This window comes from Coregonus clupeaformis, chromosome 36, assembly GCF_020615455.1.
Source record: "Coregonus clupeaformis isolate EN_2021a chromosome 36, ASM2061545v1, whole genome shotgun sequence".
In the NCBI taxonomy this organism is placed as follows: domain Eukaryota; kingdom Metazoa; phylum Chordata; class Actinopteri; order Salmoniformes; family Salmonidae; genus Coregonus; species Coregonus clupeaformis.
In genome coordinates this window covers 27,199,018-27,259,686 of record NC_059227.1, presented here as the reverse complement: position 1 = coordinate 27,259,686, position 60,669 = coordinate 27,199,018, and the positions used below count along the sequence as shown (strand labels likewise).

Here is a 60,669-nt window from a genome sequence, read left to right as displayed (position 1 = left end):
CAGAAAGGTAATAAAGACATGTCAGACAGATGGTATCAACCAATTTAGAATGTTTGGACATATGTTTTGGTTTGAAGGTCAAGCCTGACTGGCTGACACCAGCTCTCGAAGTCTTCCGATTTGAAGTCACGTGTGTCAGCCAGGCTAGCCTACATTTTGCCATACCATTTTGGGTAATGAATCAGTTATTATTTACACCAGAAGTGTGAAAAACATGGCCTGATTTTCCTAGTCAACAATTACCTATACAGTACACAGCATAAAAGTGCAGTGTTAACACTGATGTGCAACATGTTACACAGACAATTATAGAAATTAAAACATACGATTCTCAAGATGCTAAAACATTTATGCTAATTTGGCAGTGTTTTTTGACAATAAGTTGTACAGTAAATGTATCAATCAGGGCTTGAGAGCTTGCAGGACTGACTGGGGCACTCTGCTAGCATAATACTGGTGGTTGTGTAGAGTGGCCAGCACCCCAGCGGAGTTCATGTGCTTCACGTTAGCATCGTAACACAACACATTGCCAAGCATGTCTGTCAGCTTACCTGTAGAGGGACAGGCAAAAAAAACAGCAGGCAACATTATTACTGTCCTTAGTCACAATTAGGAGGTAGTTACAGTAAGATAGAGGAAGGATGTTGCTTACCTCCAACTGCATGCAGGATGGCTTCAGGGGCACAGGTGTCCCACTTTTTAGTTCCTAGACTGGCAAAGACAGGCTGAAGCCTTCCCCTCCACAAATTGAATAATCTACACAAAGAAAGGGTGCAACAGAGGAGTAAGACTACATTTTATAGTTAGTGTCTTCAGAAAGTATTCATACCTCGACTTATTCCACATTGTGTTGGACAGAATTTAAAAAATATATAAAAAATCCCCCTCACCCATCTACACACTGTGACACAATCTCTATTTAAGCCATTTGAAATTCAGGCTGTAAGAACAACGTGGAAAGTTAAGGGATGTGAATACTTTCTGAAGGCACTGTATATTGATACCTATGCACCCCTATACCTTCCCATCCCTGTATATTTCACCTTATTTCCTGCTCCGCCGACTCTTATCACATCATGAGGTTCCACGGCATCCACGGTGTCTGTGACAAGTTTGTTGCTGTGTGGGAACGGGTCGTGGTGACGATGCGTCGGCCATCCGGGACCTCCTGTAGCTTGAACCCGAAGGCGTTCCCCACAGAGTTCTCCCCATGTCTGCTGACTCCGTCCCCAGCTGTGGACACAAAAACAGGACATTATACACTCACGGACCAAGGTAGTGTTCAGTAGGGCACACTGTAGCAAATATTTTATAACCATAAATGAAAAATCTGTTCTTATTGGAAAAATCATGTAACATCTCCCTATTTCAAAACATTTTCTCCCTACTGAACATGCCATGCCCTGATAGGGTGAGAGGGTATAAGACAGAAAATAATTTGTCGTTGTCGATTATTTGTTGGTACCTGATAATTGAAGAAGGGCTGGTTGATGACCCCAGCAATGGCCTTCCCTCCATATGCAATGCAGTAAAGTCACGTGATCAAGAAGCCCTGAGATCAGACGACAACATTTTAGCTGAAGGGAACATACAGTATAACAGTGGACTTCACACAAGTATTGACATTGTACTGTATAACTACACTAAACAAAAATATAAAACGCAACATGCAACAATTTCAAAGATTTTACTGAGTTACAGTTCATATAAGGAAATCAGTCAATTGAAATAAATTCATTAGGCCCTAATCTATGGATTTCATATGATTGGGAATACAGATATGCAGCTGTTGGTCACAGACACCTTTAAAAAAAGGTAGGGGCATGGATCAGAAAACTAGTCAGAAGCTGGTGTGACCACCATTTGCCTCATGCAGCACTACACATCTCCTTCGCCTAGAGTTGATCAGGCTGCTGATTGTGGCCTGTGGAATGTTGTCCCACTCCTCTTCAATGGCTGTGCAAAGTTGCTGGATATTGGCGGAAATTGGAACACGCTGTCATACACGTCAATCCAGAGCATCCCAAACATGCTCAATGGATGACATGTCTGGTGAGTATGCAGGCCATGGAAGACCTGGGACATTTTTAGCTTTCAGAAATTGTGTACAGATCCTTGCGACATTGGGCCGTGCATTATCATGCTGAAATATGAGGTGATGGCGGCGGATGAATGGCATGACAATGGGCCTCAGGATCTCGTCACGGTATCTCTGTGCATTCAAATTGCCATAGATAAAGCTTATGCCTGCCCATACCTTAACCCCGCCGCCAACATGGGGCACTCTGTTCATAATGTTGACATCAGCAAACCACTCGCCCACACGGCCACGGCGCCATACACGCTGTCTGCCATCTGCCCGGTACAGTTGAAACCGGGATTCATCTGTGAAGAGCACACTTCTCCAGCGTGCTAGTGGCCATCGAAGGTGAGCATTTGCCCAGTGAAGGCGGTTACGACACCGAACTGCAGTCAGGTCAAGACCCTGATGAGAACAACGAGCACGCAGATGAATTATGGTAGAGAAATGTGCATTCAATTTTCATTCCTGCAGTCAGCATGCCAATTGCACGCTCCCTTAAAACATGAGACATCTGTGGCATTGTGTTGTGTGACAAAACTGCACATTTTAAAGTGGCCTTTAATTGTCCCCAGTTTAAGGTGCACCTGTGTAATGATCATGCTGTTTAATCAGCTTCTTGATATGCCACACCTGTCAGGTGGATGGATTATCTTGGCAAAGGAGAAATGCTCACTAACAGGGAGCGACTTACAGTTAGTGAGTTAGTTATTTTATTTTTTTCATACATAAAACAAAGCAAAGAAATATCATACCATCTAACACTACACTCACAACTTCAAAACTACTACTAATAATTAACCTCACCCTTCTCCACTATTTAAATATACTCACTCCTACCTCATGCCCTCAACCTGAAATGATGGAACATCACCACTTAACACTCCCTGTAACTCGCACACCCAAACATCTCTCTGCAGCTGCCACCACAACCTCAATTTTTTTCGATTTGCTTTCCATCCCTGCAGTACAATTAATAACCATTGCTATAAACGCTAAAACCCCAATCTTACTGAAACATATATCACTTGCTTGCCTATCCCACTGTACTGGTATATATCTCCTACTCTCACCACTCCCCCCCCTTGACCCCTCTTCCTCTACTTTCTTAACTGCCTCCGCATATTACAACTTCTTCTCTACTCTTACCCTGGAAACCTCAACCTGCTTCTCTCACACTGGACATGTCTGATCCCCAGCTCCATGGCCACCCCTACAATTAGCACATACCACTACTTTCCCCACTGCTTCACACTCCTTAATCTCATGCCCTTCTGCACACTTCTCACACCTTGGAATCTCCCTCCTACATACTGCTGCCACATGGCCATAAGTTTGACACCTGTAACATCGTAACGTACTCGGCACATACGCTCGCACAGGATAACTTATATATCCTAACTTCACTTTATCCGGCAAAGACTCAACTTCAAAACTCAAAAGAACAGACAATGACTCTTCTGTTTCCCCACTCTCGTCACCCTGTTTACATCGCACCAAATGACGAGCATCACACACACCGGGAATCTTCTCCTTCAGTTGATCCACTTTTACATTTACTGCTACCCCAGTAATCACTCCTCTCAATGGCACCCTTTTCTTAAGAGCGAAACAACACAATTCTTTCCCCCATTTGTTTAACTCTAAGCGCCTTCTCCCTTTGCCCAACAGAAACACAAACAATTATTACTAGACCACTTCTGGTTACCCTCACCGATTCCACTATACCCAACGCTTTTTTTCACCCATCTTGAAACCACAAATGGATCAGCCAAAAGGCAAGGATCCACTTTTTCCACAAACTTCACTCCTACTGTCACAGACTCATCTTTATCCTGACCCTCTGCACAAGCCTCTGGCTCCGAGCACTTCACCACACCTACCACCTCCGATACTTCACCCTCTTCCATTTCTACTCCTGTCTTCAGCTCACTTTGCTTACATTTCCTACCACTCTTCTTTAACAAACCTTCTCCCTTTTTCCCGCCATTTTTTACAGACTCAAACTCACAGTCTTCCTCCCTCTCTCTCTTAGACCTCCTCTGCCTCTCTTTTTCCCTCCATTCCTCCTCATTCATCCAAGTATACGTCTCCTTATGATAATACTCCTAACCAATATCTATTTCTTGCCTTCTCAAAGGACTCAATTTTCGCCCTCCCTTCCGGTGTCTATTCTATCCTCGACCTCACAGTCCACAATGACCTCTTCATTGCTCCCTCCGGCGTCTATTCTATCGTCTGGACTTTTGTCGACATCTTGGCCTTCGTCTTCTATCGGAAAATATTTGATCTGCCACATAGTCCCCAATCGCCTGACCGAAATCCTGGCAGACGATTGAGATTCCCAGACCCCTGTCCACAACTGGCTTCAAACCACTCTGTGCACGTGGAAAGCGAGTCGATTCGACTCACAACCTCCTATCGAGCACACACTACACCCCGAAGCAGGAGGGGAGTAGAGCTATCCGGGTAGGGTAGTTTCCCTCCCCCACCTGCTCTCTGCAGGGACATCACCGGATAGAACATCCAATATGGTTCCCAACGCAATGCCATATATGGACATGTGTATGTGAGGTCCGAACTCAGTAGCTCTACTCTCATTGGTCCTAACGATTTGTTTGCGTGTAGCTTGCGACACAGCCGTCAAAACATCATGGATTTGATCAATGGATCACCAGAAATGGGTACAGATAAATAGCTAGACATATACAGTAGCTACTTAGCTAGTTAGTTTTTTAAAGAAAAAGGAAATCTGAATTCGATACACACTATTCACAAAACGATCAGCGGGCAATTGTTTAGCAAAGGTGAACTAGCTAGCTACAAATAGCTAGCTTGCTAGATGGGTGATGCATATTTAAGGTGTTAATAAACAGTTAGAAGTGGTTTTATATTACATTTACCAGCACGTATACCTAGCTACCTGCCTTTAACTATATTGAAGAGATAAGCAGTGTCTTGCAAGTCAAGATCCGAGCTCCAGCAAGCTCATTTTGAGATCTAGCTAGCTATATATATAAACAAAACAGTGTGTACCAATACTGTACCAATTTAAAATACAAACACAACACAACAGGACATTTCCTTAATCCCACCTGGCCATCAGAGGTCAAGATGAAGCTACCAGCATATTGCTTACACCTACAATACTTCCAGATATACAAAACAAGTTTCTAAGGGCTACATGTTTATTTGTGTTTCATGGATTAGTGCCAATGGACCAAGACCCTGGGCTCTGAGTCCAGGCCCAGATCAACACTGCATCTACAGTGGGGAAAAAAAGTATTTAGTCAGCCACCAATTGTGCAAGTTCTCCCACTTAAAAAGATGAGAGAGGCCTGTAATTTTAATTTATTTGCAAATTATGGTGGAAAATAAGTATTTGGTCAATAAAAAAGTTTCTCAATACTTTGTTATATACCCTTTGTTGGCAATGACACAGGTCAAACGTTTTCTGTAAGTCTTCACAAGGTTTTCACACACTGTTGCTGGTATTTTGGCCCATTCCTCCATGCAGATCTCCTCTAGAGCAGTGATGTTTTGGGGCTGTTGCTGGGCAACATGGACTTTCAACTCCCTCCAAAGATTTTCTATGGGATTGAGATCTGGAGACTGGCTAGGCCACTCCAGGACCTTGAAATGCTTCTTACGAAGCCACTCCTTCATTGCCCGGGCGGTGTGTTTGGGATCATTGTCATGCTGAAAGACCCAGCCACGTTTCATCTTCAATGCCCTTGCTGATGGAAGGAGGTTTTCACTCAAAATCTCACGATACATGGCCCCATTCATTCTTTCCTTTACACGGATCAGTCGTCCTGGTCCCTTTGCAGAAAAACAGCCCCAAAACATGATGTTTCCACCCCCATGCTTCACAGTAGGTATGGTGTTCTTTGGATGCAACTCAGCATTCTTTGTCCTCCAAACACGACGAGTTGAGTTTTTACCAAAAAGTTATATTTTGGTTTCATCTGACCATATGACATTCTCCCAATCCTCTTCTGGATCATCCAAATGCACTCTAGCAAACTTCAGAAGGGCCTGGACATGTACTGGCTTAAGCAGGGGGACACGTCTCGCACTGCAGGATTTGAGTCCCTGGCGGCGTAGTGTGTTACTGATGGTAGGCTTTGTTACTTTGGTCCCAGCTCTCTGCAGGTCATTCACTAGGTTCCCCCCCGTGTGGTTCTGGGATTTTTGCTCACCATTCTTGTGATCATTTTGACCCCACGGGGTGAGATCTTGCGTAACAGCCAGAGATTTTGAGTGAAAACCTCCTTCCATCAGCAAGGGCATTGAAGATGAAACGTGGCTGGGTCTTTCAGCATGACAATGATCCCAAACACACCGCCCGGGCAACGAAGGAGTGGCTTCGTAAGAAGCATTTCAAGGTCCTGGAGTGGCCTAGCCAGTCTCCAGATCTCAACCCCATAGGAGGGAGTTGAAAGTCTGTGTTGCCCAGCGACAGCCCCAAAACATCACTGCTCTAGAGGAGATCTGCATGGAGGAAAGGGCCAAAATACCAGCAACAGTGTGTGAAAACCTTGTGAAGACTTACAGAAAACGTTTGACCAGTGTCATTGCCAACAAAGGGTATATAACAAAGTATTGAGAAACTTTTGTTATTGACCAAATACTTATTTTCCACCATAATTTGCAAATAAATTCATTAAAAATCCTACAATGTGATTTTCTGGTCTTGTATGTATTCCATTTCCTAATAATTGCTCCCACAGTTGATTTCTTCAAACCAAGCTGCTTACCTATTGCAGATTCAGTCTTCCCAGCCTGGTGCAGGTCTACAATTTTGTTTCTGGTGTCCTTTGACAGCTCTTTGGTCTTGGCCATAGTGGAGTTTGGAGTGTGACTGTTTGAGGTTGTGGACAGGTGTCTTTTATACTGATAACAAGTTCAAACAGGTGCTATTAATACAGGTAACGAGTGGAGGACAGAGGAGCCTCTTAAAGAAGAAGTTACAGGTCTGTGAGAGCCAGAAATCTTGCTTGTTTGCAGGTGACCAAATACTTATTTTCCACCATAATTTGCAAATAAATTCATTAAACATCCTACAATGTGATTTTCTGGATTTTTTTCTCATTTTGTCTGTCATAGTTGACGTGTACATATGATGAAAATTACAGGCCTCTCTCATCTTTTTAAGTGGGAGAACTTGCACAATTGGTGGCTGACTAAATACTTTTTTCCCCACTGTAATTACTCTACAACATAGCTACAGGTATAAGAGCAGATATGGTAAGTAGACTAGGCCTACTTATTATAGGCAGGGTTGGATGGTGAACACTTAGTACCCGCAGGGCAGATCATAAGTTACCTTGGCTTGTCATGTGTTGCTGCCATGCTGTGTTGTTGTCTTAGGTCTCTCTTTATGTAGTGTTGTGGTGTCTCTCTTGTCGTGATGTGTGTTTTGTCCTACATTTACATTTTTTATCCCCCCGTCCCCGCAGGATGCCTTTTGCCTTTTGGTAGGCCGTCATTGTAAATAAGAATTTGTTCTTAACTGACTTGCCTAGTTAAATAAAATAAAATAATATAGTTCTCTCTCTATGTTCTCTCTCTTTGTTCTCTATGTTCTGTAGTTCTCTCTCTTTGTTCTCTAGTTCTCTCTCTTTGTTCTCTAGTTCTCTCTCTTTGTTCTCTAGTTCTCTCTGTTCTCTAGTTCTCTCTCTTCTCTAGTTCTCTCCCTATGTTCTCTAGTTCTCTCCCTATGTTCTCTAGTTCTTTCTCTAGTTCTCTCCCTATGTTCTCTAGTTCTCTCTCTATGTTCTCTAGTTCTCTCCCTATGTTCTCTAGTTCTTTCTCTATGTTCTCTAGTTCTCTCCCTATGTTCTCTAGTTCTCTCTCTGTGTTCTCTAGTTATCTCTAGTTCTCTCTCTTCTCTAGTTCTTTCTCTACATTCTCTAGCTCTCTTTCTATGTTCTCTAGTTCTCTCTCTATGTTCTCTAGCTCTAGTTCGGGAGCCAAGAAGAGAGGATGCACATGGAGAGGAGGGCCATGGAGAGAAAGATGTATATTAAGTACAATTTCACCAATCTGAAATGGTTGTTGCATCTCACACTATGCGATCTCCACTTCAAATTCAAAGCACACTGCACAATATGGCCTGATAGTAGCCTTCACACTGAGCGATTTTGTTTACACTCCCTTCCTTCTGTGTGTACGATAGCTGTGAATACATTGAGAGAAGATAAAGTCCATTCTCCTAACGTTGTTGACCCTGTCATACTGTGATAGCAAGGGAGCCTTGTCCGCCACATACGGCGTGAGGATGACAAACAATCTAGAAAACATATTGGGATGCTGTGGCTCGTGGCAAATGTATGTCAAAAATTACACAGTGACACCTATTAGACATGACTAGTGTGTTGTCCTTATTTTTCATTAGATATTACAAGTTTAAATTCATTTAATTCATTCACATGACAGAATACAATTGAACTCTGAATTGCAAGATACAAATTTAATACAAAAACATCAACAAAAGGAACATACATGCAACATACAGTGGGGGAAAAAAGTATTTAGTCAGCCACCAATTGTGCAAGTTCTCCCACTTAAAAAGATGAGAGAGGCCTGTAATTTTCATCATAGGTACACGTCAACTATGACAGACAAATTGAGATTTTTTTTTCCTGAAAATCACATTGTAGGATTTTTAATGAATTTATTTGCAAATTATGGTGGAAAATAAGTATTTGGTCACCTACAAACAAGCAAGATTTCTGGCTCTCACAGACCTGTAACTTATTCTTTAAGAGGCTCCTCTGTCCTCCACTTGTTACCTGTATTAATGGCACCTGTTTGAACTTGTTATCAGTATAAAAGACACCTGTCCACAACCTCAAACAGTCACACTCCAAACTCCACTATGGCCAAGACCAAAGAGCTGTCAAAGGACACCAGAAACAAAATTGTAGACCTGCACCAGGCTGGGAAGACTGAATCTGCAATAGGTAAGCAGCTTGGTTTGAAGAAATCAACTGTGGGAGCAATTATTAGGAAATGGAAGACATACAAGACCACTGATAATCTCCCTCGATCTGGGGCTCCACGCAAGATCTCACCCCGTGGGGTCAAAATGATCACAAGAACGGTGAGCAAAAATCCCAGAACCACACGGGGGGAACCTAGTGAATGACCTGCAGAGAGCTGGGACCAAAGTAACAAAGCCTACCATCAGTAACACACTACGCCGCCAGGGACTCAAATCCTGCAGTGCCAGACGTGTCCCCCTGCTTAAGCCAGTACATGTCCAGGCCCGTCTGAAGTTTGCTAGAGTGCATTTGGATGATCCAGAAGAGGATTGGGAGAATGTCATATGGTCAGATGAAACCAAAATAGAACTTTTTGGTAAAAACTCAACTACGTCGTGTTTGGAGGACAAAGAATGCTGAGTTGCATCCAAAGAACACCATACCTACTGTGAAGCATGGGGGTGGAAACATAATGCTTTGGGGCTGTTTTTCTGCAAAGGGACCAGGACGACTGATCCGTGTAAAGGAAAGAATGAATGGGGCCATGTATCGTGAGATTTTGAGTGAAAACCTCCTTCCATCAGCAAGGGCATTGAAGATGAAACGTGGCTGGGTCTTTCAGCATGACAATGATCCCAAACACACCGCCCGGGCAATGAAGGAGTGGCTTCGTAAGAAGCATTTCAAGGTCCTGGAGTGGCCTAGCCAGTCTCCAGATCTCAACCCCATAGAAAATCTTTGGAGGGAGTTGAAAGTCTGTGTTGCCCAGCGACAGCCCCAAAACATCACTGCTCTAGAGGAGATCTGCATGGAGGAAAGGGCCAAAATACCAGCAACAGTGTGTGAAAACCTTGTGAAGACTTACAGAAAACATTTGACCTGTGTCATTGCCAACAAAGGGTATATAACAAAGTATTGAGAAACTTTTGTTATTGACCAAATACTTATTTTCCACCATAATTTGCAAATAAATTCATAAAAAATCCTACAATGTGATTTTCTGGATTTTCTTTCCACATTTTGTCTGTCATAGTTTACGTGTACCTATGATGAAAATTAGAGGCCTCTCTCATCTTTTTAAGTGGGAGAACTTGCACAATTGGTGGCTGACTAAATACTTTTTTTCCCCACTGTACATTTAGGGAACTATTATTGTGGATGTTGTTATGAGTTGCCGTTCAATAATTGAGTCATGTAAGGTATGGATGATCTTTCAGATCATTCAGTTCTTGCTGTGACAGGTCTGAGTTTGTGTGAGTGGCATTTTTTCCTTCTAGAGGTTGTGATGATTGGTTGTGGTAGGAAGTTCCTGTTGTCAGACTGGAGGAGATCATGGGCAAACAATGTATTTCCACCTGTGATCGAACTTCTGAAGTGCGCTGCCGATGACGGCCAGGAAGATAAGGGGTCCAAGAAATTAACCTTGAGTCACTCCACAGGTCAGATGTTGCCATGGTGAAAGGGTGCCTTAGTACCTCACCCTCTGCTTCCTTTTGGAGATGAAGCTACAGACCCAGGGGATAAGAGACTCTGACTCCTAGCTGAATCAGGCACTTTAGTACCATTGCAAGGTCAACTTTGTTGAAGGCTTTGGCAAAATCTGCTGTTATTATAGTGTATATACAGTATAAGGGTCTTACTTGCATCAGTGGATTGTACATCATGTCTAGGAGAATGACCAAGACATCTGTCGTCGAACGGTCCTTTTTGCATCCAAGATGTCTTGGGTCAAGCTTGTGGCCGATGTCTTCCAGCATCCAATCGGTGGAAAAACTGTCAGCCACCTTAGCTCCAGTATTACAGCATTGTTCCGGTGTTCTACAGCTCTAATGCCTATAGAACCATTCAGACTGTGTTCATGCTGTTTCTTAGTTATATTTACTTCTGTCTCTAAGAAACCCAAGTTCCGGCCAAGAAATGAGAGCCAAAAACAGTGGAGGTTCCATTTGTCACACTGGCAGTCTATTGAAAAAAAGGTGAATGTCATTATGACCATTACAATTTCACAATAAGCTGTCAAGTACAATATTATTTTGTTATTTGACTGATATAGTGACAATATAGGTCTGTAAAGAAAATAATAAATGAAGGCTAAACAGATTGTTTTACTTTAAGTAAGAATATGTTCAAATAGAATATAGCCTATATTTGTGACTTTATAAGTGTATTTAGATCACAGGATATATTGTGGTTCATTGAGCGGTGTCACGTACTGTATGTTACCTAGATAACTGCATGGTGTAGGGAGAGTGAGGAGAGGTATGGCTATTCACCTCTTGTGAATGCCACTTGGCCTCATTTCCCTACAAAAGGGATTAAACCCACATGGAGGCATGCAGGTATTTTAATAACAATCATTAGATACACATTTTACCGTAGGGATGGTATTGGCCAGGTGATGAGCGGTGCCTGGTTTCCTCCAGACGTGAATGCTTGGCATTCAGGCCAAAGTGTTCAATCTTGGTTGAGGAGTGGCTTCCGTCTGGCTTCTCTACCATAAAGGCCTGATTGGTAGAGTGCTACAGAGATGGTTGTCCTTCTGGAAGGTTCTCCCATCTCCACAGAGGAACTATGGAGCTCTGTTAGAGTGACCATCGGGTTCTTGGTCATCTCCCTGACCAAGGCCCTTCTCTCCCGATTGCTCAGTTTGGCCGGGCGGCCAGCTCTAGGAAGAGTCTTGGTGGTTCCAAACTTCTTCCATTTAAGAATGATGGAGGCCACTGTGTTCTTGGGGAACTTCAATACTGCAGAAATGTTTTTTGGTACTCTTCCCCAGATCTGTGCCTCGACACAATCCTGTCTTGGAGCTCTACGGACAATTCCTTCGACCTCATGGCTTGGTTTTTGCTCTGACATGCACTGTCAACTGTGGGACCTTATATAGACAGGTGTGTGCCTTTCAAAATCATGTCCAGTCAATTTAATTTACCACAGGTGGACTCCAATGAAGTTGTAAAAACATCTCAAGGATGATCAATGGAAACAGGATGCACCTGAGCTCAATTTCGAGTCTCATAGCAAAGGGTTTGAATATTTAAACTACCATTCAAATTCCTAAAAAATATAGTGTAGACATTGTTAATGTTGTAAATGACTATTGTAGCTGGAAACGGCTGATTTTTAATGGAATATCTACATAGGTGTACAGAGGCCAATTACAGTGGCTTGCGAAAGTATTCACCCCCCTTGGCATTTTTCCTATTTTGTTGCCTTACAACCTGGAATTAAAATGGATTTTTTGGGGTTTTGTATCATTTGATTTACACAACATGCCTACCACTTTGATGATGCAAAATATGTTTTATTGTGAAACAAACAAGAAATAAGACAAAAAATACAGAACACTTGAGCGTGCATAACTATTCACCCCCCCCAAAGTCAATAACTTTTGCAGCAATTACAGCTGCAAGTCTCTTGGGGTAAGTCTCTATAAGCTTGGCACATCTAGCCACTGTAATCTTTGCCCATTCTTCAAGGCAAAACTGCTCCAGCTCCTTCAAGTTGGATGGGTTCTGCTGGTGTACAGCAATCTTTAAGTCATACAACAGATTCTCAATTGGATTGAGGTCTGGGCTTTGACTAGGCCATTCCAAGACATTTAAATGTTTCCCCTTAAACCACTCAAGTGTTGCTTTAGCAGTATCCTTAGGGTCATTGTCCTGCTGGAAGGTGAATCTCCGTCCCAGTCTCAAATCTCTGCAGGACTGAAACAGGTTTCCCTCAAGGATTTCCCTGTATTTAGCGCCATCCATCATTCCTTCAATTCTGACCAGTTTCCCAGTCCCTGCCGATGAAAAACATCCCCACAGCATGATGCTGCCACCACCAAGTTTCACTGTAAGGATGGTGTTCTCGGGGTGATGAGAGGTGTTGGGTTTGCGCCAGACATAGCGTTTTCCTTAGTGGCCAAAAAGCTCAATTTTTGTCTCGTCTGACCAGAGTACCTTCTTTCATATGTTTGGGGAGTCTCCCACATGCCTTTTGGCGAACACCAAACGTATTTGCTTATTTATTTCTTTAAGCAATGGCTTTTTTCTGGCCACTCTTCCGTAAAGCCCAGCTCTGTGGAGTGTACTGCTTAAAGTGGTCCTATGGACAGTGTTATGATGAGTTTCTAGGCATCAAGTGATTATGAATGTAAGGATGTACTTAGACACTTTTGATGAGGAGTTCATGTACATGTTTTATTAGTCATTACCGGGTTAGTTATAAAAGACATTGGGACATAGCCCATCCTCTCTCATCTTTCTCTCTCTCGAACAAAGATTCACTCTCTCTTATATAGCCTGTTACAAACTTCTCCACAAACATCTGGTAATCATCATAGGCACTCCCTTTCTCTGTTGCTATTACCCTTTGACCCAAGCCAGTACACCATATCCATCCCTCATACTATTCTAAACATCATTAATCTCCTTTGACATAATGGAATGTAGACTTTCTGGCACCAAACCAATTATCTAGTAACTCTAACCTGGTCCCCACGATACTATGACATGACATCATTACACCATAAAAACATCATATCAGACAGATACTCCAATCTCTGCTGTGGAGCTTTGCAGCTCCTTCAGGGTTATCTTTGGTCTCTTTGTTGCCTCTCTGATTAATGCCCACCTTGCCTGGTCCATGAGTTTTGGTGGGCGGCCCTCTCTTGGCAGGTTTGTTGTGATGCCATATTATTTCCATTTTTTAATAATGGATTTAATGGTGCTCCGTGGGATGTTCAAAGTGTCTGATATTATTTTACAACTCAAACCTGATCTGTACTTCTCCACAACTTTGTCCCTGACCTGTTTGGAGAGCTCCTTGGTCTTCATGGTGCCGCTTGCTTGGTGGTGCCCCTTTCTTAGTGGTGTTGCAGACTCTGGGGCCTTTCAGAACAGGTGTATATATACTGAGATCATGTGACACTTAGATTGCACACAGGTGGACTTTGTTTAACCAATTATGTGACTTCTGAAGGTAATTGGTTGCACCAGATCTAATTTAGGGGCTCCACAGCAAAGGGGGTGAATACATATGCACGCACCACTTTTCCGTTATTTATTTATTTTGAATTTTTTGAAACAAGTTATTTTTTTCATTTCACTTCACCAATTTTGACTATTTTGTGAATGTCCACTACATGAAATACAAATAAAAATCCATTTAAATTACAGGTTGTAATGCAAGAAAATAGGGGGATGAATACTTTTGCAAGGTACTGTATCAGCAACCATCAGTCCTGTGTTCCAATGGCATGTTGTGTTTGCTAATCCAAGTTTATCATTTTAAAAGGCTAATTGATCATTGAAAAAAACCTTTTGCAATTATGTTAGCACAGCTGAAAACAGTTGTGCTGATTAAAGAAGCAATAAAACTGGCCTTCTTGAGACTAGTTGAGTATCTGGAGCATCAGCAATTGTGGGTTCGATTACAGGCTCAAAATAGCCAGAAACAAATAACTTTCTTCTGAAACTCGTCAGTCTATTCTTGTTCTGAGAAATGAAGGCTATTCCATGCGAGAAATTGCCAAGAAACTGAAGATCTCGTACAACCCTGTGTACTACTCCCTTCACAGAACAGCACAAACTGGCTCTAACCAGAATAGAAAGAGGAGTGGGAGGCCCCGGTGCACAACTGAGCAAGAGGACAAATACATTAGAGTGTCTAGTTTGAGAGACAGACGCCTCACAGGTCCTCAACTAGCAGCTTCATTAAATAGTACCTGCAAAACACCAGTCTCAACGTCAACAGTGAAGAGGCGACTCCGGGATGCTGACCTTCTAGGCAGAGTTGCAAAGAAAAAGCCATATCTCAGACTGCCCAGACTCTTAATCTTATGAGATATGGCTTTTTCTTTGCAACTTCTTTCTAAAACAAGGACATTTCTAAGTGACCCCAAACCTTTGAACGGTAGTGTATGTAAATAAGGTATTTCTGTAAACCTGTTTTTGCGTTGTCATAATGTGGTATTGTGTGTGTAGATTGAAGAGGTAAAACATGTATTTAATCCATTTTAGAATAAGGCTGTAACGTAACAAAATGTGAAAAAAGTGAAGGGGTCTGAATACTTTCCGAATACACTGTAAGTGCTGTAATAAATTCGATTTTATTTCCATGTGAAATGACTTTCTTTTGCAGTTGTTCATACTGCAATGTTCTATGTGTTCATGTTATTTTGTTAAGAGCGACCTGATAAGGGTGTACCGCATCCAGAAAAGACTGTGCTTATCTGCTATGATTGTCTCATCCAAGCTCAACAATCTCTATAAGGTTTATCAACACCCCGGGCACAAGTTTTTTTTTTTTAACCCTACTTGAGCTGGAGTTACAGTCCGGTTCAAAATGATTGGCACTCTTGATAAAGATCAGCAAAAAATATGGGGAAAATTATATTATTACTTAGAGAAAAATATTTTGTTTAACAAGGACCCTTGATTTCAATACCTTTCAATACCTCACCTTGCGAGGATAATGGCACTGAGCCTTTTCCTAAAATGTTACAGTGGGGAGAACAAGTATTTGATACACTGCCGATTTTGCAGATTTTCCTACTTACAAAGCATGTAGAGGTCTGTAATTTTTATCATAGGTACACTTCAACTGTGAGAGACGGAATCTAAAAAAATCCAGAAAATCACATAGTATGATTTTTAAGTAATTAATTTGCATTTTATTGCATGACATAAGTATTTGATACATCAGAAAAGTAGAAATTAATATTTGGTACAGAAACCTTTGTTTGCAATTACAGAGATCATACGTTTCCTGTAGGTCTTGACCAGGTTTGCACACACTGCAGCAGGGATTTTGGCCTACTCCTCCATACAGACCTTCTCCAGATCCTTCAGGTTTCGGGGCTGTCGCTGGGCAATACGGACTTTCAGCTCCCCTCCAAAGATTTCTATTGTGTTCAGGTCTGGAGACTGGCTAGACTACTCCAGGACCTTGAGATGCTTCTTACGGAGCCACTCCTTAGTTGCCCGGCTGTGTGTTTTGGGTCGTTGTCATGCTGGAAGACCCAGCCACGACCCATCTTCAATGCTCTTACTGAGGGAAGGAGGTTGTTGGCCAAGATCTCGCGATACATGGCCCCATCCATCCTCCCCTCAATACGGTGCAGTCGTCTTGTCCCCTTTGCAGAAAAGCATCCCCAAAGAATGATGTTTTCACCTCCATGCTTCACGGTTGGGATGGTGTTCTTGGGGTTGTACTCATCCTTCTTCTTCCTCCAAACACGGCAAGTGGAGTTTAGACCAAAATGCTCTATTTTTGTCTCATCAGACCACATGACCTTCTCCCATTCCTCCTCTGGATCATCCAGATGGTCATTGGCAAACTTCAGATGGGCCTGGACATGCGTTGGCTTGAGCAGGGGACCTGCGTGCGCTGCAGGATTTTAATCCATGACGGCGTAGTGTGTTACTAATGGTTTTCTTTGAGACTGTGGTCCCAGCTCTCTTCAGGTCATTGACCAGGTCCTGCCGTGTAGTTCTGGGCTGATCCCTCACCTTCCTCATGATCATTGATGCCCCACGAGGTGAGATCTTGCATGGAGCCCAGACCGAAGGATGATTGACCGTCATCTTGAACTTCTTCCATTTTCTAATAATTGCGCCAATAGTTGTTGCCTTCTCACCAAGCTGCTTGCCTATTGTCCTGTAGCCCATCCCAGCCTTGTGCAGGTCTACAATTTTATCCCTGATGTCCTTACACAGCTCTCTGGTCTTGGCCATTGTGGAGAGGTTGGAGTCTGTTTGATTGAGTGTGTGGACAGGTGTCTTTTATACAGGTAACGAGTTCAAACAGTTGCAGTTAATACAGGTAATGAGTGGAGAACAGGAGGGCTTCTTAAAGAAAAACTAACAGGTTTGTGAGAGCTGGAATTCTTACTGGTTGGTAGGTGATCAAATACTTATGTCATGCAATAAAATGCAAATTAATTACTTAAAAATCATACAATGTGATTTTCTGGATTTTTGTTTTAGATTCCGTCTCTCACAGTTGAAGTGTACCTATGATAAAAATTACAGACCTCTACATGCTTTGTAAGTAGGAAAACCTGCAAAATCGGCAGTGTATCAAATACTTGTTCTCCCCACTGTATATGAGATTGGAGAACACATTGGGAGGAATCATAGACCATTCATCCATACAGAATCTTTCCAGATTCTTGATATACTTGGTCTGCACTTATGGACTGCCCTCTTCACTTCAAACCACAGATTTTCAATGGGGTTCATGTCCTGAGACTGAGATGGCCATTGCAAAATGTTGATTTTGTGGTCAATTAATATAATATGCCATTTAGCAGACGCTTTTATCCAAAGCGACTTACAGTCATGCGTGCATACATTTTTTGTGTATGGGTGGTCCCGGGGATCGAACCCACTACCTTGGCGTTACAAGTGCCGTGCTCTACCAGCTGAGCTACAGAGGAGCACTTCTTTGTGGATTTAGATGTGTGCTTGGGGTTATTTTCTTGCTGGAAGATCCACTTGTGGCCAAGTATCAGCCTCCTGGCAGAGGCAACCTGGTTTTTGGCAAAAATGTACTGGTGCTGGATCAATTTCATGATGCCGTTGAGCACAACCTTATCAAGGGTGCCAATAATTTTGGGCCTGACTGTACGCTGTGGTGGTGGGGCAGCATGCGTCACGTACAGTGCCTTGCAAAAGTATTCATCCCCCTTGGCATTTTTCCTCTTTTGTTGCATTACAACCTGTAATTTAAATGGATTTTTATTTGTATTTCATGTAATGCACATACACAAAATAGTCCAAATTGGTGAAGTGAAATGAAAAAAATTACTTGTTTCAAAAGATTCTAAAAAATAAATAACGGAAAAGTGGTGCGTGCATATGTATTCACCCCCTTTGCTATGAAGCCCCTAAATAAGATCTGGTGCAACCAATTACCTTCAAAAGTCACATCATTAGTTAAATAAAGTCCACCTGTTTGGACTACACAACCGTTGTGTCAAATGCATTGTGTATCAGTTGTACAACCTGAGTGCATACGGGGCCTCATTAAAGGAAAAAATACACTGAGTATTCAAGCTGTAATTTCAATACATTTGAGATTTGTAAAGTCATAAATTGGTTGGTGGTGACATATGACTTACTTCTCTTTTACCTCCTTGTGGAGCATAGGGCCTCAGCAGCATTGAGGGTTCAGCCCACAAGGTCATGGAGATACAGTGGCTTGCGAAAATTCACCCCCCTTGGCATTTTCCCTATTTTGTTGCCTTACAGCCTGGAATTAAAATAGATTTTTTTGGGGTTTGTATCATTTGATTTACACAACATGCCTACCACTTTGAAGATGCAAAATATTTTTTATTGTGAAACAAACAAGAAATAAGACAAAGAAACAGAAAGCTTGAGCGTGCTCATAGTTATGCACGCTCAAGCTTTCTGTTTCTTTGTCTAGTTATGCACGCTCAAGCTTTCTGTTTCTTTGTCTAGTTATGCACGCTCAAGCTTTCTGTTTCTTTGTCTAGTTATGCACGCTCAAGCTTTCTGTTTCTTTGTCTTATTTCTTGTTTGTTTCACAAGAAAAAATATTTTGCATCTTCAAAGTGGTAGGCATGTTGTGTAAATCAAATGATACAGTCTTTTTTATATAAAATCAAGTGTGTGTGTGTGTATATACAGGTATGTTATTCCAATATGATCCTATGAACAAATCTGAAGTCAGATGTGTCTTCTACATAATACATTACATTTAATTGATAGGACCATGGGAAAGGTGAGTCCCCATAAACCATGTTATAAACTGATTGACCTCATAAACCATAGACACTGAACAAAAATATAAACATAAGATGTAAAGTGTTTCTCTCAATTTTTTGGAACAAATTAGTTTACATCCCTGGTAGTGAGCATTTCTCCTTTGCCAAGATAATCCAACCACCTGACAGGTGTGGCATATCAAGAAGCTGATTAAACAGCATGATCTTTACACAGGTCCACCTTGTGCTGGAGACAATAAAAGGCCACTCTAAAATGTGCAGTTTTGTGACACAACACAATGCCACATGTCTCACGTTTTAAGGGAGCGTGCAATTGGCATGCTGACTGCAGGAATGTCCACCAGAGCTGTTGACAGAGAATTGAATGTTAATTTCTCTACCGTAAGCTGCCTCCAACGTCATTTTAGAGAATCTGCAGTACGTCCAACCGGCCTCATAACCGCAGGCCACGTGTAACCACGCCAGCCCAGGACCTCCACATCCGGCTTATTCATCTGCGTGATCATCTGAGACCAGCCACCCGGACAGCAAAAAAATAAATAAAATGGGTTCGCACAACCAAATAATTTTTGCACAAACTGTCAGAAACCGTGTCAGGGAAGCTCATCTGCGTGCACGTCGTCCTCACCAGGGTCTTGACCTGACTGCAGTTTGGTGTCGTAACCGACTTCAGTGGGCAAATGCTCACCTTCGATGGCCACTGACATCCTGGAGAAGTGTGCTCTTCACGAATGAATCCCGGTTTCATCTGTACCGGGCAGATGGCAGACGGCGTGTATGGTGTCGTGTGGGTGAGCGGTTTGCTGATGTCAACGTTGTGAACAGAGTGCCCCATGGTGGCGGTGGGGATATGGTATGCATTTTATCGAATGCAATTTGAAATACACTATACAGTGCATTCGGAAAGTATTCAGACCCCTTGACCTTTTCCACATTTTGTTACGTTACAGCCTTATACTAAAATGGATTAAATGATTTGTTTTCCTCATCTACACACAATACCCCATAATGACAAAGCAAAAACAGTTTTTTTGACATTTTTGCTAATTCATAAAAAATACAAAACTGAAATATTACATTTACATAAGTATTCAGACCCTTTGCTATGGGACTCGAAATTCAGCTCAGGTGCATCTTTTTTCCATTGATCATCCTTGAGATGTTTCTACAACTTGATTGGAGTCCACCTGTGGTAAATTAAATTGATTGGACATGATTTGGAAAGGCACACACCTATCTATATAAGGTCCCACAGTTGACAGCGCATGTCAGCGCAAAAACCAAGCCAAGAGGTTGAAGGAATTGTACAAAGAGCTCCGAGACAGGATTGTGTCGAGGCACAGATCTCGGGAAGGGTACCAAAACATTTCTGCAGTATTGAAGGTCCCCAAGAACACAGTGGCCATCATTCTTAAATGGAAGAAGTTTGGAACCACCAAGACTCTTCCTAGAGCTGGCCGCCCTGCCAAACTGAGCAATCTGAGCAATCGGGGGAGAAGGGCCTTGGTCAGGGAGGTGACCAAAAACCCGATGCTTAATACTTTCCAAATGCACTGTATTTACAAAAGTATGTGGACCCCCCTTCAAATTAGTGGATTTGGCTATTTCAGCCACATCCGTTGCTGACAGGTGTATAAAATCGAGCACACAGCCATGCAATCTCCATAGACAAACATTGGCAGTAGAATTGCCTTACTGAAGAGCTCAGTGACTTTCAATGTGGCACCGTCATAGGATGCCACCTTTCCAACAAGTCAGTTCGTAAAATGTCTGCCCTGCTAGAGCTGCCCCGGTCAACTGGAAGTGCTGTTATTGTGAAGTGGAAACGTCTAGGAGCAACAACGGCTCAGCCGTGAAGTGGTAGGCCACACAAGCTCACAGAATGGACCGCCGAGTGCTGAAGTGCGTAAAAATCGTCTGTCCTCGGTTGCAACACTCACTACTGAGTCCCAAACTGCCACTGGAAGCTATGTCAGCACAATAACTTTTCGTCGGGAGCTTCATGAAATGGGTTACCATGGCCGAGCAGCCGCACACAAGCCTAAGACCACCTAACGTCGGCTGGAGTGGTGTAAAGCTCACCGCCATTGGACTCTGGAGCAGTGGAAACACGTTCTCTGGAGTGATGAATCACGCTTCACCATCTGGCAGTCCGATGGACGAATCTGGGTTTCTGAACGTTACCTGCCCCAATGCATAGTGCCATCTGTAAAGTTTGGTGGAGGAAGAATAATGGTCTGGGGCTGTTTTTCATGGTTCGGGGTAGGCCCCTTAGTTCCAGTGAAGGGAAATCTTAATGCGAAGCATACAATGACATTCTAGACGATTCTGTTCATCCAACTTTGTAGCAACAGTTTGGGGAAGGCCCTTTCCTGTTTCAGCATGACAATGCCCCTGTGGACAAAGCGAGGTCCATACAGAAATAGTTTATATAAGATCGGTGTAGAAGAACATGACTGACCTGCACAGAGCCCTGACCTCAACCCCATCGAACACCTTTGGGATGAATTGGACTGCCAACTGCGAGCCAGGCCTATCGCCCAACATCAGTGCCCGACCTAACTAATGCTCTTGTGGCTGACTGGAAGCAAGTCCCCGCAGCAATGTTCCAACATCTAGTGGAAAGCCTTCCCAGAAGAGTAGAGGCTTTTTTAGCAGCAAAGGGGGGACCAACTCCATATTAATGCCCATGATTTTGGAATTAGATGTTAGACGAGCAGGTGTCCACATACTTTTGGTCATGTAGTGTACCTTCGCACAGCCGTGACGAGATCCACGACAACATTCCACAGGCCCATTGTCGTGCCATTCATCCGCCGCCATCACCTCATGTCTCAGCATGATAATGCACGGCCCATGTCACAAGGATCTGTACACAATTTCTGGAAGCTGAAAATGGCCCAGTTCTTACATGGCCTGCATACTCACCAGACATGTCACCCATTGAGCATATTTGGGATGGATCGAGTTGTACGACAGCGTGTTCCAGTTCCCACCAATATCCAGCAACTTCGCACAGCCATTGAAGAGGAGTTGAACAACATTCCACAGGCCACAATCAACAGCCTGATCAACTCTATGCGAAGGAGATGTGTCGCGCTGCATGAGGCAAACGATGGTCACACCAGCTACTGACTGGTTAATGGTCGACGCCCCTAGCTTTTTTAAAGGCGTCTGTGACCAACAGATGTATATCTGTATTCCCAGTCATGTGAAATACATAGATTAGGGCCTAATGAATGTATTTCAATTGACTGATTTCCTTATATGAACTGTAACTCAGTAAAAAATGTTGCCTTTATATTTTAGTTTTTTTGTATGTGCATGCGTGCATTATGTGTGCGTATGTGTATGTGTGAAGGTGTGTTAGTAAATGTCAGATTGTCCATTCGTAAATTCAGAGCGTTTCGCTCTCGGAGCCTTCAGAGCGCACACTGGACGCTCTGGCCGAGGAGTAGGGTTGATCTGAGCGTTCTGACCTCACAATGGTAGTCAAGCACACAAGCTTCCAGATACAAATGAGAGAACACCTACCAAACTCTGACCATTTTACTTGCCCTAGCAGAGCTGGTTAGGCTGTTTTCATATTATCTAGAGCGTTGGTGACTGTAACTGTGCTGCTGGCAACAATTATGTTTATTTGCGGATGTTTACTGACACCGGTCATGTTCAACGGGTGTTGTGCGTTCGTAAATTCATCAGTTATTCTGTGCTCTGGCACACAGACTGAGTGCTCTGAAATCGGAGTCATAGCCAGAGTGAATTTACGAACGCACCCAGACTGTATGAAAAAGTACCAGATTAAATAAAACCAATTTTATGAAACCCTTGACTAAGACTGTTGAATCCCTGATAGTCAAAATAGCATGAGAAAAATATATTGTTCTTTTAACCAAAATTTCGTTGGTGTGTCCATATTTTCAGAAAGGGGGACATTGGCAAATCTGAATAGATAAGGCCTGACAAAATACTAACTCTATATCCTGTGGTCTACATCCTGGGATCTCCTCCAGTATTACTGCCGTCACCACAGCAGCTAGATAACCGCAGATGCAAGACTTAATACTGCAAGCTAAACATGTTGAATAGTGGGTTTATTCATAGGGTCAAGTTGTCATGTGACTCCCTAACGGCTTTACAATGAAAATCTTGTAGACTGATATAGGACACTTCTATCCAAAGGTGAACGGCTTTAAACTGCATTTCTCTCATGATGTATAGCATGTGTAAAAGAAGTCAAGTTGAAAACCACTATGTCAAATTCTCCAAGCATGTTTAATCCATCATGTGACACCTGGACTTATTCTTATTACATAAACAATTAACAATATATTTTGTGATGTAAACCAGAAATATTAATCACTGTTGATCTATACTGTTCTGATCTAATGAGATGGATGTAGGATATTATATTCCTTTCCCAGTCATGGAGGACAGAGACATTCAGGTGTGCACCTCACTGAAGACCACTACTGAATTGGGGGTAGGTAGGATATTGTGGTAATACATTAATTTTTCATAGGTTAGGGTTAGGCATGACATTCCATGTCAGACTCTTCAATACCACTTTTCTCAACATCTTAGACCCCAAAGGTTAATTAACCCTTTTGAAGCTCATGTGACTTATAATATTTTTGTAGAGGGCTGAAAGCCACAGCCGAATGGGTTACAACTGACAATTTCTCACTAGATATCGATATCGCCTCTTACACAGATCACAGGTTAGGGTATACAGTACCAGTCAAAGGTTTGGACACACCTACTCATTCAAGGGTTTTACTTTATTTTTACTGTTTTCTACATTGTAGAATAATAGTGAAGACATCAAAACTATAAAATAACACATATGGAATCATGTAGTAACCAGAACAATGTTAAACAAATCAAAATATATTTCATATTTGAGATTCTTCAAAGTAGCCACCCTTTGCCTTGATGACAGCTTTGCACACTCTTGGCATTCTCTCAACCAGCTTCATGAGGTAGTCACCTGGAATGCATTTCAATTAACAGTTATTTCTTGGTAAAAGTTAATTTGTGGAATTTCTTTCCTTCTTAATGCGTTTGAGCCAATCAGTTGTGTTGTGACAAGGTAGTGGTGGTATACAGAAGATAGCCCTATTTGGTAAAATACCAAGTCCATATTATGGCAAGAACAGCTCAAATAAGCGAAGAGAAATGACAGACCATAATACTTTAAGACATGAAGGTCAGTCAAGCCGGAAAACTTAAAGAACTTTGAACGTTTCTTCAAGTGCAGTTGCAAAACCCATCAAGGCCTATGATGAAACTGGCTCTCATGAGGACCGCCACAGGAAAGGAAGACCCAGAGTTACCTCTGCTGCAGAGGATAAGTTCATTAGAGTTAACTGCACCTCAGATTGCAACCCAAATAAATGCTTCACAGAGTTCAAGTAACAGACACATCTCAACATCAACTGTTCAGAAGAGACTGCGTGAATCAGGCCTTCATGGTTGAATTGCTGCAAAGAAACCACTACTAAAGGACACCAATAAGAAGAAGAGATTTGCTTGGGCCATGAAGCACGAGCAATGGACATTAGACCAGTGGAAATCTGTCCTTTGGTCTGATGAGCCCAAATTTGAGATTTTTGGTTCCAACCGCCATGTCTTTGTGAGACGCAGAGTAGGTGAACAGATTATCTTCGCATATGTGGTTCCCACCGTGAAGCATGGAGGAGGAGGTGTGATGGTGTGGGGTTGCTTTGCTGGTGACACTGTCAGTGATCTATTTAGAATTCAAGGCACACTTAACCAGCATGGCTACCACAGCATTCTGCAGCGATACGCCATCTCATCTGGTTTGCGCTTAGTGGGAGTATAATTTATTTTCAACAGGACAATGACCCAAAACAAATACTTTTTTCCCTCACTGTATATGTTGTCAAGGGGGAAGGATATTGACGATTTAAAAAAATACGTACAGAAATACAGAGATGAATAAAAGCAGACGTACATTTTTTAAAAGCATGAGTAAAAACACTGTCCAAGCTCTGTCCCACTCCCAAAATAATATCACCCAGGAATACACTGGGTACTTACGACTCTGCTCATTCAGCTCTCCTCTCATTCTTTCCTCTCTTCTCCTCTCCTCTCTCAGCTCATCCTCCACTCTCACCACAATCTAGGTCAAGTGACCTTCTCCATTGGCAATGGCATCATCTAGTCCCTCTTCCCTCCTCCCCACCCTTGGTTCTTAACACGCCTGCCTCATCTGGTGGTGGGGCGCTGGAACAACAACTGTGTTCCCGACTGGGAAGTTTCTCTGGACTCCACAGGTAAATCGTGGGAAAGTCATTGGTTGGCCACACTCCAGGTGCCGGGGGATCAGATGCAGTGGTAGGTACTGTTGGCCAGGGGGTCTCGTTCTGCTCCGCTGGTCCGCACTGTGGAAGCAGCCCCCTTAAACTGAAGACTGAAACAGAGAGACAGGAAGAGTTCAGGATTAGACACACTGTGATCTTGGAAATCAAGGCTCTTTACTAAAACTTTACTAGTTTTAGTGAGTGAGAACTGTCATAGTTTTAGTAAGTGAGACACTTGTTTTGCTATTCCACTACATGTCATCCTAATGGGTCATTCTGTGAGCCACTGACCTGTGTGTTCCTCCTCAGTCAGCAGCAGGTGTCTTCTACAGGAGCTGGGAGCCTCCTAACTGGTCCCCAGCTGGAGACACTTAGTGACGGACCACTGCTGTGGCATTACACACTTGCTGCAGGACCAAACACATTCCGATCAGAGATGTACACATTTATAAATGATTCATTAACCATTAATAAACTAATTATGAACCCTTTATAAACCCCTTGTAAAGGGACCCTTATTGTAAAATGCCATTTTGCACCATAAAGCTCACAAAATGTGACATGAAGTTATAATAGTTGACCATTGCCATTTGCTCTTGGTAAAGTTCTTCTTGATCTGGGCGCTGACAGACTCATGGATGTTCTTATCCAGGGCTGTGTCTCCTGCAATCCTGAGGGACAGAGAAAGGGAGGGAGGGAGAGAGACATGAGGGCCAGGCTCTGTGTGTGCTTGTGTGTGTGTGTTTGCTCCCCAGAGAGGTAGAGGCAGCAGGTGGCTGTGTGTGTGTGTTTGTGACAGCGTGCAGTTGTGTGTGTGTGTGTCTATATTACTACTAACCAGAGATGTTAAGGCCACTGGATGACTGTAGAGTTACCACCACACGGTCCTGTAGATATTAATGTCCTGTGTGTGTGTGTTTCTGTACTACAACCAACCAGAGACGTGGAAGCGGCAGGATGAGAGGGAGGGCAGAGCCGCTATCTACTTGGCCCTCTCCGGCCCCCAGGCATGGCCTGGCACGGGCACCACCTCAACACCCACAGCCACTCCTCCACTGCAGGCTCCTCCTGCCTCTGCCTCTCCACCTAGACCAGCACCCAGAGACCCCCACCACCTCACAGCCCGGCCCAACGCAACCAGGCCACTGGGGGAAATAAGAACAGAAGACAACATGGTCTATACAACAATAACAACAACAGGCGACTACAGAGATGGACAGAGAATAAGTCAATAAAGGACGATAATGTTCAGAAGGCAGAGCACATAAGAAAACACAGTGAAACAGGAGGTAGACTACTTTCTGAACTTGTGCAATATCACATGTTTATTTAATGAACAAAACCCAGCTTCACTAAAGAACATCAATAGAGGACAGAATCAACAGGGTTGAGTTCAGGTGGATGACAATGTAAACATTAAAGCTAGTAGTAGGCTTAATGTAATGAATAGAGATGATTAACCTGTACCCCTGCACATTGACTCAGTACCGGTACCCCCTGTATATAGCCGTGTTATTGTTATTTATTGTGCTACTTTTGATTTTTTACTTTAGTTTATTTAGTAAATATTTTCTGAACTCTGTTTCTTGAACTGCATTGTTGGTTAAGGGCTTGTAAGTAAGCATTTCACGGTAAGGTCTACACCTGTTGCATTTGGCCCATGTGACAAACACAATTTGATTTGATATAATTAACTGCTAGACCTACTTGGCAGAGAGACACATAAGATAATATCTGGACAATTAATTTATATCTGAACTTTCAACAATGTTGTTCTCTACTGAACACAGACCGGACACGGACACACACACACACTCACACGCTTTACAATGACAGACAGGTGACTACACCTACATAGAACAAGAGATAACCAAGCCAGGTTATTCCAATCCTTTGGTGTATGTGTGTGTGTTTGTTTGTGTGTTTGTGTGTGTGTGTGTGTGTGTTTGTGTATGTGTATGTGTATGTGTGTGTGTGATGTGTGTGTGTGTGTGTGTGTGTGTGTGTGTGTGTGTGTGTGTGTGTGTGTGTGTGTGTGTGTGTGTGTGTGTGTGTGTGTGTGTGTGTGTGTGTGTGTGTGTGTGTGTGTGAATGTATGGACAATGGAGGATGTATATATAGTATAAAACCACTTCTAACACTCTTTCCCCTGTTTAACACCGTAAATATGCGCCATTACCCATCTATCTAGCTATTTGTAAGTGCATTATATATACAAAAGTATGTAGACACCCATTCAAATTAGTGGATTTGGCTATTTCAGCTACACCCGTTGCTGACAGGTGTATAAAATCGAGCACACAGCCATGCAATCTCCATTGATAAACATTGGTAGTAGAATGGCCTTACTGAAGTGCTGTAAAGCCTGCCGCCATTGGACTCTGAAGCAGTGGAAACGCGTTCTCTGGAGTGATGAATCACGCTTCATCATCTGGCAGTCTGACGGACGAATCTGGGTTTGGCGGATGCCAGGAGAACGCTACCTGCCCCAATGCATAGTGCCAACTGTAAAGTTTGGTCATGCAGTGTATGTTCTGTGAAATCCATACATATTTTGCACTTTTTCACCTCAAGTGCTAACCTTCTGTCTTTTTTTTCAGCCCTACTTCCACATGGAGGACTACACGTTCGAGTGTGGGGCTACGTGGCCGGCCTGCTCTCCTGGACCGCCAACATGGCCATCTTCTTCGGCATCAACAAGGAAGTGCTGCCACTCAAGGTACGGGGAACAGGCGCTGAATGATGTTACCCTCCATAAAGTAGTATTGTAACCCTATTTGTCTGTGTACGTGTGTGTGATCTGATGTTAGATAACCATTGTGAACAGCATTTCTTCTCTCCAGGTTAGCCTACTTAGAGTGTGTACGCGCTAACCTGGTTATGCAAGAGGACAGACTGACGATTGCCAATGCTGAGCTGGCCAAGGCTCAGGCTCAGGCTCAGGCTCAGCTGGATGAGAAAGGCCCAGTTGGACAAAGTACAAGCCAAGTTCGATGCTGCCATGAAAGAGGAACAGGTAAGGTCCAATCCTCAAAAAAACATGTTCTGTATTCTTGAATTAGAAATAATGCAACAAAAAAATATATATGTATAGATAGTAAAATAGAATATAGTTCACTCAGTAGATGAGTTTGTGGACTTGCTGAATGAAAAGGAATAAAATGCAGGAATAAAATGGTGGCATCGTCAGCACTCATTGATGGGCTTAGTGGAGAGAAAGTGCACTGGACAGAGCAGAGAAAACATTTTAAATCACAGATCAACAGGCAGGTTACAGATAAGAGAAGGATAGCAGAAAGTTATTTTACTTTCAGTATTCTGACTAAAGGCATTATATATATAGATTTAATGCAATGCAATACAAAACAATGCACTACAGACAATATCAATGCTCAGTTCTTTCCCCCAGACGCTTTTCAATGTGACCATTTACATTTTGTTGTCCTCTTCTCTTTGGACAGACTCGAAGGGGACGTCCTCCAGCTCACTGGCTTCCTGTCGTACTGCAGACCCTTCAACCAGAACTTCTGGAATGAGAGGAGCTGGATCCCGCACTGGACAATGTGCTGGTGAAGAACAACGTCAATCATAACGAGTGTCAGATCCTCATCAAAGGTATAAGATCCTCACTACTGATCCTAGTTAACAGATCTCTGTATAGGTAGTAGTGTAGTTTATTAGTAATATATTCTCATAAACTATTTTTATCTGTTGTAGTAATAAAGTATTTATTGTAGTAATATAGTAACAGCATAGTAATAATGATAGTAAATATGTAATATGTGTGTTATAGAGGGTGCTGCGTTAGACCTGAAGGCGTGCCCTTCCAAGCTGTTCCGTTGGATCCTGGATCTGACCTGGCTCTACTGAGATCATGAACCAGGTGGGGCTGAATCTCAACCCCCCCCCCCCCCTGAACTGTGTGCTAAGCATTGTGCGTTCCTAACAGGTGTGGTTCAATTAAAAGATCTTTGAGCCAACATTCTGCTTCTACACGGGTTACAAAGTGCCTGTGTGTAAGATCCTCCACAGAGGATTCTACATGGAACCAAAATGGTTCTACCTGTAACCAAAAAGGGTTCTTCAAAGGGTTCTCATATAGGGACAGACAAATAACTTTTTTTCTAAGAATGCACACTGCATAGATAAGAAGTAAGAGTTGTGATGATCTAATATGGTGTCTTACGTGATTGTCTGTGTTGGGATGCAGGCCAAAGACCTGAGGTGTGTCCACTGCAGGCAGGGTCGCGATGTACTCCATGTGCTGCTCCACTGTTTTACACACAGGCACTTTGTAACCCGTGTAGAAGCAGAATGTTGTCTCAGAGATCTTTTAATTGAACCACACCTATTGGGAACGCGCTAGCCATCGACGGTACCATCATCATGAGCGAGGTAAGAGAGCTAGCTAGAACATCCACTTTCATATAATTTGACTATATTTCACATTAACACTTTACACTGGGTTATTCCTAACGTTATAAGGGGGTTATATATAGGTTATAAACTGTTATTTCAAGGTTTATAAGGTTATAAATCTGTGAGTTCTTTTGGCGCTTGAATATTGAATGTCGTATTAATGTTTTACCTGGTAGAAACTGCGTGATGCCCTGGACAACATGTTTGACGCGTGCATGTGGAAGAAGTCGTCTAATGTGGACTTCTGGTTCCCTGAGCTGCTGGAGTGAAACACACAGTTTTACAACTGGGTGTTTGAAGGCAGGCCCAATACCTTCTGGATGAATTCTCACAGTGTCTACAAAAAAGCCCAATCCAGACTGTACCTTTTAAGGATGCTTAAATGATTTGTATGTTCTACAGCAGTGTCGTGGCGAGTGTAGTGACACATGCCATTGTGTGCTGGAAAGGGAATTAAGCTAAGGAAGACTTAAACAAGCTTCACAAAATCATTAACAAAGCAAGTGCTACAATTGGCTGCAGCCTGGAATCAATGCAGGACATGTTCATAAAAAGGCTGCAAGTAAAAACCCACATGATCATGGACAATGACACACACCCACTCCACAGCACTCTAATGCAACACAGGAGCAGCTTCAGTAGCAGCTTCATCCTGCCCAGATGTTCCACAGAGAGGTTTAGACGGTTATTTTTACCGACAGCCACGAGGCTTTGTAATGAGTGTAATTGATTAACTGTTTTATGAGGTCTTTCTATTGGAAAATGTTGTTGCCTGTTTTCCCCCATAGTAGGATAGAAAACAGCACTTGAATCAGACTATTCTTTTAGGGATACAATGGTTGGTGCATGTGTCTTTATGTTATCGTAATATTTCTTTAAATCATGTGTTGGTCATTGTTGCGTGTCCTGTCATTGTAAGTCGTTGGTGATGCATGCTGTGATAAAACAATTTCCCAAATTGGGATTAATAAAGTAATACTCTACTCTCTACTCATGACTGGCTTCTTCAACCGTCAGGGTGGGTGCCTCGTTCAAAACATTAATTTGGCTAACTGATCAAATTTACAGGGCAGTTTCAATTTACCTGGTATATTTAAGATTAGTGTATTCTGTTTTTACATTTTTGTAATGTCAACATCCTATTTCATCGCTGAATATATTAGATTAATTTGTTAGATGTGTTTGATATCCCATAATAATCATATCCCTTTATGTTTGCAGGTTTCCTGACAGCCATGAGGCAGGAGATAACCAGGGCTGGGATCTGGACAGTCACCCTGCATGAGGTGCTGAAGCAGAGCAAGGAGATTACTGCCTCTCCTACTGGAAGTAGCCTCATGCAAAATAGTGTCATTAACAACACTTGTACTAGATACAGCTTTCCCATTGTAACTCTCAATGCCATCCCTCATATTCTTATCGCTGTCTCTCAGGAGGGGGTCTACGTCGTGTTCCTGGATGGGGCCGGCTGGGACCGAAGAAACTGCCATCTCATGTTCACCATCAACTCCACCACCCCCAAGTTCAACATCTGCAAGCCCAGGCACACAGACCTCACATGGGTGGTGATGCGCACAGTGCAGTCACCCGATCACTGGATCTTACGTGGTGTTGCCCTGCTCTGTGACATCAAGTGATGGACAACTACTGTCTTTCTTTGGTATTTGTGTGTGTGTGTAAATCTGTGCTTTCATTCAAGTAAGACAAATAAATAAACTAGTGAGAAATTTTAATGGAATTAACAAGCAGTTTTACATTACAACCAACAGCAGTGTGCATTGTTCATTGTCTAGGTGCAACCAAAAACCATAAGATCATTTTAACACAAAAGGCGCAACTCACACACATTTAAAAACAGTTTCTTTACGTCAGTGTTTCCCCATCTCCAGTACCCCCAAAGCACAATTTTTTTGTAGCCACAGACAAACTCACCTGATTCAACTCATTGAGGGCTTGATGATTAGTTGAAAGTTGAATCAGGTGTGCTTGTCTGGGGCTACAACAAATGTGTGCTGTTAGGGGTACTTGAGGAATGGAGTTGGGAAACACTGCTTTACATGGTTAGCTGTAGTATTCCCATTTCACAGTCCAACTGCTCTGTTGTGAGAGTGCCCATGAGAGGCTGACAGTCTGGGTTGAATACTGAGTAAGCGCTCAGTTCTCCAGGTTGAAGTTTAGTTGGGCTCCGCAGTCCCTGGTAGAGCCAGTAGAAGAGGGAGATTAGGAAGAAAGGCAACACAAAGCCAAACTCCGCAAACACCCCAAGCAAAACCAGCCAAAGCAACACCTTCAGCAAAGTCCGGTTTCCAAAACCAAGTCGTCTTGAACCAAGCCTTCGACCCAGAATGCAGTCCAGCAGACAGTCATCCTAAAAAAGTGAGGAGAGAATCAAGTCAGCTAGCTAACATTAATGGGTGGAATTAAGGTTAGCTATCTATGACTATGCCATGAAGCTACCTCAGTACCTGACGTTTTAGTCATTTGAGTAATTTAATTTTAGCCTACCCCCCATTGTAAAGTCCCTGTAGCCTGAGGGACGGCAGACATCGGATGTTTTGTCAACTCCAGTGCGTCTGTATCAGCTGTTGACTCCCAACTGGCGGACTTCAAAGTGTTGCCACTGCCAGGTGATGTTATGGGCTGCATCTCACTAGCCCTTGTTCGGGGCTCTGAACTCTACAAGCTTTTGCGAATGTTAACAACTTCTGACTCATGCTCATGCAGAAATTATAGAGTGCGTGGCAATCTATGCAATGTGCGCGCTGTGCACGGCGCGTATCAATCACTGGTAAAAACACTAGCTAGCCATCTAGCTAACGTTAGATGGATTGTTGAGAGGTGTATCTAGCAGATTGCCCCTCGATCGTGCGAAATCCTGCCTTCTCAATAGCGAAAATGTTATATAAGGCGCTTCAAGGCACTGATGGAATTCAACGGTTCACTGTCACAAAGAGCGGTATGACAAATTCGCAGACGAGAGATCTTAAAATCTGTTGTTCTACTGTGGAATGTTTACTTCCTGTTCGACCGTACGTAATGACGTCTGTTTCTTCATCTGCATCTTCTTCTTCTTTGGTATCATGGCGTTTGCACGTTTTTTTGTGCATGCCGCCACCTACTGTACAGTAATGTGTGGTCGATCACATTACATTAGGTGATACAAAAACAAAAAAGAAGGGGGAGAAGGAAAAAATTGCACCACCAACTAACCCTACACCTATATACCACTATTTCATTATTTTACTTTTTAGCACCACCCCATTCCGCTACTTTGACCCAAACTGTTCCTACACCAGGCCGATGCCTGGGAGGACAGGTCTCTTTCACTCAATGCACCTTAATTCTTCTGCAGTAAAACCTCATACACCCAAGTACTTCTCTGCAGCTGCCAGCACAACATCTATTTTCTGTGATTTACCTTCCATTTCTGTGGTACAGTTGATAACCATGGCAAAGAATGCTAAGAAGCCAACCTTACTGAAGCACAAATTCGTATCACTGTATTGGCCTTGGCCTACTACTCACCCTTCACCCATCATCCTTTACTCTCTTCACTGCCTCAGCATACGACACCTTCTGTTCTACTCTGAGCCTGGCAACCTCTGACCCTGGTAACCTCAACCTGTCTCTCTCACACCGGGCACTTCTGATCCCCAGTAACATGGGCACCCCTACAATTGACACACAGTTTTCTCCACGGATACTACATATTCCTTTGTCCCATGCCCTCTTGCCCACTTCTCACATCTCGGAATCTCCCTCCTATACAGTGCTGCAACATGACCATAAACTTGGCATCTGAAACACCTTAGCGGGTGTGACACAAAAGCTCTCACAGGATAACTGACATATCCTAACATGACTTCATCAGGTAAAGATTCTGCTTCAAAACTCAAACGGACAAACATTGTCTTCTCAGTTTCACCATGCTCGCCACCAGGTCTGCGTCTCACCAAACGGAGGGCGTCATTGACACAGGGAATCTTTCATTTTAGTTGCTCCACCTCAACACTTAACGCCACACCAGTAATCACTTCTTTCAAAGGTGCCCTGCTCCAGAGAGTAAAGCAAGTCACAGGTCTTGTCCCTAGGCACGTGACACGAAGCGCCTGCTCCCTCTGGACAGAAGAAACACAGAAAATTATCACAAGTCCACATCGAGCTACCTTCACCGATTTAACAGTACCCAACTTCTACCCAGCCTGAGACTACATTTGGCTTGGCTGATCCAGAAGGCAGGGATCAACTTTCTCCAAAAATGTCACTCCCACTGGGCCCAAATCATCCTTTGCATGACCATCAGGGCAAGGCTTGGACTCGGAGGTCTTCACCACGTCTGTCACCACAGGTAATTCTTCCTCACTCTCGTCATGTTCAGAGCCATCAGACAGCAGAATACGGTTGGTACTTGGCGCCATTCTTCCTCAACACACATCTTCCCACTGCTTCTCCTTCTTCATCGCTGTCCATAACCACGTCGATCCGTTCACCACGCTCATGCCGTGCTTTCATCCGCTATACTGCTTGTAAAACATGCACTGATGGCCTTTCTCCAATACCCACCTTCTGTTCCTTAGCCCAATTTACTAGTCCGTCTATCTCTGGCCTCTCCATGCTCGCAAAACAAAGGGCTTCCCTGCCCACCTGTCGACGTCAACTTGTACCCTGTTTGGAAGCCACAACCGAAGGGCCAATAACGTCTGTCGTGTCGTAAAGCGCAAGGAAATGTTGTAAACGTGACTCAACCAAGCATTGTCAGAGATATTAAAAAGTATATTTTTCTAAAATATTTCACACTGTCAAAATTCTTTCTCTCTGTGTGTGTGTTCAAAGTACAGTAATATCATGTTCAAGTACACACATTTTAATGGAATTAACAAGCAGATGTTTGTTCTTTCACAGCATCATCAATGTGCAGCAGTGGTGAATGATCTTGTAGTTTGGAATAGGCTCCATTTGACTTCAAAATCAACATCAGCAATGTGCACCATTCAAATAAATACATTTCCAGTTAGCTATTCAATTTCAGATTAAAGTCAGTTGTTTGAGGGTCTCATCTGTTGGCCAGTGGTCTGTAGCCCATCTCTCCCTCTAGCTGCTCTGCTGTAAGTGCCCCCAGGAGAGGCTGACAGTCTGGGTTGAACACTGAGTAAGCGCTCAGTTCTCCTGGTTGACGTGCAGTTGGGTTCCGCAGCCCCTCATACAGCCAGTAGAAGAGAGAGATAAGGAAGAAAGGCAACCCAAATTCCAGCTCAGTGAACAGCCCAAGTAGAACCAGCCAAAGCAACACCTTCAGCAAAGTCAGATTTGTGAAAGCCAGTCGTGTCGAACCAAGCCATTGACCCAGATTGCTCTCCAGCAACCAGTCATCCTAAAAAGTTGGGGAAAGAAGAAATTAAGTTAGCGAACATTGACAAGATGGAATCAAAGTGTATTACTAACTGACATCTACTTGACAAATAGGGCCAGTTTCCCAGACAGCATGCTCAATGACTCTCCAATTAAAGTGTTTATTAGTCCAGGACTAGGCTTAAACTGTGTCCGGGTAACCGGACCATTGTATTTTGAGTATTGAGTTTTAGCCTACCCCCCAATGTTTAGTCCTTGTAGCCTGATAGACAGCTGAGATTGGATCTTCTGTTAACTCCTGTGTGTCTGCATCCGCTGTTGATGACTGGCAACTGGCCGACATCAAAGTGCTGCCACTGTCAGATGATGTTTTGGGCTGCTTTTCAGAAGATTCGCTCTTCTTAGCGGCCACATCAGCCCTTCTTCGGGCTCTGAACTCCGCAAGCTTTTGCTCCATATTGTGATCAACTTCTGAGTCATGCGGCAATGAAAGACTGCGTGGCAAAATGTGCACTACAGATAGGAAAGTACTGGCTACTGCCTGGGCTAGCTAGATTTTGAGCGGTCCCAACAAGATTGTTCGTGTGAAATCCCGTCTTCTCAACCGCGGAAATATAGTCTCAAAAGTGTTTTCATGGTAATGCTCGAATTAAATGTTTCACTGTCATAGGAAGTATGAAATATGTTAAATCTGTTTCACTTCAGTTTGTTTACTTTCCTGTTCAGCCAGGCGTACGTAATGACGTAGGTTGAGTCGTAAAGCGCCACTCCCCCACCACCCAGCTGACAAGCCAAACATTTCTTGCTAGACTGTTTGTATTTATTCCACTGATATATTGTAAGTAACCAATACTGCATTTTATTGATTATTTAGGTATTTAATTGCGCATTCCAGAGTAACGCTATTATAGTTTACAATTCAAGCGTTTTTGATAACCGTTAAAGATGGAATAGCTAGCTAGCTAACCTAGCCACAACAGCTAACTAGCTTGCTACAAGCGTACTGTACTCATGTAAAGAATCTCCATCCATAGTTCTGGATTCATTTGATAAGGCTAAATATATAGCTAGATAGATATGCCCATTTATGCAGTTGTCCAATGTTTGTGTAAGTAATGGACACAGGAAAGTATTACTCACTGTACATACAAATGCAGAAGATAGCTAAGTGTCTGAAATACACATTATTCATTTCAATATCCACTCTAATATCACACCTTTTTTTCCAGACACATAATGGCCTCAGCTCCAGCCCAGCAGCCCACCCTCACTGTTGAGCAGGCCAGAGGTATGAACAGTCACATACGTTTGGCTTATCTAGGGAAGGGAAAGGGGATACCTAGTCAGTTGCACAACTGAATGCATTCAACTGAAATGTGTCTTCTGCATTTAACCCAACCCCTCTGAATCAGAGAGGTGTGGTGGGCTGCCTTAATCGACGTCCACGACGTCCACGGTGCCGGGGAGCAGTTGTTGTTGTGGGTTAACTTCCTTGCCAGCAGGTTTTTTCCACCTTGCCAGCTCAGGGATTTGAACCAGTGGCCTTTCAGTTACTGGCCCACCGCTCTTAACTGCTAGGCTACCTGCCACCCCGCTCTATTACTAATGCCCAGTAGTGGCACAGATCTCTTCACAGTGCTCTTGTGTGTTGCAGTGGTGCTGAGTGAGGTCATCCAGGCCTTCTCTGTGCCAGAGAATGCAGCACGGATGGAGGAGGCACGGGAGAGCGCCTGCAACGACATGGGCAAGATGCTGCAGCTGGTGCTCCCTGTGGCCACCCAGATCCAACAGGAGGTCATCAAGGCGTATGGCTTCAACAACGAGGGAGAGGGTAAGATGCCACTTTGTGAAACCTGTTCGATATAGAATGAAGCGATAGAGAGAGACAATCTATTGTCACTTTTCAGTGTCATTGATTTGTGTGATGACTGAACACCATCTTTTTGCTTCATCATGTTCAGTTCGAGCTCTTTGTGAAATCATGGTGGTCATTGCTTGTTTTAACAATTTTTCAGGTGTCCTTAAATTTGCCCGTCTGGTGAAGATGTATGAAACTCAGGACCCAGAGATAGCAGCCATGTCCGTCAAACTGAAGTCTCTTCTCCTGCCTCCCCTGTCCACTCCACCCATAGGTGGTGCCATCCCAGCTTCCTAAGAAACTTGCCTTGGTCTTTCAGAAGGGACATCTAAAAATGTTACTGGACTTGAAAATGTGTGTGCATGGTCAATTTCATCAAGTACGTGCACGCTTGGAACTCATCTCATTATATTATTTTCAATCAATTGTAGGAAAAAGTGAATTGGTTAACTTACCTAGTTAGTACTAACACCCTGGGATAAAGCACACAAATCAGACCTGTATTGGTTCAAATGAAAACACACATGTCAGAATCGCAAGCTCCGACCAGGATGGACAAATGTCATTCTTCAAAGTCAGTTATATTGCATTCCTGGATTTAAATGCAATACACTTCTGACAGCTAACTTAAATCCTTTGTTTATGGATATTTGTTTTCAGTATTAGTTTTTTTACATTTAGCCTTAAGTCATTTATACCACGAATTGCTGTTTGAGAGGACTGAATGAAGTGTCATTCCTTGCGATACAGAGTTGTTTGTTTTATTCCATTTTAGTGACCTTTTCAATCTCAGTTGTCACTGCTGGATCAGATATGTATTAATACATGTAAAAAACAATGCTACTCAAATTTTTTGTTGAAATGTTCTTTTTTAAAAGTGAAAACAGCAACACACCAAGCAGATTAACACAAACTTTATTATTGCAGTAAGGCTTTGGCAACTGTTTCAGTTATTCATCATTCTCATAATACAATATTTAGAGACATTTCACAGTAAAACTCTTTGGGGAGCGGCCCATGCCTCAATTTATACTTTACACATACTGTACAGCTCTTTTATTTCTCATCTTCAAACATTGTAGGATCCAGTCCTTATATGGCCACATTGTTGCTCCTATAATCAAGACAAAACCTCACAGTCCATTCCCATAACGGGAGACAAGTCCCTCTGTTCAATAGTCCACCCTATGGCACTTTTGTTTTCATTCTACATTTAAAACATTGACTTAAAAAATCATTTTCAAACCAATCGTAGATTCAACATATAACTAATTATAAACTGGGTGGTTTGAGCCCTGAATGCTGATTGGCTGAAAGCGGTGGTATATCAGTGTATACCACAGGTATGACACATTTATTTTTACTGCTCTAATTACATTGGTAACCAGTTTATAATAGCAATAAGACACCTCTGGGGTTTGTGATATATGGCCAAAATACCACAGCTAAGGGCTGTATCCTAGCACTCCGCGTTGCGTCGTGCGTAAGAACAGTCCTTAGCCGTGGTATATTGGCCATATACCACACCCCCTCGGGCCTTATTGCTTAATTAGACAGTTCTGTATATACATTTCCTCAAAGGCAGTCACTCTTGGTTGATCCCGGCTGTGATGCAGCGCCACTGAATGAACTCATTCAAGTTGTCCGGCTCCTCTTTGTGCTTTGAGTTGGGGTTCATAGACATTAGAATACTACTTATGGCTACATAAATATCCCAACATTTCTAAGCAAATAAAGTCTGATAAAGAATGTGATACATGGCAGAGAGTGTCCATAACATAACAAATCTTCCAGTTAAAAACTTAGATGACGGAACAGACTTCATATTGTTGATAAAGTGCTTAATTAAAAGGCATCAGAATAAGTGCAACACATTGAACAGCAGTGGCACCCAAAGTGATAAACTTGAAGTCTGATAATTTTTCCTGGTGCAAATTGTCTAGAATATACTGTAGTCCTCAGATAGTCACATTCACAATTTCCTCATCTATGGTGCTCCTTGTGTTCTCATTTCCAATGGCTTCTCATATTCAGTGCAAAATCACCGTGAAATTTAACAAAAAAACAGTGCACCTACAACCAATTGCCGGCAGCAGGAGTCTGCACGGCGAGTGAGGCTGAAGTACAATTCAGTTCCAACAGTTGTCCTACACCCCCTAGTGGTGCGCCAGTCAATTCAGCCAATCAGCTGTCTCAGTTCAGTTGATGATGCAAGAAAACAAACCAGACTGGTTGTGGCGGACCAGTTAGATGTCGAGTTTGGGAGGGAAGCCAGAAGGGAAATGACCTCACATCTCAAAGTGACGAAACATGCTTTCAACGTACCCCAGGACCCTCTGCCAGTCGGGCCCACCTGGTCTCAGCATCTCTTCAACGGTCTATCAAGCAAATAAAACACTGTTAAAGACACCAGCTTAATGGCAACCCAACTGTACCCTCGGCTCTACAAGGACAAACACTACTCACATTAAAAAGGTGGCAACTGAGAAGCGTTAACATGACCAGACTCAGAAAAACAGTCAGACATCAGTGACAGGACATCTACCATTCCACTCACAGTCAATCTCTTTTTTTATATTACAGTTTATTTCCCAACAACTTTCATGGCATGTTTACATGTGTCTCACCAGTGTGGCTGTGATTCCTACACTTTCCCCTGTCTGGAAGGCTAGGCCCAGGTTCTCACTCTGCACATAACAAAACATTTAGGTGTGAATAAGGTCATTAAAACAGTTTGTATGTTGTGTGAACTATGGAGTCATATGTGAATGCATTTCTCTTACCTTGTCTCCTGGGCTGAGACTGCTGTATGGGATGTGTGTGGGTAGGTAGGTGTGGTACACAGCACAAAAAGCCAGACCGTCCTCCCAGCTGCTGCTGAAGTTGGTGATCTCAATATTCTATTACAAAAATCAAAAATAGAGGGTTGACTTGTATTGGTGAGATAAGGTGACCAATGGTTTGGTAAATGTGAATGGTACTTTTCTTTGCCACTTCTGACCTTGTAGCCCTGGGTGCGGCTTTGACACCAGCGCAGGAGTGAGTTCCGCCTGGAGCCTCCATGACGTCGTAGCAGCATGCTGAAACCATCCTGAGGTCTGGAAGGTGGATAACGGACAAAAGTTATAGCTAGGTAGATAGAAGGCTTTATTTGGGCATATTTCTTAAGTATCTCTAGAGGGCCCGTCCACTCACCTGAACGAGGACAGTGGGTCTGCGTTCTGGTCGTCCTCCTGTTTTTCTGCCAGACGTTAGCAATTAGTCAAGAGCATAGTAACTTTACACATATAGCAAAATGCACTATACACATTCAAAAGCAAACAGTTGTCTTTGAACTCAAAGTATATGTATGTGTGAATGAAATGAACACACTTGTATAGAAGCTGGACCAGGTGTCCTGTGTTTGCAGTATGCGGTCCAACCTTCTCCCTTTGGCTGGCTCTTCTTTCTGGTAGGAGATAGAGAGAGGAGACAGACAGGACATTCAGTAGTGGCTATAGTATGCATGACTGTTTCCAAATGGGTCAGAAAATGACCCTTGAATTAGTCCAGGCTAAGACTATATACTGTATATGCACTATATAAAACACACTCATACATACACTGAACAAAAAATATAAACGCAACATGTAAAGATTTGGTCATGACCGGGAGAACCATTGGGCAGCGCACAATTGGCCCAGCGTCGTCCAGGGTATGGGGAGGGAATGGCCGGCAGGGATGTAGCTCAGTTGGTAGAGCATGGCGTTTGCAACGCCAGGGTTGTGGATTCAATTCCCACGGGGAAATTTTTTTTTTTTAGAAATGTATGCACTCACTAACTGTAAGTCGCTCTGGATAAGAGCGTCTGCTGAAATGACTAAAATGTAAAAAGTGATACAAGATTCATTAATGTATGTAAAACTCATAAGATGCATGTTGGACAGAGGACAAGGACACGCCATGTGTTATAGAGGTCACTGGTGAGGGACAGAAGGTCTGCGTGCCAAGATAGATTGGGGGCCACTTGTGATAATCTTAGAAGGTGTACGTGAGGTAATGGCCTGGCTAGGGTGACACAAGTAGATCGGGAGAGCATTATATAAACAGAGATTTTGTATGGAAGTCATTCAGATGGCAGGAGGCTACGTCCGTACCGCCTGTCATTGTAACCATTAAATAATGTCTGAAGTAACTCTCCATCTGTGTCCCATATTCTCTTACATACTGAACCTCTCGATACAAGAAACTCATCATAACACCCACTCAAGGACATTCAGAGACTTGTCCCGAAGCCACTCCTGCATTGTCTTGGCTGTGTGCTTAGGCTCGTTGTCCTGTTGGAAGGGGAACCTTTGCCCCAGTCTGAGGTCCTGAGCACTCTGGAGCAGCAGGTTTTCATCAAGGATCTCTCTGTACTTTGTTCCGTTCATCTTTCCCTTGATCCTGACTAGTCTCCCAGTACCTGCCTCTGAAAAACCAAAGAGTTCAATCTCGGTTTCATCAGACCAGAGAATCTTGTTTCTCATGGTCTGAGAGTCCTTTAGGTGCCTTTTGGCAAACTCCAAGCAGGCTGTCATGTGCCTTTTACTGAGGAGTGGCTTCCATCTGGCCACTCTACCATAAAGGCCTGATTGGTGGAGTGCTGCAGAGATGGTTATCCTTCTGGAAGGATCTCCCATCTCCACAGATGAATTCTGGAGCTCTGTCAGAGTGACCATTGGATTATTGTTCACCTCCCTGACCAAGGCCCTTCTCCCCCGATTGCTGAGTTTGGCCGGGCGGCAAGCTCTAGGAAGAGTCTTGGTGGTTCCAAATTTCTTCCATTTAAGAATGATAGAGGCCACTGTGTTCTTGGGGACCTTCAATGCTGCAGAAATGTTTTGGTACCCTTCCCCAGATCTGTGCCTTGACACAATCCTGTCTTGGAGCTCTACGGACAATTCCTTCGACCTCATGGCTTGGTTTTTGCTCTGACATGCACGGTCAACTGTGGGACCGTATATAGACAGGTGTGTGCCTTTCCAAATAATGTCCAATCAATTGAATTTACCACAGGTGGACTCCAATCAAGTTGTAGAAACATCAATGGGCTACAAGACCATCGCCAAGCAGCTTGGTGAGATAAGAGCATCTGCTAAGTGACTAAAATGTAAATGTAAGGTGACACAAAAGAACTGTCAATCTCCTCGGCCTGGGGCTCCATGCAAGATCTCACCTCGTGGAGTTGCAATGATCATGAGAACGGTGAGGAATCAGCCCAGAACTACACGGGAGGATCTTGTTAATGATCTCAAGGCAGCTGGGACCATAGTCACCAAGAAAACAATTGGTAACACACTACGCCGTGAAGGACTGAAATCCTGCAGCGCTCGCAAGGTCCCCCTGCTCAAGAAAGCACATATATATGCCAGTTTGAAGTTTGCAAATTAACATCTGAATGATTTAGAGGAGAACTGGGTGAAAGTGTTGTGGTCAGATGAGACCAAAATGGAGCTCTTTGGCATCAACTCAACTCGCCGTGTTTGGAGGAGGAGGAATGCTGCCTTTGACCCCAAGAACACCATCCCCACCGTCAAACATGGAGGTGGAAACATTATGCTTTGGGGGTGTTTTTCTGCTAAGGGGACAGGACAACTTCACCGCATCAAAGTGACGATGGACGGGGCCATGTACCGTCAAATCTTGGGTGAGAACCTCCTTCCATCAGCCAGGGCATTGAAAATGGGTTGTGGATGGGTATTCCAGCATGACAATGACCCTAAACACACGGCCAAGGCAACAAAGGAGTGGCTCAAGAAGAAGCACATTAATGTCCTGGAGTGGCCTGGCCAGTCTCCAGACCTTAATCCCATAGAAAATCTGTGGAGGGAGCTGAAGGTTTGAGTTGCCAAACGTCAGTCTCGAAACTTTAATGACTTGGAGAAGATCTGCAAAGAGGAGTGGGACAAAATTCCTCCTGAGATGTGTGCAAACCTGGTGGCCAACTACAAGAAACGTCTGACCTCTGTGATTGCCAACAAGGGTTTTGCCACCGAGTACTAAGTAATGTTTTGCAGAGGGGTCAAATACTTATTTCCCTCATTAAAATGCAAATCAATTCATAACATTTTTGACATGCGTTTTTCTGGATTTTTGTTTTGTTATTCTGTCTCTCACTGTTCAAATAAACCTACCATTAAAATTATAGACTGATCATTTCTTTGTCAGTGGGCAAACATACAAAATCAGCAGGGGATCAAATACTTTTTTCCCCTCACTGTAGCTCCATTCTTGTGTATTTTTATTCCTCGTGTTACTAATTTATTTATTTTATTTTTATTTTATATTACTCTGTGTCATTGGAAAGGGCTCGTAAGCAAGCATTTCATGGTAAAGTCTACACCTGTTGTATTCGGCGCATGTGACATTTGAAACCATTGCAATGAGATGGGATACTCCCAAAAACAACTTGTTGGTTGAATTTAAGCGTTACCTTGCATAGAGGCAGTGTTGTACTAGTGGTGGTCTGGGAGCTACCATTCTGTGCAGGGAGAGAGTCAGTGGGCAGGGGAAGTCGAGAGAGGCTCCTGGAACAGATAAGATAGGATTTAGTTGCAACAGATAAATGTAGGACTCTTGTGTCTATATATCAACTGTTGCTCCTACAGAGACACAGGCTAGCTTTCATCAAATATCATAGACTGCTTTCAAAAATAATACTTGTGTCAAAGTGAAATGCTTCAGATAACAACAAACAGATGCTAAACCCCCAAAGTGCTAGTGCAGTGGTCACCAACCTTTTCTGAGTCAAGATCATTTTCTGAGTCAAAAGTTGATCTACCACTCAGATAAAAAATACATTACTTAAAAAATGTAACCAATTAAAAACAGTTCTGTAGCAATGACATTTGTGCAGTAAGCTATAGGCCCAATACATTATCACTGCATACTGGCTATGCTTGAATTGCCCTGCCAATGTTGTTTTTCTCAGACCATTTTGAAATTATATTTCAAAATGTTAGGTATATCATCACACTGGTAGTGGTGAAGATAATTTGTTGTATTACTTGTGAGACACAGCTGAGTGACCATAACAATTAGCTTTTTTATTTTATTTACTGGACTGATGGCCTGCATCTCCTGGTCATTCTGACTCACCATCCCTCCTCTCTCCCTCTAAACAAAGTGTTGACAGTGCTGAATAACAACTTAAACAAGAACTTACTCATAACGAATACAGCATAGAGCTGCTGTTTTTGAGTCTCTCTAGTCATGGTTTTAAAAGTTTGGAAATTTTACATTATCAACTTTGCTGTGCGTTCAAGGCTTCTTTTTACAGTCTATGGCGCAAGGAAACAATGCAGACACAGTGATCTGATCTATCTGATTGGCCAGCAGTAGGACTATAAGTGCACTTTTTTTGCTCTCTGGGCCTGCCAGGTAGGCAGAGTTCTACCTTCAGACACATTAAATGGTTCAAAATGGGAACACTTTGCGTTCCCGGTGCTAGGGCTGCTGAATCAAGCGCATCTACCACCAACAGTGCAAAACAAATGTAAAAAAATAGGAACGCAAGGCTTTATCGTTGGGTTTTTTACAGAAATGTTTGGTGATCAACTGGGAAGGCCTTGGCGATCGACCGGTTGGTGACCAATGTGTTAGTGCATCATACAGGCATGACGAGGCTCTCACCTGGAACGCTCTGACATCATCACGATCCTCCGTGGATCTCTTAAGCCGCACCCCTTCTCTCCAGCTGCTACCAAATTCCGTAGGTACGTCTCTGCTACCCCCTTCCCTTTGAGCAGGTTCTCCCCTCCTCTAACAAGCTCCTCAGGAGACTTCCCTCCCATCTTAACATCCACTCCCTCACTATTTATTATTTTCTCTCCTTCCACTTCTCTTTCTGAATCCTCTCTTTGTTTCCCATCCAGCGCCTCCACCGCGTTTATGTCTTCACCAGTGTCTTCACCAGCCGGCCTCTCCTCCGTGTCTCTTCCCTCCATCTCTCTGTGACTGTGTGAGTCCTTCCCTCTCTCTGTCTGCATGTGTCTGAGTGTGTCCAGCTCAGCCCTGGTATGTTGGTGCTCCAGGGTGAGAGCAGACAGTCTGTGACAGGCCTCTCTGTGTTCAGCTCTCAAGCTCTCCAGTTCCCGGTCTGTGTCCTGCTGTCTGCAGTGGGCCTGGTCCAGCTGGCCCTCCACGTCCCCGTGGCTCTCTCTGAGCGTGCCCATAGTCTCCTCCGCTTCAATGCGCAGCCGGTCGGCCACAGACACCGCCACCTGCAGATCACACTGGAACTGGTGCCACTCAGCTCGCTCAGTCTGCCAGAGAGTGAGAGAGAGAAATAAATAATCATTTACATATAAAGACACAATTCAATGTCCATCCATCTCTATCAGAGAGTGAGACAACCAGACAGATTGAGAGAGAGAGATACAGAGTTAAATATTCTGTACACTCAAACCAGAGCCATACATTTGTGTGGAGAATGTAAGAGAGTGAATTGACTCATTGTATCAGGGAATACAGAGTGTACAAAACATTAGGAATACCTTCCTAATATTGATTTGCACCTTTTGCCCTCAGAACAGCCTAAATTCGTCTGGGCATGGACTCTACAAGGTGTCGAAAGCGTTCCACAAGAATGCTGGCCCATGTTGACCCCAACGGTTCCCACAGTTATCAAGTTGGCTGGATGTCCTTTGGATGGTGGACCATTCTTGATACACACGGGAAATTGTTGAGTGTGAAAAACCCAGCAGCGCTGCAGTTCACACTCAAACCGGTACGCCTGGCACCTACTACCACACCCCGTTCAAAGGCACTTAAATCATTTGACTTGCCCATTCACCCTCCGAATGGCACACATACACATTCCATATCTCAATTGTCTCAAGGCTTAAAAAACCTTCTTTAACCTGTCTCCTCTCCTTCATCTACATTTTAGTCATTTAGCAGACGCGCTTATCCAGAGCAACTTACAGTTAGTGAGTGCATACATTTTCATACTACACTGATTGAAGTGGTTTTAACAAGTGACATCAATAAGGGATCATAGCTCTCACCTGGATTCACTTGGTCAGTCTGTCATGGAAAGAGCAGTTCCTAATGTTTTGTACACTCAGTTTATATTTAATATCATCTTTAATATCATGGGTGGGTCATATAGAAGAGGCAGGGGAACTCAAAGGGGAGAAGAAGTAGAGGTGGTATCATTTTACATCTAGGCCAGCAGACAGACATGCATACTGCCATATGTATCAGAAAATCAATAGCGCTGTTAATACAGTAAACATGTCTAAAACAGGGATTTTGCATTGGTCAAAAGAAAAGTTACACAACCTAGCTAACCGATTCAGGTGAACACTTCAATAAAGTATGCCAGGAATCGCTGCAATGTTCCCTGTGTACAGTTAAATCACAGTAATCTAGAGATAGAGGGACAACCTCCCATATTGAATGTCAGGGCCATCACACTGCTTATCACTGGCTCATTTACAGTAGTTGTTGTACAATGTTTGCAGATGGTGGAGGCCAAACAGAACCTCCTAGAAAAAAACCCCACTGATAATGGTTGCTTAGGTTAGCACACATATTGAGAAACCCTGCCTTCCACAAACCCTGTGACTTGCCTGAACATTGCACTTACTTACTGCTTGAATGAAATCCCAAGTCTTAGGGCTCGATGAAATCGTATTGCGGAAGATCTATGGTATAGGGTGATTGAAATGTAACCTCTAAAAGTCTAAGCCGTTGGCACAAAACTACCTCCATACTTCCATACATTTGTATATGTTACCTTCAGTCGAATCCTTTGTGGCGGTCGTAGAGCAAAATGGATAACACCATCATGTTCGTGAGAGTCTCCCCTTTCTGTAGACTGGTCATAACAGTTTGTAGGTCGTGATTTTCGGGATGTCTCATGGTCTGACAAACACTACTGTAGCTCGGCCCATGCAAAAAACCTGATATCGCTAGCTTAAACTGCCGGATTTTGATGGGGATTTTTTTATTATGTTACTTGACGCACTGGTGAGACGATCGACTCTTAAAGGCAAAGTTTCCGCTTTCACGGAAACTGCATTCACGGTAAACGCTGCATATGTTGGCTCAATCGGAAATCATGTTCAAATTTCAATCACGCTATACCGCGGATCTTCCGATTGAATCGAGCCCTAAACAGAGCACAACACAGGTAGAGAAGGGAAAAAGCAATCCACTTCAAAGTAATAGGGATACAGTGGGGGAAAAAAGTATTTAGTCAGCCACCAATTGTGCAAGTTCTCCCACTTAAAAAGATGAGAGAGGCCTGTAATTTTCATCATAGGTACACGTCAACTATGACAGACAAAATGAGAATAATTTTTTCCTGAAAATCACATTGTAGGATTTGTTATGAATTTATTTGCAAGTTATGGTGGAAAATAAGTATTTGGTCAATAACAAAAGTTTCTCAATACTTTGTTATATACCCTTTGTTGGCAATGACACAGGTCAAACGTTTTCTGTAAGTCTTCACAAGGTTATCACACACTGTTGCTGGTATTTTGGCCCATTCCTCCATGCAGATCTCCTCTAGAGCAGTGATGTTTTGGGGCTGTCGCTGGGCAACACAGACTTTCAACTCCCTCCAAAGATTTTATATGGGGTTGAGATCTGGAGACTGGCTAGGCCACTCCAGGACCTTGAAATGCTTCTTACGAAGCCTCTCCTTCGTTGCCCAGGCGGTGTGTTTGGGATCATTGTCATGCTGAAAGACCCAGCCACGTTTCATCTTCAATGCCCTTGCTGATGGAAGGAGGTTTTCACTCAAAATCTCACGATACATGGCCCCATTCATTCTTTCCTTTACACGGATCAGTCGTCCTGGTCCCTTTGCAGAAAAACAGCCCCAAAGCATGATGTTTCCACCCCCATGCTTCACAGTAGGTATGGTGTTCTTTGGATGCAACTCAGCATTCTTTGTCCTCCAAACACGACAAGTTGAGTTTTTACCAAAAAGTTCTATTTTGGTTTCATCTGACCATATGACATTCTCCCAATCCTCTTCTGGATCATCCAAATGCACTCTAGCAAACTTCAGACGGGCCTGGACATGTACTGGCTTAAGCAGGGGGGACACATCTGTCACTGCAGGATTTGAGTCCCTGGCGGCGTAGTGTGTTACTGATGGTAGGCTATGTTACTTTGGTCCCAGCTCTCTGCAGGTCATTCACTAGGTCTCCCCGTGTGGTTCTGGGATTTTTGCTCACCGTTCTTGTGATCATTATACCCCACGGGGTGAGATCTTGCGTGGAGCCCCAGATCGAGGGAGATTATCAGTGGTCTTGTATGTCTTCCATTTCCTAATAATTGCTCCCACAGTTGATTTCTTCAAACCAAGCTGCTTACCTATTGCAGATTCAGTCTTCCCAGCCTGGTGCAGGTCTACAATTTTGTTTCTGGTGTCCTTTGACAGCTCTTTGGTCTTGGCCATAGTGGAGTTTGGAGTGTGACTGTTTGAGGTTGTGGACAGGTGTCTTTTATACTGATAACCAGTTCAAACAGGTGCCATTAATACAGGTAACGAGTGGAGGACAGAGGAGCCTCTTAAAGAAGAAGTTACAGGTCTGTGAGAGCCAGAAATCTTGCTTGTTTGTAGGTGACAAAATACTTATTTTTTCCACCATAATTTGCAAATAAATTCATTAAACATCCTACAATGTGATTTTCTGGAAAAAATTTCTCAATTTGTCTGTCATAGTTGACGTGTACCTATGATGAAAATTACAGGCCTCTCATCTTTTTAAGTGGGAGAACTTGCACAATTGGTGGCTGACTAAATACTTTTTTTCCCCATTGTATATTTGTGTCTGTCTGTGTGTGTGTGTGTGTGTGTGTGTACGTGTGTGGTCTTTGAAACAATTTGGAGGATTTCCTCCATCTATCCCTGTATCTGCAGTGCTGAGGGAGAAAGAGAGGGAATGCAGTGGGGAAGAGAAGGGAGGGGCGTCTGACTCACCCTCAGTGTGTCCTTCAGGCTGCGCACCTCCTCCACCAGCTCCTCTCTCTCCACCATCAACCGCCTCAGCAGCTCTGACACACACACACACACACAAACACACGAAACACATGGCACACAGATCAAGACAAATGTAAGGACATGTATGCACACTGTCAAGTTGAGACAAGACAAACAATTATGAATCGATTGGGTTACTACAGCCATGCAGATGCGGAGACCTTACCGGCTGCTCCTGCTGGTGCGTCCAGGCCCGGACTGAGCCCCAGTGTGGACCTGTGATGTTCCAGCAGGTTGAGCAGAGCCAGGGCCATCTCCTCCCTAGCCCGCACCGGCCCTGCCTGGGGCTCCAGACCACTGTCCCGCTCCTGCCAGCGCTGCTCCAAAGGGCTACCATCCGACGGAGGCCCCTGGCCTTGGGACACAGGACTGCTGCTGTGGTTGTTGTGGCTGCTGGAGCACCTCACCGTTTGCCTTCCACCGTCCATTTCCACCCCCGTCCCCTGCGGCAATGCACTGCTCTCTAGGCTAATCACGGCCCATTCTGGCGGGACAGACAGCGTGTAGCTCCAATTGGAGTTGGTGGAGGGGGAGGCTCCGCCCTGGCAGACGATGCCCCGGGTGGCCCCAGAGGACGGTGTCCCCTGCTGCAACAGCTGAGCCGCGGCTGGAGCCAAGGCCAGAGCTGCAGCCAGGTCAGAATCAGAGGGGGAGGAGGGAGGAGTGTGGAACAGATCTAAATGAGACCCTGGAAAGAGAGAGAGAGAGGGAGTGGAGAGGGGGAGAGAGTGGAGTGGGGGAGAGAGGGGGATTAAATAAATATGAGATAGGGGAAAGGAGAGGAGGGAAGAGGAAGAACAGAAAAGAGAGAGAGAGAACTGCTGTCCTAAGCTATTTTCTGTCTATAAAAACTACACAGGATACCAGAGTTGGGTGTGGCTATAGGAGGATGCCTGCACTTTGATGCAGAATATGCATATATAAACAGTCAATGCCCTTCCTCTCTCTCACACAGTCCCTGGTAGGCTGATAGTCACTGCAGAGCCTGTCATGCCAACGCCTTGGTACATTAACAACCACTCATCCCCGAGTGGCCATATCTAGAGACACACTCCCTCACTGAATCTAGACGCAGCATCTCTTGCTGCTTGCAGTCAATTGATTTACATGCGAAACACATCCACCATTTCATACTCTACTGCATATTCACACACACACAGACAGACAGATACAGTTACACAGCTCCCTAAGCCTCTAGTGTCTCATGTTCCCCCTCCCTGTCCTTGTGTTGGGCTGCAGAATTCTGCAGACTCATCATTCACCTAGCACGGCCTGATGTATTGCATGTGCCTGGCGGAGCGCACACAGTATCCAGGGAGATATTCTCACCCCAGTCTGAGTCTGTTTCCAGCCTAATGAAAACAGCTAGAAAGGATAGGAATGGCCAGGGTTTTAAACAGGTGTTTAGGGAAGGAAGTGTGTGTGTGTGTCAGAAAAATAAGACGTCAGCAATGCTACAATAGAGAATCACAGCTAGACAGATCGAGAAGGGGAGGTATAAAGATAATGAACAAATTGTGTAAGAGTACAAACAGCTTGAAAGGAAATATTGTGGAAACAGGAAGAGAATGTTCTAATCAGAGTTACTGTCAGAGAGTTTCATATAATGAAATGTGACAATGAGTGTGTGTGTGTGTGTACGTTCATGTAGGGAACCTGTAGGGCCATGGCTGTCCTTGCCAGCGACGTTACCCATGATGCAGCAGGTGCAGAGTGGAAGCAACTTGACAGTGTGACCCAGCACCCCTCACTCTCCCCTCCGGTGCGCTGTCTTAGGTCCACCGCAGAGTGGACAGGCAGTAATACACCTAGAAGTACAGAGAACGCTCAGTCCATGAATCTTTTAACACAAATATGGCTAACACTGCTAAATTCTCCTTTAATAGAGTAGGTACGCTCTGACTACAGTGGCAAACCATGTTTGTTGACAAGTGATCCGGAGCAATGACTCATACTTAAAATGCTGCAAGCTAATTGAGCACAAGGATGACTGCTGGGATGTGCATTTCCCTGCAGGATGTACACCAACATCATGTCCAGTGTAGCATTAGATTAATAACATAAGTAGGTGATGGAGAGAGAACCTGACAGTCCCCCCAGGGTTTTATGTGGAATTAATATTAATAAATTGCTCGATCAACGGAAAGGCAGCTGCTTAGGTTTATCCACTGGTGTGTGGTCTTCCAGAACAAATACCTGCTAAATACAAGTGTCTAATTGTTAGGCATGGCTATAAGGCTACAGCAAACTCTGAACATGTGTAGACACATTAGACAGCAGATCCTGAATGAAAGAAACCCTGATATGATATACTGACTCTGGTTCTGTACAAGGCTATAAGATAGAGAGGGATATGCAATAACAAGACACCGAAATGCAATACTATTAGTGTCTATCTCTGCACAAAAAATATCGCCGTGCGAGCTGCTGGAAGCAGGCAAATACCGTAGGCTATTGCAACGCAATCAACCACCCACCTTGATATCCCCACGTACCGCCCGATAAAATACTCCAGTTGTCTCAATCTTTTTCTGCTTCCTGCCTCACCGCATTTGTCTCCGTTTCCCCCTATTTTTGTATATTCAATAGTCAGAGACAGGCTTGAGGCAGTTTCCTGCTGTTGTTGAAACGCGAGTGTAGGGGAGAGACCGCTACACCACAGAGCCGCCCAAGATAATGTTGGGTCCTGCATGGAACTCGATTATAATGCGGCAAACTGGGAAAAGAACAGAGGGATGGACTAAGCTGCTCGGTGCAAGGTAGCCTACTGTCCTTCTGCAAAAGTTGTATCCCAGAGCACAGGCTCATTTATTTAACTGGAAATGTGTTTATAAATAGGTCCAAGTTTAGAGTGGTTGAGCACGCAGGATATCATGGATTGTGATGATATTCAGGATGAGAATGACAAATGCAGTCCAAGGATGCATGTAGCCTGGTCTCGTAGACTAGTAACATAGTAAACGTAAACCCGAGAAACTACATATAGTATGATATGTTACGTTTGGTATAGGCTTGGACGGTATACCCTAGCCTATACCATTTACCATATTTGGAAATAGCCACAGGATGGTTTTTCAATACCATCAATACATTTGAAACTATTTAGTTTACGTTTTTCAATGAATTCTTATATTTGTAGATAATTTAAGTAAATACCTGCAGTCAACTTGTGCATTACTTTAGAAGATAAAGCAGATCAGAAAATGGAGTGCAACTGAAGCACAAAATGAATCTAAGGCTGAGCAGAAATTACAAGAAGAAGCATTTTAGATCTGCCTTTACAAAACGCAAAAAATAAATATATGCACTCACTAACTGTAAGTCGCTCTGGATAAGAGCGTCTGCTAAATGACTAAAATGTAAAATATTTCTTATGTGTTTTATATTTCTTTCCTGCGTGAAAAATGCAGAATTCTGCGTTAGTGCAACCCCTAAGTTTAACTTGCTAGTGATCTAAGTAAGTAGCTAAATTAATAAGGTGACGGGGCATCATATTGTGTTAGCTTTCTGCCATGTTTGAGAAGTCAAAGCCCTTTGGATGAGTTATTGGATTTCCTGTGCAATTACTTGTGCTAATTTTATTAGCATTCTGGTAATAGATGCCCAGTGGGCTTTTTATTATATTTTATGGCGCCCCCTTGTGTACTAAACCGGTAATACCATAAATCCCAGGATGAAAGACGGAAGGTATGATGATATGAAAATCTGGATACTGCCCAACCCTACTGAAGGGGTTATGTCATAAACCCTCAAAGTTCCATAATGGGGCCAAAATGTCAGCCATCTTGGTCAGGGAGAAATCCAGAACCAGTCTAATTGGAATTAATGGCAGTAGAGGCATAGGTGATGCATTTTCTGCTTTTACTTATGCAGGAAAATAAAAGTAAGGCATGTGATTTATCAGAAATGGTGTAATGGAATTATAGGCAACCTAAAATATAATCATATAATTGAAAATACACTTTATACAGGTTTTATACACATTGTCTGAACAAGTAGCCTCTATGATATATGTAAACAGATGATAAATGTCTCGATTTTGTTTTCTTGGAAAGCGGTGAGTACATGATGATACAATATCAGTACTTGTTGCATTTACAACTTGTCTAAGTCCTATCATCAACTGATTTGAGCCAGTGTATGGCTGTGTATTGACTGCATTGTTTGAATGGAATGTTGGGATATTGGCAGTTAATTTGAAAAATTAATGGAGTCATTCGTCTTAAACCGGCTGGCTAGCTAGCCGACAAACATATACTGTACAGTGCAGATAAATTCTCCACATTCATTGTTTTACACAACATCTTATCACAGCACTGGCAAACCATGGAGACAGAATCATTAGATTATTTGTTTTGGTACTGTCCACTTGTTTTTGGTCACAGGTCCAGGAATGGCTGAAGGATTGCAATATTTACCTGGAGCTAACCCTGCAGATAGCACTAGTGTGATCTGAAAAGTCATAGTCAATCGATCAATAATATAATAATACTTTTAGCAAAAAATTTCTATTTACAATCTGTAGAAACAATGAGAATAGAAGGGTTCAGAACTTTTGTGAAACATCACAGTACAGTTGATAAATATATGGCAAGTAGAAATCCAATATGGATGGTGTTAAGAGATAGATGGGAGGGATTGAATGGAACTGAAGGTTGGGACTAATAACAACACAATAACTAGTGTAAAACATACTGTGTCCATAATAAGTATATAGGTTGAGAACTTTTGTGAAAGAGCACAGTTTGGGGGATATGGCATGTAGAGGGAAACCGGATGGACATCATGAAAATGATCGTTGAGGATAGAGGAAGTTCAGGAGTAAAAACAAACAAAATATAATTATTGTAAAATTGACTGTGTCCATAAAATGTATATAGTATGTATAAACTGGAAGTAGAGGCCTAAGCGTTGTTGTTTACTCCAATTAGGGGAGGGGTGGTGGGGTTGGAAAGTAATAAAGTAATATATTTTTTTTAAAGGATATGTGTATATAAATTATATGTATGTATATGTATTTATATGTATGTATGTGTATATATATGTATGTATGTGAAAAAACATATGGGTGATTGGAAGTGATGCAGACAATTACATTGATGGAGGTTACAATCTATCTGCAATATTAAAGCTGATCTATCCCCTCAGAACTTTCAGGGTGTCCCTGACAATATGGTTGCGTTCACCTGCTCAGACGTTGCATGCATTAACCAATGATTGCATGCCACTTCATTGACTATGCTGTCGGGCACCATATTGCTATAAAATAGGTTTTCATCAAGGATCTCTCTGTACTTTGCTCCGTTCATCTTTTCCTCGATCCTGACTAGTCTCCCAGTCCCTGCTGCTGAAAAACATCCCCACAGCATGATGCTGCCACCACCATGCTTCACCTTAGGGATGATGCCAGATTTCCTCCAGACGTGACGCTTGGCATTCAGGCCAAAGAGTTCAATCTTGGTTTCATCAGACCAGAGAATCTTGTTTCTCATGGTCTGAGAGTCTTTAGGTGCCTGTTGGCAAACTCCAAGCGGGCTGTCATGTGCCTTTTACTGAGGAGTGGCTTCCGTCTGGCCACTCTACCATAAAGGTCTGATTGGTGGAGTGCTGCAGAGATGGTTGTCCTTCTGGGAGGTTCTCCCATCTCCACAGAGGAACTCTAGAGATCTGTCAGAGTGACCATTGGGTTCTTAGTCACCTCCCTGACCAAGGCTCTTCTCCCCCGATTGCTCAGTTTGGTTGGGCGGCCAGCTCTAGGAAGAGTCTTGGTGGAACCAAACTTCTTCCATTTAAGAATTATGGAGGCCACTGTGTTCTTGGGGACCTTCAATGCTGCAGTAATTTTTTGGTACCCTTCCCCAGATCTGTGCCTAGACACAATCCTGTCTTGGAGCTCTACGGACAATTCCTTCAACCTCATGGCTTGGTTTTTACTCTGACATTTACATTTTAGTCATTTAGCAGACACTCTTATCCAGAGCGACTTACAGTTAGTGAGTGCATACATTTTTTCATACTGGCCCCCCGTGGGAAACAAACCCACAACCCTGGCATTGCAAGCGCCATGGTCTACCAACTGAGCTACAGGGGACCTTATATAGACAGGTGTATGCCTTTCCAAATCATGTCCAATCAATTGAATTTACCACAGGTGGACTCCAATCAAGGATGATCAATGGAAACAGGATGCACCTGAGCTCAATTTTGAGACTCATAGCAAAGGGTCTGAATACTTATGTAAATAAGGTATTTCTGTTTTTGTTGTTTTTCTACATTTGCAAAAAATTCTAAAAACCTGTTTTTGCTTTGTCATTATGGGGTATTGTGTGTAAATTGCTGAGGAAAAAAATATATTTAATTGATTTTAGAATAAGGCTGTAACGTAACAAAATGTGGAAAAAGTCAAGGGGTCTGAATACTCTCCGAATGTACTGTACGTTAACTATGCACTATATAATTTTGGTTCAGTAGTTATCCGTTTTGAGCAGTTTAATTAAGTGATAGTTAATTGTGTTGTTAACAAATGATCATATCAAAATAAAGTGAATAATGTATCCAAATGGAAAGTGTGATTTGGTGCAGTGAACAAGTGACTTTGTGAATTTGTTTGTTGTACTCAGTCAAATGAAAATGTCCTTAGAGTTTTGAAACATGAGCTATTTTGATAGAATAAGAATAAAATCATGTTGAAATGACAGAAATTACACCCTTGATGAATTAGTGAAACAAATTTCACAAGGTATGTGTACTCAAAGATTTGTGTAAGGTCTCCATGAGCCGTATTGAGAAGATCCAATGAGTGTTCCCCCAGATCTTTTAAATGTGGGAAAAAAAACTGGTTTTAAATCAAATCAGGATGAACACACATCGGTTTTAAATCACACACACACACACACACACACACACACACACACACACACACACACACACACACACACACATACATACATACCAACATGTATAAACTTTGTTTACCTTTTCATATTTCAGTCATATCTCAGCAATTAGAACATTTTATAAAAAACAATGATGGGGTGTTTAAAAAATGTACAACCCAGTTGGTGTATCTTATACAAATAAAAACATATCTTTAATAAAAAAAAAATATAAATAACCAACAGTGGGAAAATGTACTTACAGCTGTCTATAGTTGTTTTCTTCTCAGTGATGGAATAGAGTTGGCTGAATGGATCCTCTCCAAGAGTCAATGCTCAAGATGTCTGCTGTGATGTCAGTAGTTGTGATCTTAATAATGGTGCTTTATTTATACATCATTGACCTTTGACACACCCCTCACAAGTTCAAGCATTCTCTCTGGTAAAGGAAAATGGTATATGCCCAGACACCACCCTGACCTCGCATGCCCAGACGCGACCCCCATACATTAGCACACACACACACATACACAGCCAATTACAGTGAGGGAAAAAAGTATTTGATCCCCTGCTGATTTTGTACATTTGCCCACTGACAAAGACATGATTAGTCTATAATTTAAATGGTAGGTTTATTTGAACGGTGAGAGACAGAATAACAACAAAAAAGTCCAGAAAAACGCATGTCAAAAATGTAATAAATTGATTGCCATTTTAATGAGGGAAATAAGTATTTGACCCCTCTGCAAAACATGACTTGGTACTTGGTGGCAAAACCCTTGTTGGCAATCACAGAGGTCAGACGTTTCTTGCAGTTGGCCACCAGGTTTGCACACAACTCAGGAGGGATTTTGTCCCACTCCTCTTTGCAGATCTTCTCCAAGTCATTAAGGTTTTCGAGGATGACGTTTGGCAACTCAAACCTTCAGCTCCCTCCACAGATTTTCTATGGGATTAAGATCTGGAGACTGGCCAGGACACACCAGGACCTTAATGTGCTTCTTCTTGAGCCACTCCTTTGTTGCCTTGGCCGTGTGTTTTGGGTCATTGTCATGCTGGAATACCCATCCACAACCCATTTTCAATGCCCTGGCTGAGGGAAGGAGGTTCTCACACAAGATTTGACGGTACATGGCCCTGTCCATCATCCCTTTGATGCGGTGAAGTTGTCCTGTCCCCTTAGCAGAAAAACACCCCCAAAGCATAATGTTTCCACCTCCATGTTTGACGGTGGGGATGGTGTTCTTGGGGTCATAGGCAGCATTCCTCCTCCTCCAAACACGGCGAGTTGAGTTGTTGCCAAAGAGCTCCATTTTGGTCTCATCTGACCACAACACTTCCACCCAGTTTTCCTCTGAATCATTCAGATGTTCATTGACAAACTTCAGACGAGCCTGTATATGTGCTTTCTTGAGCAGGGGGACCTTGCGGGAGCAGGGGGACCTTGCGGGGACCTTACGATCTTTGTCCCAATGTGCAGTTGCAAACCGTAGTCTGGCTTTTTTATGGAGGTTTTGGACCTTGCTGAGCGGCCTTTCAGGTTATGTCGATATAGGATTCGTTTTACTATGGATATAGATACTTTTGTACCTGTTTCCTCCAGCATATTCACAAGGTCCTTTTCTGTTGTTCTGGGATTGATTTTCACTTTTCGCACCAAAGTACGTTCATCTCTAGGAGACAGAACGTGTCTCCTTCCTGAGCGGTATGGCGGCTGTGTGGTCCCATGGTGTTTATACTTGCGTACTATTGTTTGTACAGATGAACGTGGTACCTTCAGGTGTTTGAAAATTGCTCCCAAGGATGAACCAGACTTGTGGAGGTCTACAATTTATTTTCTGAGGTCTTGGCTGATTTCTTTTGATTTTCCCATGATGTCAAGAAAAGAGGCACTGAGTTTGAAGGTAGGCCTTGAAATACATCCACAGGTACACCTCCAATTGACTCAAATGATGTCAATTAGCCTATCAGAAGCTTCTAAAGCCATGACATAATTTTCTGGAATTTTCCAAGCTGTTTAAAGGCACAGTCAACTTAGTGTATGTAAACTTCTGACCCACTAGAATTGTGATACAGTGAATTATATGTGAAATAATCTGTCTGTAAACAATTGTTGGAAAATTTACTTGTGTCATGCACAAATTACAATGAGGGAAAAAAGTATTTGAACACCTGCTGATTTTGTACGTTTGCCCACTGACAAAGAAATTATCAGTCTATAATTTTAATGGTAGGTTTATTTGAACAGTGAGAGACTTGTTTTTCAACCACTCCACAAATTTCTTGTTAACAAACTATAGTTTTGGAAAGTCGGTGAGAACATCTACAGTGAGAGAAAAAAGTATTTGATCCCCTGCTGATTTGCATTTAAAATTATAGACTGATTATGTCTTTGTCAGTGGGCAAACGTACAAAATCAGCAGGGGATCAAATACTTTTTTCCCTCACTGTAGATGTTCTCACCGACTTTCCAAAACTATAGTTTGTTAACAAGAAATTTGTGGAGTGGTTGAAAAACAAGTTTTAATGACTCCAACCTAAGTGTATGCAAACTTCCGACTTCAACTGTACCAGTCAAAAGTTTGGACACACCTACTCATTCCAGAGTTTTTCTTTTTTTTAAAACTATTTTCTACATTGTAGAATAATAGTGAAGACATCACAACTATGAAATAACACATATGGAATCATGTAGTAACCAAAAAAGTGTTAAACAAATCAAAATATATTTTATATTTGAGATTCCTCAAATAGCCACCATTTGCCTTGATGACAGCTTTGCATGACAGCTGTTGTGATCTTTGGGTTCAGCTGAGACTGTTCTATCATGTAACAGGTAAATCTGCATGGTCTTCACTGGCAGACCTTGGTATTACTCTCTTATTTTGGATTGGATCAGAACCAGGGATCAATAGTGCTATCATATAGTCTGTGTCATTGGTCATGTTTCTAGACTGCTCACCCAACAAATTATTACAACATAAACAATAGACACATGAGGAATACATTTTATTCAGTCTCTCAATGCCTCCTCCATTGAAAAACAATACCTCACTTAGTGCAATTTCATTCTTACACCTGTCATGTGAAACCCCCTTTACCCCGGTGCACATGATTCGGACCCACAATGCATTATGAATCTGTTTTTTTGTCAGTTAAGATGCAAATGACTCTTTAACAAAACTCATACAAAGTGATGATTGTTTTGATGACAAAATGCATATTCAAAAAGTACACTAATAAAGCAAGTACAAGATCTCACCACAGTATAGAGAGAACCATGTTCACAGTCCTGCTATAGGACACTTAACCCTCATAGTCAATGTCTTTGAGACCCACTGACATTTAAATGGACCAGTTTAACGTTGTCCATCAAAGAGCAGGTAAAGTTCTTCATATGACTTCAGTCCTCCAGTCACACGCAATGACCAGCCCACACTGTCCATCTGTACTGCATGTCAAGGCTATAAGTTAAACTAGACATCAATGCTGAAGAGAGATAGAATGAGACACGGATATAGGGGAAGAAGCCATGCATCTTGTTCCATCTGTTCATCCTCTCCTTCACCGGAGCACACGGGCGCAGGGTATAACCTGGCACCGACGGAGATGGCGGCCTCGCGACTAGCTCTTAGGAAACCTTGCAGTATTTTGTTTTTTTATGTATAATTTTTTACATTATTAGCTCAGAAAGTGTTTTGCATCATTACATACAGCCGGGAAAAACTATTGGATATCAGAGCGGCGGTAACTCACCAGCATTACGACCAGGAATATGACTTTCCCGAAGCAGATCCTTTGTTTCCTCTCCCCAGGGCAACTGAACTGATTCCAGCGGCTGACCCAAAACATCGCCGGCGGAGGAGAGGCACTCGGAGCGGCCTGCTGGTCCGACTTAGGAGGCGCGCACACCACCCACCGCTTCCAAGTATTCTACTCGCTAATGTTAAATCTTTGGTTAACAAAGTCGACGAACTACGGGTAAGGATTTCTTTCCAGAGAGACATCAAGGCCTGTAACATACTCTGTTTCATGGAAACAAGGCTCTCTTGGGATATTCTGTCGGAATCGGTCCAGCCAGATGGGTTCTCAGTTCATCGCGCAGACAGAAATAAATATCTCTCCGGGAAGCAGAAGGGCGGAGGTGTGTGTTTCATGATTAACGACTCGTGGTGTAATTGTAGTAACATAGAGGAACTCGATTCCTTCTGTTCACCCGACCTAGAATATCTCACAATCAAATGCTGACCGTATTATCTCCCAAGATAATTTTCTTCGGTTACAGTCACGGCCGTGGATATCCCCCCTCAAGCCGATACCACGACGGCCCTCAAATAACTTCACTGGACCTTATGCAAACTGGAAACCACATATCTTGAGGCTGCATTTATTGTAGGCGGGAATTTTAACAAAGCAAATTTGAGGACTAGGCTGCCGAAGTTCTATCAACATATCGACTGTTGTACTCGCGCTGCTAAAATCCTCAACCATTGCTATTCAAACTTCCGGGACGGTTATAAGGCCCTCCCCTGCCCTCCTTTCGGCAAATCTGACCACGACTCCATTTTGCTCCTCCCTTCCTATAGGCAGAAACTCCAACAGGAAGTACCCATGCTAAGGACTATTCAACGCTGGTCTGACCAATCGGAATCCATGCTTCAAGATTGTTTTGATCACGTGGACTGGGATATGTTCCGGGTAGCTTCCGAAAATAATTTAGACATATACACTGAAACAGTGACTGAGTTTATCAGGAAGTGTATAGGTGATATTGTGCCCACTGTGACTATTAAAACCTACCCTAACCAGAAACCGTGGATACACGGCAGCATTCGCACAAATCTGAAAGCGCGAACCACCGCATTCAACCATGGCAAGGTGACAGGGAATATGGCAGAATACAAACAGTGTAGCTACTCACTCCGCAAGACAATTAAACTGGCAAAACATCAGTATAGAGACAAAGTGGAGTCGCAATTCAACGGCTCAGACACGAGACGTATGTGGCA

General features: G+C 43.0%; 3 protein-coding genes, 1 long non-coding RNA gene and 1 pseudogene across 6 annotated transcripts; 2 read left to right on the top strand and 3 right to left on the bottom strand.

The window, feature by feature from the left end:
- Positions 1-402: 402 nt before the first annotated feature.
- On the bottom strand, positions 403-4,379 carry LOC121552121 (annotated as a pseudogene).
- A 24,248-nt stretch (positions 4,380-28,627) lies between these two features.
- Positions 28,628-31,124, top strand: LOC121552192. The gene is made up of 3 exons (XR_005997170.1): positions 28,628-28,749; positions 28,928-29,017; positions 30,775-31,124. It is a non-coding gene; the product is annotated as an uncharacterized LOC121552192 (long non-coding RNA).
- Positions 31,125-34,401: 3,277 nt separating this feature from the next.
- On the bottom strand, positions 34,402-35,630 carry LOC121552172 (SAYSvFN domain-containing protein 1). Its single transcript, XM_041864895.1, has 2 exons — positions 35,141-35,630; positions 34,402-34,924 (listed from the first exon to the last, which is right to left on the bottom strand). The coding sequence occupies exons 1-2, from the start codon at positions 35,357-35,359 to the stop codon at positions 34,607-34,609; spliced, it is 537 nt and encodes a 178-aa protein (XP_041720829.1). The 5' UTR covers positions 35,360-35,630; the 3' UTR covers positions 34,402-34,606.
- Positions 35,631-35,643: 13 nt separating this feature from the next.
- grcc10 (gene rich cluster, C10 gene) lies at positions 35,644-37,613 on the top strand. The gene is made up of 4 exons (XM_041864896.2): positions 35,644-35,740; positions 36,132-36,190; positions 36,557-36,733; positions 36,918-37,613. Exons 2-4 carry the CDS (start codon positions 36,139-36,141, stop codon positions 37,055-37,057), a joined length of 369 nt encoding a protein of 122 aa, XP_041720830.1. The 5' UTR covers positions 35,644-35,740; positions 36,132-36,138; the 3' UTR covers positions 37,058-37,613.
- Positions 37,614-38,240: 627 nt separating this feature from the next.
- LOC121552171 (cytospin-A) lies at positions 38,241-51,662 on the bottom strand. 3 transcript variants are annotated; one of them, XM_041864891.2, is made up of 12 exons: positions 51,263-51,660; positions 50,442-50,593; positions 48,952-49,473; positions 48,726-48,799; positions 44,414-45,045; positions 43,215-43,308; positions 40,133-40,208; positions 39,956-40,001; positions 39,762-39,858; positions 39,544-39,660; positions 39,388-39,447; positions 38,241-39,138 (listed from the first exon to the last, which is right to left on the bottom strand). In XM_041864891.2, the coding sequence occupies exons 2-12, from the start codon at positions 50,479-50,481 to the stop codon at positions 39,049-39,051; spliced, it is 1,848 nt and encodes a 615-aa protein (XP_041720825.2). In that variant the 5' UTR covers positions 50,482-50,593; positions 51,263-51,660; the 3' UTR covers positions 38,241-39,048. The 3 variants fall into 3 exon arrangements, with proteins under 3 accessions (XP_041720825.2, XP_041720826.2, XP_041720828.2); XM_041864892.2 differs by having other exon boundaries at positions 50,478-50,593; XM_041864894.2 differs by lacking the exons at positions 38,241-39,138; positions 39,388-39,447 and having other exon boundaries at positions 39,569-39,660; positions 39,956-39,993; positions 51,263-51,662.
- Between the last annotated feature and the right edge of the window lie 9,007 nt (positions 51,663-60,669).

Coding starts and splice junctions, on each gene's coding strand:
- LOC121552172 (XM_041864895.1), bottom strand. CDS start 35,359: ATGGAGCAAAAGCTTGCGGAGTTCAGAGCCCGAAGAAGGGCTGATGTG. Junction 34,925..35,140: donor CAAGGACTAAACATTGGGGG/GTAGGCTAAAAC, acceptor CCAACTTTTTAG/GATGACTGGTTGCTGGAGAG.
- grcc10 (XM_041864896.2), top strand. CDS start 36,139: ATGGCCTCAGCTCCAGCCCAGCAGCCCACCCTCACTGTTGAGCAGGCC. Junction 36,191..36,556: donor CACTGTTGAGCAGGCCAGAG/GTATGAACAGTC, acceptor TGTGTGTTGCAG/TGGTGCTGAGTGAGGTCATC. Junction 36,734..36,917: donor CTTCAACAACGAGGGAGAGG/GTAAGATGCCAC, acceptor ACAATTTTTCAG/GTGTCCTTAAATTTGCCCGT.
- LOC121552171 (XM_041864891.2), bottom strand. CDS start 50,481: ATGGGTAACGTCGCTGGCAAGGACAGCCATGGCCCTACAG. Junction 45,046..48,725: donor GCCTGAAGGACACACTGAGG/GTGAGTCAGACG, acceptor ACTCTCTGGCAG/ACTGAGCGAGCTGAGTGGCA. Junction 39,661..39,761: donor GCCGCACCCAGGGCTACAAG/GTCAGAAGTGGC, acceptor TTTTTGTAATAG/AATATTGAGATCACCAACTT.